This window comes from Crassostrea angulata, chromosome 5 (genome assembly GCF_025612915.1).
Source record: "Crassostrea angulata isolate pt1a10 chromosome 5, ASM2561291v2, whole genome shotgun sequence".
Lineage (NCBI taxonomy): Eukaryota > Metazoa > Mollusca > Bivalvia > Ostreida > Ostreidae > Magallana > Magallana angulata.
In genome coordinates, this window is record NC_069115.1 from 31170613 (window position 1) to 31242701 (window position 72089).

The window sequence follows — 72089 nt, forward strand, 5'->3', positions numbered from 1 at the left end:
GCGCTAAAGTGGCGAAAAGGATTTTTGGTCCAGTGGGACCCCTGTGGTGTGTTCTTCTAATGTTGTAGTAAGCAAAATGTTTAATATGAATGTGGAATTTTGTCTCCAAGAGGCGTTGTCTAAATCGGCACCAAAAAATAAAAAAAACGCACCAAAAAACAAAACAAAACAAACAAAAACAAAAACGACTAACAAATCAAATCAATACAATATGCATGTCATTCCTGCAAAAACACAGCCGTTGGAATATGGAGTAGGCTTTCTCCATTTTATATGTTCACTTTAATTTATTTACTAACTAAAGACTTATGGATTTTTCAGAATCTAATATTACCCATGTTCAATCTGATATTATTTACCAATTTCCAGGGTGTTCTGTCTATATTAGCACACGTAAGTTTTAATTTTGTACATTGTACTTGTACATGTATGCCCATATTATCTGTGAGACAAAGATGTATGAAATATGGCAAAAATGTACACTAATCATGATAAAAAATCCAGCAAAATACCGGGTATATAAAGAGCAAACGCTGACATATAGAACATCAGATGGTGGATCAAGTACAACTGATTCCCTGATGACCGATCGCACTTGTTGTTTAATTCCAAAATGGAAAAATACATAAACAGTTCGTTTTTTGCCATTAATGAGTGACTTGCTTGTCAAAAGTTAAAGCGTGAATGATTCAAAGGTTGTAAACAAAAATTAAACAAAATGGTGACCGTGCGACATGGAATTTAAGAACTCAAGTTACACCGGGTGCGTTCTCAATGCAGTCCTGCTGCGTTCTTTTAAAAATGTAAAGCATCAAACTGCAAGCAGTAAAAGCTCATACAGCTCACACAGCGCCGCAACAATGCAGCAACATCTTCATTTGTCGCGGTGGGATCGCCTAGAACGGCATGAGACGGCGCCCAATTTGAGCATACACAAAGTACGCACCGTGTTTCTGCATTCTATTAAGCACACAGTAAATAATGAAATGTGTTGTCATCATGACAGCGCCTTAAGGTCTGCAACAGCACCACTACTATAGATCTCCGTCGGCGCGCTCAAGCAACGCACATATTTGCAGTAACGATAAGTTGATTGCGCATGCACAAAGACCTCTCGGAGTCCAACAAATTTGGGATGTCACTGCGTCTCTGTCGCGCTCTCAGTGCGCATACACAGCGTTTGAACGTGTTATTTTTATTTTCGCGCGCTCTTAGAGGTCGCTGTAGTTGCGATTATTGCGCTCTCTTTGCGTTCCTTCTGCGTTCAGTTTTCTTAACGTAGAAAAATTCTGCTGAGTTTATGTAATAACACATTTTTTACGGGCAAAATGGGAATTTTTTTCTATGTAAAATAATAATCGTTTTTTGTTTAATATATTAGAAGCGTAAAGTTTTTCAAAGTGGGAGAATGACTGGGGGATTTTGTTCTCATCAAAAATATCTTGACAAACCTTGTAAACTGTATTTGTTTGTTTTCAGTGTTTAGAATACGTTGCAATTGTCAAGTATATATAGCTGCGTTAACTATCATGATTCACAGTGTAAAATTCAACAGTTTAGTCAATAATGTTTTATAAAAAATAGCTTAATATGTATTTTTTTCAGTTGATGTACAAACGATCACTTGTGGTGATTATGTTTTCTTGCTGACCAGCTATGATTTTTTTATGTAACCGTATTTTGATTTTGCTTGTAAAGCACTGCAATGAATAGAAAATTCAAACCCACATTCAGATGCGCAAGTATAAGAAAATCGCTTAGAATTAAAACGCAGATAAGATTATTTATGAGATTATAATGCGATATATAGTATATACATCAAAATGTAGTGATTTTCATGTGTGTTGTCAATAGTGTAGTGAAATGCATGCCATTCTGTCAGTATTGAGTTGCATGTGTGTTTTCATAAAGTGTAAAAATGTAGTGAGATGCACGGCATTTTACAGATTCTTATTTTAAATGAAAATAAAAATCGCAGTATATAGCGATCATTAGGATACTATTTTAAATAGAATTCTGAATTTTCTTCGCTGTAAGTATACGAGAAAGCAGTGTAGTCAGTTGCATGTAAATTTTCAGGTGTAGTCAATTGACGGTGTTTACAAACCTGTGTGTGTGTGTGTGTGTGTGTGTGTGTATGTGTGTGCATGTGCACTCCATTTAAATTTTCTAGTAAATTAAACAAAAAAAACCATCCAATAGAATTTCCTCAACCTTTGCACAAATATGCGTCATTGAAAAATATTAAAACAAATGCATTGTCACATTAATTGGTCAAATTTTTGCAAAAACTTAGATAAAATAACACCATTGTAAAGGAGGGGGGCATACATTATGACAAAATTCGTTCAAAACTAAAAATATTTATCATAGATTGCACACTTCTGTAAAATAACAAATAAAAATGCATCTGCCTTTCCAAACCATTAATACTATTACAAATTATAATTTCATTAAATCAATGTCATAATCAACTATGTATAGGAGTTATCAATCGAGATTTCTGAGTAAGAGTTATCAATCACCCCAAGCGAAAGAAGCGTGACAGAACAACATTACAGTGCGTTAATAGAGTTAAAACACCGTAAACAACCCCTAATGCGGGGGAGTCGACAAAAAGTAGGGGGGGGGAGTCGATTCCAACGCATGGGAGAGTCGATTTTCTTCGCTTCGGAGACGGAAGGAATTTAGGTCACGCCTTTTGTAGGTATTTATAAGAAGTATTTCCAAAAAATATCTACCGCACGGAAGACAGCGATAGTCAAACTTTGTGTCGGTCATTGGTCCGAGTGCTCTATGCGTCTAGTAATCTCAAACACTTCGAAACTATTTGACAGATTTCAAATTCACGGTGATCGGGTGATCAAAATATGCATGATTTGTAAAATATACGACTTACTTTGGGATACAGACAGTTGAAACAGTCGAACAAATGATCAACCTTGTAAGTGCAATGATCAAATCTTAGGAAAAAATGAATAATCAAGACATTTTCTGTTCAGATGTAACGGTAACGTAGGGGAGAGTCGATTTTCGGAAAACAGACCGCACGGGGGAGTAGAAAAATGATATCCAATTCACTCTATCGGGAATGTTCAACTCATTTTTCCATAGTGAATAGCATTCAGACGATGTCTATAAAAGTCGACTACATCTAATAAATAAAATGGTTTTACTTATTCACAGATATTTAAGCAATAAAGACAGGTGCATGTACTACTCATTTTTTCCATACAATTTTGTTTTTTGTTTTCATTTTCATTTAAATGAATTACAAGAGAAAACATTTATTAAAAATTTCTTTACAGTTACACGACCAATTGAAACGAACCACGTGTGTTTGAACGTATTCGTAAACGTTTAATTGACTTTCAAGAAGTACATTTTAATCCATTGTTTAGCTGATCAAATTTTAAAGAATTATTTGAAGATCTATACTGATTTTGTTTACATCGGTCATTGATGTCTTTTTGTGCTTTTAATGTTGAAATTCCGTGCGTTTTTTTCTTTCTTGATTGAGCGATTTTACATTTTAGTAAAGCTACACGGAAAGCACGGACTATAAGTACTTACATGGGCTAAGTTCAAACTTCCAAGTAGCTATAGTTCTCATTACAATGGTAATCACTTCATATACGTTATATGGCTGTTACTTATGTGTAACGATTTGACAGTAAATAAAAAATAAATTGCTTTCTTTAGTGATTCATGCGGGATATGAAGATGGCGACACTGCAGAAAAGAAATACAGTCATACGTAATTTTTTTCTGCAATGATTGCTACCTTCGTTAACTGCATGAATCATTAAATAAATCATTTCATTGTTGATATTTACATCTTTCTTTGAACAGATTAATAAATTAATCGTAAAAAGTAAAACTAGCTAAATTACGGTTGATGTACATCTATACGCTATATAAAAGCAGCAGCCAAATCGTATTTAATTAGAAATTGAGTCTGATATCATCATGATCATTTCGTGCAGTCTGTGATTTTTCCTAGCTTGATGAAGATTTCGAGCTGTTGTTAAACGAGGCGTATAGACTTCAGTCCTGTCAGTTTCTACAGATCTATGAATTACACAATCAATGCCCGTAAGAAATAGAGGAAGGTATACTTGGTCTATGTAAATATATAGTTATAGAAAAGGAGGAATGACGAATCTAGTCTCAAACCCGCGACCCTTCAGTGCGTAGCAGTGAGCCTATTATATATACACTAATACACTATCACAAAATAAACAGTAAAAATGCTTTCTTCAGTGATTCATATGGGTATGATATTAGCAAGCATATCATGATATATACATACGTAAATTGATAACTCGGTTTATGTACTTTTCTTGAATGTTAATCACTATCATATCCGTATACATAACCAAAAAAAGCATTTTATTGTTCAGATAAGCACAGTTGATGACTGTATTATTTTGCGTACAATAGGAGTACAAATATGGATAATTAAATATTTACATTTTCCAGTGTCTTTGCCTGTGATAACACTACGTATCGATTTTGTACTATACAACCCATATTACAAGTGACGCCAAATTGAGGCGCCAGCGGGGTTTGTTTATTTATATTTAAATGTTTAATCTTACGAAGGCTAAAAATAATGTAAATATAAGTAATAAGGAATAATTCGTTGAATATTATGAGGTGATAATTTCGGTCGGGGCGTGATTAAATCTATCATAAAGCCCTTCGGACTTTATTGGATTTGATCACGCCCCGACCAAAATTATCACCTCATAATACTCCATGATTCCATATTCCTTATATACTGTGGAATCATCAATTTTCGTGGGGGCCAATTTTCGTGGATTCCTGAAATTTTATAGGTTCGTGGGGACGTAATTTCGTGTATTTTCTTATAACTACAAAACGAAATAAGACTTTATAACCCTAATATATTATTCGTGGAGGATGTTAATTCGTGGATGAGAGGTACCCACGAAATCCACGAAAATTGAGCCACCACGAAATCTAATGATTCCACAGTAGTTCAACAGTCAAATATAAAATTTATGATTAAACTACAGATGCTTCAATCAGCACAAAAGAAAAGCAGGCATTTTGTTCACATACAGTCCACAGAAATACAACTATTTTGCAGACCCACCCCCCCCCCCCCCCCCCCAATTTAACAAGTCAACGACGCCGCGACCTTACTAGATAATCATATTGACAAGAGCACCCACCAAACAGCCTTCAATAGCAAATACACACATGATATAAAGATGACCAAAAAATAAGGCATGTTAAATTATATCCTCTGTATTACTAGTGTGCTTATATGAATGAAAACAACGAGTTTAAAAAAACAAAAAAGCAACAAAAGACAAAACAAACAAACAAACAAGCACACAGGATAATGACAAAACACAAAAGATAAATGGAGTTTTGTAAATATTGTTGTGAACCTTATGTGTCTGTGATATGGTTTGAGATACACACATCACAAGAAAGGAGAAAAAGTCAAGTTATGAAGATATATCGTTTTATTTTAACGCATATTTTGCATTTTAAGCAATTATTTCTACTCCCCCGTGCGTTCTGTTTTCCGAAAATCGACTCTCCCCTACGTTACCGTTACATCTGAACAGAAAATGTCTTGATTACTCATTTTTTCCTAAGGTTTGTTAAGATTTGATTATTGCACTTACAAGGTTGATCATTTGTTCGCCTGTTTCAATTGTCTGTATCCCAAAGTAAGTCGTATATTTTACAAATCATGCATATTTTGACCACCCAATCACCGTGAATTTGAAATCTGTCAATTGAAATAGTTTCGAAGTGTTTGAGATTACTAGACGCATAGAGCACTCGGACCAATGACCGACACAAATTAAAGTTTGACTATCGCTGTCTTCCGTACGGTATATACTTCTTATAAATACCTACAAAAGGCGTGACCTAAATTTCTTCGGTCTTCGAAGCGAAGAAAATCGACTCCCACATGCGTTGGAATCGACCCCCCCCCCCCCCCTACTTTTTGTCGACTCCCCCGCGTTAGTGGTTGTTTACGGTGTAATAGCTTAATGTGTGTTTGAATGTTTGTTATTATCCCCTCACGCAACTTGTTGCGAAGGGGATATAGCATCGCTGCTGTGCGTGTGTATGTGTGTGTTACATTAAAAGTTTAAAATTTAACAATTTAAACTCAACTATAACAGTTTAAAACTGTTATTGTTAAGTTTAAATTGTTAAATTTTAACCTTTGAATGAAACAGTTATAAGTAACATGAATCAGCAATTCATGATATTTCACTGTTCGATTAATTGAAAAATGTTGTAATTTGAAATAGAAATCTGTGCGTTTATTACCTAAAATTACGTAACAAAATTTAATAATTGAAATTAGTTTAATTAATTTATTTCGTTTAGTGCGATGAAATATCTCATACATTCTTTTAACTTTAAATGGTATTCTTACATAAATCTTATTAAGACCAAATTTCACTCCCAAGGTTTACTCGCACATCTTATGTAACATATAGAATGTCATTTTACATCAAACAATTTTTGTCAGGCTGTTAGGTAGTTATGTAAACATTTCGTTTTTCGGTTACTTTGAAAATAAATTCTTTTGCGCATTAGCTTGACACTTCGAAATTCCACGTAGATAAATTTATTTATTTTGTTTTGGCTTTAAGTTAATCCTGTCTTTGTTACAGGTCTTCTTTGCAGAAATGCGAGTAATTGTTGTAACACCTTTTTGGCTTAGCTAACAGTGTCAATCATCAAAGAAATTTTGCCGAAATAGGGCGTTAACCTTTTTAAAATGAGTTGGTCAATGATTGGTCAATTTCAAGTCCGTAGAGTGACCGCGTTGGTAAGTGATTTTTACGAAATCACTTTCCAACTTGCGGCTTATCGAAATAAACATCTTTTAATTAATTTCTACGGATTTTGATTTTAATTCCTCAGGTGCTGTGGAAGCAAGATTATTGCAATAAAGACACAGGTTAATCCTTGAGCTAATTTCCCCAAACAAGCATCACGACGGTGAAAACCAGTGTGTGATATGTGTTCAGCTTGGAAGCAAGTTAAAGACAAGTGAAAAGCTGTCAATGTGACAGCAAACCGGGTTTTCATTTATGTGAACTGTATCCATAATCCATGTCAACCCGTATCCAGTGAAATGGATAAGGTGAAAGGATACCCTATATGCAATATTTTGCCAAAAAATGACTAAGTTCAAAAGCTGGTAAATTTTTCATAAATAATCAGAAATCAGAATCCTAGCATTATGCACACCTCTAATATATGTACAATTGATCTGCAAAAGAACAACTTTCTATCTTGAAAACTGTAGGAGGAGTTATCCGTACAATGAGGGTACCCTTTTGGCAGCCGCCCGCCCGCCGTTTTCACCCGCCCGCCATTTTCACCATTTTAATAATCGGATTTTTCCGTTGGAAAACCCGGTTAAAAACCCTTGCACGGAAATTTATCAAACTTCGTATACCTATTTGGCATGGTACATATAAAAGGACAAAACCTTCTTTAATTACTTCCGCTTCACTTCTTTGAAACCAAAGTGAAAGTAAGCAGTTCAAATCAACAACTTGATATTTTTTGGATTAAGATCTAGTACAGGTTAAGAAAACGTAGTTTTTGAAGTAATGGAGGGTTAGTAGAATGTGGTCTTCTCAATTACATTTACATAACTATATATTCCTAAATAATGCATCCCCACACAATAACTCGCGAGGGTATGCTCCGCTTAGCGGTGCTCTTGTTTTACTTGTTTCAAGGCTTCAATATTTTCACCCAATCCTGGCGCTTTACAGCAGTTAGATGCCAGGGTTCAGTCCTTTGAAATGTTTTATTTTCCCAATTCATCGTGGGCTCACCGTGCGTTCACTTGCGCTCTCCGCTCCGTTCCCGCTCATCGTTCACAAAGCGCCCACCGTGCGTTCACAAAGCGTTCGCCTCTCGCTCACGGTTCGTTCAGTGTTCACTTATTGTTTAGTCAGATAATATTATATTTAGGCTTATTATTTCATAATTACCCACGAAACACAATGTAACAATACCTCCCGGGGCACTCCGAATAAATTGTTCATCTTGCGTTCACACAGAGTTCATATATCGTTCACCGTTCACTTTGCTCTTGCGTCTGCGGTCGCTCACAGTTCACTGTTCATAAGCGCTATCTAAATTCCTCTCAGCGTGCACTCACCTTTCGCTTAGAGTGCACTCACTGTGCGATCACCGTTCACGAACTGTTCAAGTGAAAAAATAGAACCTTTCAGCGACTGTATATATGTAATGGATATACTAGTATGCCGAAAGCAGTTCTGTATGAAATAATATAAAACAGTTTCGAGGCCCGTTATAGGGCCGAGAACTGTCTGATATTTTTTCATACAGAAGTGTTTGAGGCATACATGTATATATTGTACTTAAATCACTGCCATTGAATATCATTGTTGATTTACCTGAGCAAGCCCGATTTTAAAGAATAACAGTTATTAAGAAGCTCACAAATATTTTGGACTGTCACAAGTAAAACTTTTGACCGCTGGAACAAGGGAATGCCATTACAGCAGTGTTTTAATGTTCATTAATTAAATGAAAAAAGAATATCGATTTCTTTAAAAATATTTTTATGAATTAATTATTCTTTACAAATGCCGTAACATAACGTCCATTCATTTACATTTCATTTTTTTCTAGTGATATTCATGTCTTTTGAGAATTGTTATAAGCAATAAACTATCCGTAAATGTCTTGAGAATTAAGATCATATTTCAGAGAGAGAGAGAGAGAGAGAGAGAGAGAGAGAGAGAGAGAGAGAGAGAGAAGAGAGAAAGAGAATGTGGGTTTACTATTTTGAAGCGAAGATAGGTTACAATAAACATTTTTATTTAAAACATTTGATTTTTCAAAGCCAAGCAGTAGCACATGAATAATGTCGTAAAATTGTCTTGAAATGCCGAATTCATAGCAAGCATGTAGAATTTGTGTTATTTTATATATATATATATATATATATATATATATATATATATATATATATATATATATATATATATATATATATATATATATATATATATATATATATATATATATATATATATATATAGGTGTGTGTGTGTGTGTGTGTGTGTGTGTGTGTGTGTGTGTGTGTAATGAACTCAGCCGTAAATCTATTTGTCCAGAGGGAAGAGGAGTGGAGTTGAAACAGGTACCGTTTTAAATCTCTCTGCAGTCATCGTTGTTTTTTTTAAGGGGAAAGGGCCCGGCAATCTGAATATTTTATATGCCATACAAGACAAACTTCAATTAGATTTAATACACATAAAATAATCGAAGAAATTCCAATCGAGAATTTTATAGGCAAAAGTCACCGATGGACCCACATTTAGGGTGATTTTTTTTATTTTATTTACAAATTATTAACAAAGACATCATAATTAGGATTAGATTTCTATGTAATGCACATGCTGATAATGTATTCTAAGCTGTGTATACCAAAAGCCTTCTTCATCGAAACGGACACAATATTTGAGAAAGGAGTGTAAATGCATGTAACGGTTCACCGGAAATACACTGACCACGCGACGAAGCAACACTGATCAACATATGGCTGATAACGAAAAGACGTATGCATTGGGAATTAAATAATCAAGTTTTTTGACGGAATAAGTTAAGTTTATCCTATATGTACATGTTTACACGTGATATCGACTGTCTTTCTCCCGCAGTATTCAGAAACACTTGTGTAAAAAAAATCGCATGCATCCTTCGTTTCGTTTAATGCATATCCCCGTTTGACATAAAAAACCTACACCTAGCTACTTGTACATGCTATCTGTTATTCTACATAAAGGTATAGGACTATATGTATATATTTACTTACGTGCGTGCAATGTTAACTTCGCCATAATTTAATTTTTTCTGTTTGTTAGCAATGTACATGTTCTGCTGCAATTGAATAATACCGTGGTACATAGATATAATGCTTTTTAAAACTGCAGACTTTACTGGTAAGTTCTATTGGCAAATTACTGAAAGAACTCAAGATTCCATGTACAGATTCAACTGACGTCGCAAACGTCAAACTATGACGTCATTGATGATGCACGATGAAAACATGATTACACAGTATAAAATAACTAGATAAAACATTTTAAAGTTCAGTTTATATCGCATAGCCCCCTAACTCCATCACTTTCGGGAAATTCCGCGCCGTTTGTTATGCGATTATGACATCATTTTTGGCATGAGGAAATTCTGCAATGAATCATTAATCGTTAGACAGGTCAGATTTCAAGATGCGTCAAAAACAGGTTACAAATATAGCTTATTTTATGTACTGTAAACGTATTACATTTGGCGTGTTCGATATTTGGCGGAAAATAGTTTTAGAACAAGTTGACGTGGATTTGAATTAGCGTATTCTTGAATGTGTCTATTCTTTTACATGTACATGTATGTATGCCATTAAGCGATGTACTTGATTTAGCGGAAGCCGCATTCCGCCGAAAACGCTAAATTGAATACACAGCCAAATGTAATACGTTTACAGTATCTTTCATTTTTTATGTGAAATTGCTAAGTGCTTTTTCTTACTGTACTATAATGCCGATATTTTCAACATGCGTGTCTCCATGTTCAGTATCATACACCAGTCTCATTAAGTTAAATTCATCACATAGAAAAAAACATGTTATACAGGACAAGCAATAGCTTTATTTACTCAAAAGTTTATTAAATACACTAAATGTTGGCGATCACGTTGACGTGCGCATGGTGACGTTATTGCGTAAATCACATGTCATTCACATTGTCAATCACATTAAGTCCATGGCGAACCTTGGCTATGGATATACGAGGCAGGAAGTTGTGGATATTGGAACCAGATTTGCGGAAAATTTGGGAAAGCGGAAACACACAGACCCTTTAACATTGCGATGGTTTTCTGGTTTCGTGAGTAGATGGCCAGAACGTCGGGTACTCAAACCAAGAAGTTTAGAACACCTAAGAGCCAAAGCTGCCAGTCCAGGAAATATTCAAAGATATATCACGGAATTAGATGGCATTATCAAGAAGTATGATCTGACGGATAAACCCCATCTTATCTTTAACGTCGACGAGAAGGGAATATCTCAATGCCACAGTCCGCCTCACGTTGTTGCAGGCAGAGAGGTTCATCCTCCTGCTGTTACGTCTGGGAAGTCCTCTACCACAACTATCATTGGATGTGGAAGTGCTGCAGGGTTTGCATTGCCACCATATTTTGTATTTCAAGGAGCCCGCATACGTCAAGACCTTCTCAATGGGACTTCACCAGGATCAAATGGCTCCGTATCTGAGACTGGCTGGTCAAACAGTAGCGTGTTCATGCAGTACTTAGAGGAACATTTTCTAAGATTCATACCCAGGGAAGATCGTTATGTCCTTTTGCTTTTAGATGGACATTCCACACACATCTCTTGCACAAGATTATTTTGTTCATCCTACCCGCCCACACAAGCCATATATTACAACCACTTGATGTTGGGTGCTTTGGACCACTGCAAAAAGTTTACAATTTTGAATGCCACAAATAGATGCGACTTACGGCAAGTACAATTACATGTAGCAGATATAATATTGGATCTCTTGCAAGTAAAGCTTATCCAAAATGCCTTCAGAAAAACGGGAGTCTATCCATTTGACTCTTCGGTAATCCATGAAACTATATTTGAGCCCTCCCGAGTTTTTTCAAATGATTTATATGTCAAAAACAGTGGTGACAATGCAAGTGGTCCTGCAGAAGACGAAAACAGTGTAGTCCATCGAATGGCCGACTTTCTCGCCAAAAAAGATGAAACCCTAATTTCTACAAAATTGGCAAAACAATTAAAAAAAACGGAGAGGAAATGCCTCAGCAAACTAACATCTGGTCGCTGCATCACAGAGGATGAAGTTAAACAGGCTATTCAAAACTACAAGAAGGATACTAGCTCAAAGAATGCAGCAAACAAGAAACAGGACAAGGGACCAATATTAAAAGAGAAAGAGGAAGCGACGCGAGTTTCAACAGTGAATGATTCACAAACAGCCGGACCAAGTGAACCTGCAGTTACACATAAGCCCTGGCTCGGTGATTGGAATTCCGAGGAACCAGACATTGAAATTAGACAGGAAGAAAAGTGCTGTGTTTGCAAATTTTTTTACCCCAGTTGCAGTGAGACAAAAGCTCTGTACTCCAGTTTGTTAAGTGGGGAAAATGCAATGCGTGTGGTCACTGGGTACTAGTATATCTGCGATATACCACTAAAACCATAGCAGTGAGACGAGGGGCAGAATTCAAGTGTATCCACTGTTCTTAAATTATCACTCATTTCCGTCATGATGCTGTTAAATAGCCATATCATAATAATATAATGAAAATTATTGAAATAATTTTATTGTTGTGATTTTTACTTATTTCGGGGGAAAAGACTAAAACTTAACATTAATGTTGATAGCTTTACATAAATCGCCAAGGTGACGGAGTTGGGGGACACTTGACGTGACGCACAAATGTTATTAGAGTTCAGTTCAATGAGATGATTAAATTTAATAAGTGACTTTTTTGTTTATGATTGTTGAAAATACGATGATTATGGTCATATCTAAAGATTAAAACAAAAAAATAAAACAAAGGGGGATTAAAGGAAAAACGCGGAATGATTTTCGCTTATGGTGACGGAGTTTGGGTACTCGGGGATATGCATTTCTTCCTCAAATATTTAATAAAATGATGATTTTGTAAATAATCACAAATAATTCTTTATCATTTATTAATTAAATTCTGCTATTTCAATAAAAAGTAAGCAAATAATTAACCTAAAATAGAATGGTCTTTTTTATTTTCTGACACTAAAATTTTCTCAATATTTGTAAAATACATATTGGCCACACTTGAGTACCTCTACGAAATTTTGCAGGCAGAAACATTTATGCAATATTTCTCAGTTTTAAAAGTTTCAAAGAGGTACTCAAGTGTGGCCACATTCAAATTTGGGAAATACTGCAGTAAAATCGACAATTTTCAGCTATTTTTAACGACCATAGTATGTTCGATGATGCGCATGTGCTAAACGGTGGGCCGAAGTAAAAAAAAAATATGCAGAGAAGCAGGATATTGTGCCTTACATTATAGGTAATTACAATTTGTATTGTTTAAAACTTGAGTTTTGTGAAAATCTTTAGGCACATTTTGATGCTTCGAGGCTCTAGTTCAGATTTGTATCGAAGTTATGATTTCTTCCGATAATATATCCTTAAATTGGTCTTCCAAATAGGTACTTGTAACAAAGATGAAGGAAAAAAAGGCAGAACAAGAGGAAGTCAAAACAGAGTTGAAATCAAGTAAGCTTTTTAAAAAAAATACTTGTTTAATGTTTTAGAGAGAATGAGAGAGAGAGAGAGAACTAGTTGGCATGCGTATATACATGTACTAGTTGTACATTTTTTTTTAAATGTGAAATTGCATATTAACTAAAACGAAATATCTAACAAGAGCTCATCTTGCAAGAATATGCCTATTTCCAATACGTACAGATGAGGAGTTATTATACATTTATTGCATGATATTAAGATTTATTCTCCAAGGGAAAATCTTGCTGAATTGCAGGCAAGATTGAGGTTTAATCAAAAGGGGATTGAGTTTATAACAAATTTAATTTGTGATTTCATTGATCCTCCGACAAACAGAAATTACACCGTTCAAGTTATGGTAACATTGTGATACTTTGCCACTGGAAAAATGCAGCTGTGCATTGGGGACAATGTTGGTATTCATCAATCCACTGTATCGAGAATAATTCACAACCAATGCCCTTGAACAGCCTCATATTGTTAGAAGGTTTATATCCTTTCCTGTACAACCAGACATTATCAGGAAGCACCAGTCTGATTTCTTTGGCATCGCACAATTTCCGGGGGATATTGGGGCAATTAACAGCACCAATGTACGCATTCTAGCTACATCTGAACATAAACCGGAGCATGTAAATCGCAAAACTTCCACAGTGTCAATGTCCAGCTTATATGTGATGCAAGCAATAGAATTGTAGACTTAGTTTTAACTTGGCCTGGAGCGACACATGATGCAAGAATCCTTCCGGAAAGTGGACTTTTGCAACTATTTGAAAGACGCCTCTTGCCTGTCAAGTGCCATATCCTTGGAGACAGGGGATACCCTGCAAAAAACTGGCTGTTGACTCCATTTTTTAATTCGGCTAATGGATCACAGTCTCATTACAACAGATCTGAACATATTTATAACTTTATAAATTTTATAATGTTTGCACTACACGTTAGATAAAGTTTTTAAGTTTTTTATAACATTACAGTGACATGGTGGGTTAAACTGAATTAACAAAAAAACCGATAAAATATGATAAATAGTATGCACATTTATTTCATAGTGATTTTAAAGTAACATTTCGCAACGTCAACAAAAAGGACGTCATCTTATTGTAATGTCATTCCGTCAGTGCGAGAACAAAAATAGTGTATTAAAAGTAATACAGTTTTAGACACCGAGGTATTAAAGGTCTTAATGAAACGATATCCTGACCATATTGAGTTATATACCGAATGAGTTCAAAGGTGCCTTTTTAATATGACTGACATTGTTTTTTGAATATTTTATGCAAAATGTGAGCGCCACAGTCGATCAAAATCACTTAATCGGGAAAAGGAACGTTGACTTAATCGGCTTACCTCCCTTGCTTATGACGTCGGTAAGACCCAATAGCCTTATAAAGCTATGTTGTGAATACAAATATCCATGTCATTTTGCAGCATTTTAAAAGAAAAGATAAAAACTTGTATAATTATACAATAATCAACCACGTCAGTATTTTTTCTCTCAAGAAATGAAATCGTGTGCGTTTATATTTAATAGCGTGTATACATATTCAGTTTCGAGACTGCAAGGAGAATGAATGATTTTCTTCATAGATCCACATGCAAGTATAATATAATTTTGATATATGCGTGTATATATGTTTTATTTCGATCTTTTTAATGAAATTGACAAACTCAAAAATAACTGATCGTTTTTTCCTATTTTCACGTTCATGCAATTCATTAAGATTTTTTTTTTCTTACAACTTATAGGCCTCGTGGTGCCTCATTCGCTTCACGATTAAATTGTTTGTTTCGCTTTCAAATTCACAAATATGTTACCATTTAATTATTTTTAGTCTAAGAAAAATTTCTTCAAATGTTTTCATTTTGAAACGTGTACTTGTATGTGCGGTGTTTTGATTTTACAACGTGTATATGCGGTGTTTACTCACATATCCCTTCTATCTCATTTTTTTCTTTCAGTTTTTTTTTTATCATTATTGATGCTTGTTCTTAATAAAAATCTCTTGATTATCTTCACATTCGTTCACAACTATTTTTATCAAACAACCGATTTTTTTTTACCGATACATTTCTAATGCCATATTTCCGCGATCTAATTTAATAAAACGTTAATACACGTGTACACAACGTATTTTCCAAAGATAATGCTACATGTATATATCAACAAGATAGAAATGTATATTATTTCAAAATAAAATTAAGGAATAATGTTGTGGCATTTTACAGCAGCTTTTAAATACAAACAATGTACACAATGCCTCAAACATTGTCATTGGCCTGCCTTATACTTTTCAATGTGACAAAATAAATCAAATCAATTAGAATGCTTTAATTCCCTTTAAATGTAGCTCAATCAATATACGTACCGAAAAAGAAAATGATGTTTATATTTTAAAAGGATAAGGATTATTCATTAATAAGCTGTTAATGTTTGAGCATTTCCTTCTTTAAATTTCCTTTGCAGTACGGGATCTTCATCATGATTTTACTCTGGTGAGAAGCTGATATTAGATTTATTCATTATACATGTGTAACGACCAATTAAAACTAAGTCATCTGTACTACGAAATCAAATGATCTCAATTGAAAAGAAAGACACGTTCATATATGCAAAAAATACTACAATTTAATCGATAAACTACTGTAAAATTAGACTAGTTTTGATGCATTGTTTACATCGGTGGGTCTGTGTGGCGTCATAAATCCACAAAATCAAGAACGATAAGCGGGGAAGAATTTTTTCAGGGGCTCAGTTTTCACGGTTATTTCTCAGTAATGCAAAGGCAAACAATTCTTACATCACGTATTTTAACATTTGTTTATACCAAGCTTTATATTTATGGGCATTCAGAAGTTGGAGTTCTATTCGCTTTTCGCTATTCACTATTCAAAAAGCGAATAGAATTCTCTGGTCGGTTCGCTATTCAAATTACCGTAAACATGCCAATAAACGTAAATTCAAAATTTCATAATAACTTCCCTTTTTATTTGAAAAAAAAGTTTTATAGTAAAAATTATTAACTGCTGACCTACCCTGAAAATTGACATAATGATCACGACCAGTAAGAGGCTTAGCTAGCCTGGCGAAAAATGCGACATTTGGTACAATACAGTTATAATGGGATTTCTTTCAAGGGGCTGGCTAACACCCTGTATCCCATATTTGGGCCTTCATATTTGATGAGGATGGGGCCCCGGGACAGCCCAGTCGACCCTCAAAAGGAATTGAGTTTACACGACCAGTAAGAGGCTTAGCTAGCCTGTCGAAAAATGCGACATTTGGTATAATACAGTTATAATGAGATTTCTTTCAAGGGGCTGGCTAACACCCTGTATCCCATATTTGGGCCTTCATATTTGATGAGGATGGGGCCCCAGGACAGCCCAGTCGACCCTCAAAAGGAATTGGGTTTACACGACCAGTAAGAGGCTTAGCTAGCCTGGCGAAAAATGCGACATTTGGTATAATACAGTTATAATGGGATTTCTTTCAAGGGGCTGGCTAACACCCTGTATCCCATATTTGGGCTTTCATATTTGGTGAGGATGGGGCCCCGGGACAGACCAGTCGACCCTCAAAAGGAATTGGGTTTACACGACCAGAAAGAGGCTTAGCTAGCCTGGCGAAAAATGCGACATTCGGTATAATACAGTTATAATGGGATTTCTTTCAAGGGGCTGGCTAACACCCTGTATCCCATATTTGGGCCTTCATATTTGGTGAGGATGGGGCCCCGGGACAGCCCAGTCGACCCTCAAAAGGAATTGGGTTTACACGACCAGTAAGAGGCTTAGCTAGTCTGGCGAAAAATGCGACATTTGGTATAATACAGTTATAATGGGATTTCTTTCAAGGGGCTGGCTAACACCCTGTATCCCATATTTGGGCCTTCATATTTGGTGAGGATAGGGCCCCGGGACAGCCCAGTTGACCCTAAAAAGGAATTGGGTTTACACGCCCAGTAAGAGGCTTAGCTAGCCTGGCGAAAAATGCGACATTTGGTATCATAAAACGATGTTTTAGTGATATAACGATGAAAGATAGATTATTTACACTGTCATGCGCGTTATCAAGCCCATCAAAACTCCAAGCGTAAATCCCATACAATCACGCGAGAACTGTCATGGCTGCTGAAAAAGACGACTGGTAAACATGCTTATGAGTTTTATCTGGTTTTGATTCATATACGGTTAGTTTGTTCAACCTGAATTAAAAAATCATTTTATCTAAAGGAAGTCAAATATAAAATCGAAATTTTTAGACCGAAGTCAGTCGCATTAAAAAAATAATTTTGCACCGTTACGGAGATCCTGTGGAATTGTAGCCCTCTCCAGTAAACATCAGATATAAAAAAAATCGGATTATTGCAGGTAGGGAGGTATTTATACCTATACTTCCCATAAAAAAGGGGGTGGGGGTGAACCCTCTATTATGCTATGTGCCTAATGGTTAGGTCTAACTTAAAAAAAGAATACTAGGTAGGGCTCTTCTAAGAGCATTAACACGCATACAAAGAGTTGTGTTAAAATAATTTAATGCGACTGAAAATCATTGAATGCCATCATAACTTGCTATTGAGGTCACATTACAACGTAACCTTGTTTATAAATCAAGCCGTCTCCCTAGCTACTATTATGCAACATCAATAGGTCGAGGTCAGTTCATGGAGTATCTTATGATCGAGGTCAGTTCATCGAGGTCAACTGCATTACTGAATGAATCTTTCGATCGAAATTCTTACGCGTTAGACAAAATGTGCATTCTTGAATTAACAGGTCGAACTGTATTTAATGTATGTTTGCATCTCTTAAGGTAATTGAACTTAGTAAAATCTTATATAAATACTAAACCAAAGCTTCAAGTTTTTATAAGAACTACTTATCACCGTGTAGAATCGCACAATCGGGGGCTGTGATCGGTGTAACACGGGGGCCGCGATTGCGAGGCGGAGAAAGTAGGTCAGTGAGTATTCAAAGACTAATTACGTGTAATTAAAATAAATTTTGTTTACCAAAAGTATTGCACGGAAGATAACAATTACTAACGGTCTACCACTAGCAATATAGGGGGTTAGATTTCTTTTGAAATACCCAAACACCTCGACACTATATAGGTAGAGTAGGCGACACATGTTATTTTTGGTCTATTTGATAAACAAAAATGTGATTTCAACGACAAAAACTGTAGTTTGTTTGGACCAAGGGGGTCATTTGGATCTCGTTTGCAATTGATGCCAGATAAATTTCTTATTATATCCACCTTGCTTAAACCCTTCGTATTCACCCACGTATTCATCCTTCTGGAACTGTACTAATGTCAATGGGTTGCCATTGTTATCACGATGCATCAGCGATATCCATTGCCTATCTGTGTAAAAACCCACTACATGAATCCCCTTTTCATGGCACTTCTCTAATACATAATCAGTAGTATCTCTCATTTCCTTTGCTGACAATCTGTAGTCCTTAAGTCCATATGCTATGGGAAGAGAGCATGGTATTTCTAAAGAGGAATTTCTATCTTTGTTCGTCAGAACCCACACCATGACTTCTGTTGCTATCCTTCTCGATAGATGGTAGCCAGTTTCCAACACAGTCTTTGTGTGACTAGCAGTGGAGATGATGTCATCTAGAGAACATTCTCTTTCTGCTCTATCTACTGGACATGCTTTGTTAAAAGGGGAACTTGGAGTAAGTCTACATGATAACATACTGTCAATCATATGGATTGATGGTACTTCGCACAGAAATTCAACGTTTGTCTTGACAAAAGAATATAAGAGCTCTTTGAGTGATTTTAACTGTGGTCTACCTCTCGTAGGTTTAACTATATCTTGTTTATCGTACAATTCCGTGGCTTCTCCCCAGATTCTTTCCCACAGGACTTGGTCGTTTGCAATTGATGCCAGATAAATTTCTTATTATATCCACCTTGCTTAAACCCTTCGTATTCACCCACGTATTCATCCTTCTGGAACTGTACTAATGTCAATGGGTTGCCATTGTTATCACGATGCATCAGCGATATCCATTGCCTATCTGTGTAAAAACCCACTACATGAATCCCCTTTTCATGGCACTTCTCTAATACATAATCAGTAGTATCTCTCATTTCCTTTGCTGACAATCTGTAGTCCTTAAGTCCATATGCTATGGGAAGAGAGCATGGTATTTCTAAAGAGGAATTTCTATCTTTGTTCGTCAGAACCCACACCATGACTTCTGTTGCTATCCTTCTCGATAGATGGTAGCCAGTTTCCAACACAGTCTTTGTGTGACTAGCAGTGGAGATGATGTCATCTAGAGAACATTCTCTTTCTGCTCTATCTACTGGACATGCTTTGTTAAAAGGGGAACTTGGAGTAAGTCTACATGATAACATACTGTCAATCATATGGATTGATGGTACTTCGCACAGAAATTCAACGTTTGTCTTGACAAAAGAATATAAGAGCTCTTTGAGTGATTTTAACTGTGGTCTACTTCTCGTAGGTTTAACTATATCTTGTTTATCGTGCAATTCCGTGGCTTCTCCCCAGATTCTTTCCCACAGGACTTGGTCAAAGTGAACTTTGTGAAAAGTTGTGCTTTCATTTGAGTATGAAACGTATACGAGAACGTCAGTTTCTAGGACAACCATTTCAGCCAAACACTGGGCAACATAATATTCTGGAAGAGTGTAGTGATCTGGTAATTGTCTTTTTGAGGGAAATGGACATTTTTTTTCTACTGCAGCTATTGCTTTGCCAAGTATAGGTATATCATCGTTATCACTGTTCAGTCTTCGAATGCTGCCATCTGGTGAAACTTCTCCTTAGACATCGATGTTTTCTCCAGCTAAAACATAACACCCTTCCTCAACAAAATGATACTCGGGAAAATAAATTGGCAGAAACCTACCAACTAATGTAGCAACTGCATGAATTTCACATTCTGTCCCATGTTTAAGACGATCTTGTACTGACTGGGGAAACAATTGTTCGTTTTTGTTAACGAAAACTTCATAATGCCTTTTTGGTCTTTCAGTCCCCGTAGTCGAGTTGCCGAATGCAAACTGCTCCCGGTGACTCTTGCTTGCTTTCTTAACAAATGCCACAATACAGATCTTTGTTTAATAAACCTTGAATCTAAAACAGCTGTTTCTTCCGTATCCAGTAATGTGATCAGGTTTTGTTGATATGACCTGTCTATAGCATCAACATCGTGGTATAATGAAACTGCTTTTTGCGCTATGCTAACGAATGAACCGAAAGCTGAAATGTCGTTTAAATAATTCTTAATGAATTCTTTGAGTTGAAACAGCGATGCTTGTAGGCCACTAATAACATAGACATATCTTGATTCTCGCCAATTGTTTCCTGCTATAGCCATAAATTTGTTTAAACCAAACTGCTGCTTCGACATTAATAATCTACTTTCTTGAATTCTGAATGATAATTTTTTAATAACGGACTTCATCGTACTTGTCATTTCTGAATTTAAGTTCATGCTTCTATCATTCAGATTCACAAGACCAATTAGGGAGTCTAATGTTTCATTTTCTTTCTCATGAATTGACTTTTTCTGTGTCAGAGGCACCCCACTCTCGAATCTAAACATGTCTACATCACCACCTGTTCCATCTACACCAGCTGTAACCTTTTTAGCGTCGGCGCATATGAACACATTTTCGTTACATTTCCCAAGAATATCAAGAATAGGGTCTATTATACCAGGCTCTATTTTACTGGGGATATGAAGCTCACCTATGTTAAAGCTCAACAAAGTGTTAATACTTGGGACAGCGAAATTGATATTGGCGCAATCGGGAGACAATGAACCTGGTGTTGAACCATCATTCACTTGACCTACCTTTTTGGGCCACCAATATATTAGAGAAACTTGGCATGAAATAGCCTATACCCAGTTTTCCAAAATCGTTTTGTTTCAGGAAAGTACCTCATCTCGGTTGTGCATTGATTTGAAAATAACCGCACTGTTTCCAAAAACAAAAGGAAAGATAAATTGTTGAGAGGAAACTTGCCTTCTTCTACTACTGTCAGGAAAGATATGAAATATTTGTCCATCCCCAATGCTTCTAATTTTTGCAATACAAGGTCTACAAGGTGGTGTAATTTTGAGCATCGTGATATTCTAGGGGAAGCTTTAAATGGTGAGCATGACTTAAGATAAGGGGAACAAATTCGCTGCCGTTTTGGCGTTGAGTTTCGTGAACTAGATTTTCGTTTAGTGGAACCAGACTGTTTCTTTTGCTTTGGGATCAAAGTGCTCTTGGGTGGTGTTATTAAATTTCCCTTCTTTTGCCAGTGCAACCCGTTTTGGTTTATTCAACCAAAGGTTGCTCATCTTTCTGGTCATTACATTCCTGAAATTATTTGAAAAGCATTAAATATTTATTATCCATACTATAGTAATTATGAAATGTCACTTTTATTTGTTATATTATTTCGGAATAAATGTTAATCCAAGATACAGATCGAGTTGCCCATGCGACTTTCGGTTGATAAATTCAAATTTTACACGGAAATTGTTGAAAAGAACTCTACGTTATAAGAATTTTTGCTAAAATTGAAAAAGAGTCACGGCCCCCCTTCGTCACATGATATTCGCCCCCCTACGGCACATATGATTTTAGGTCTAATACTTTACATTTCATAGTTTTTTGTAGCATTTCTCTTCAGAATACTGATTTTCCCTACTTAAAGAATGTTTTTGTCCAAACAAACTACATTTTTTGTCGTTGGAATCACATTTTTGTTTATCAAATAGACAAAAAATAACATGTGTCGCCTACCCTACCTATTTAGTGTCGAGGTGCTTGGGTATTTCAAAAGAAATCTAACCCCCTATATTGTTAGTGGTAGACCGTTAGTAATTGTTATCTTCCGTGCAATATTTTTGGTAAACAAAATTTATTTTAATTACACGCAATTAGTCTTTGAATACTCACTGACCTACTTTCTCCGCCTCGCAATCGCGGCCCCCGTGTTACACCGATCACGGCCCCCGCATGTGCGATTCTACACGGTGCTTATGCAAGCGGAATGTGTGCGCACGTGGAAGCATTTGCCGGATACCTCATATGGACACAACAGTGATCGGTCGAAGCCCGGTTCTGGCAAGCTGCGAGTATGCCTTGGCCCTCGCGATCTCAATCAAGGAATTTTCCGTCCTCACTATGTAGCGCAGTTGAGCGGTTACGGCATAATTAATTTATATAACTGTGATAAATCCTTCCTTTGATTATAATTCCCGAGTGAAAAGTTGTATTTTACAATTAATTTACATTATTTCCAAATTTAATATCGTTACATAATTAATCCAAGAAGAAGCACTGACTATATCTACGACAACAACAACAACAATTCTAACAACAACTCTGTACCCTCGCACCATTATATACACATAGGGTTGCTCGTTAAGAGCAGCCGTTTTAGTGAGGTCACATTATATAATACATCGGATGCTCTTCAGGAGTAACGGGTTTAAAATAAACATATGAAATAAAATCACTTATGTTGATATATAAAAATAATTAAACTGAAAATAATTTATGGCGATACAACTTCCCCCCTCTTAACTTTTGGTTCCATACAAAAGGCATTTAAGCATTAAGAATAAATAAATCTAACGTCGGTGCTTTTCTTAAATAACATATTAACAAATAAATAAGACATATAACACAAATAAAAAATACAAGTTCCAAACTTTACAAATTATTTACAAGCAATTCATATTTACAATGTCAACATTTACACGGTAAAGTCCCCTCTCATCTCCCGGACGTTTTCTTTGCAAAAACATTCAGCAACGTCTTCAGCAGTTTCACTGACAAATCTTCGGAAGTCCACATCTTCTAGATCTACTTCCTCGGAATATACGATTTGTGAGATTCGGCTTATTTCCGTTCGTCCATCTGGGTAAGTTGTGGTCACTTCATTGATGACGAAACAAACTGAAGATTTCGTTACAAGAACGGCTCTACCAGTGTCCAGTTCACTGTCCTGAGTAGAAGAGTCACTGCTTCGACTTCGGGTGGTTGATCATCAACACCGTCTTCCTCTGTATCCTCGAGAAGCTCGTTGACAGAACTGCCGGACGGAATCTCTAAAGAACCTAGCGACACTTCATCCAGGAAATTCCATTCATTGCCCTGTGCATGATGAGACGCTCTAGGAGACTCCTCTGTCTGCATGGCGAAAGAAGTCTCATCATCTTCCGAAGATATGGTCTCGTACTGTTCGCTAAGCACGTACACGGGTTTACGCGCTTCCTTGTAACTCTGGCGGTTGATCGTGCACTTCTTATCTTCCATTTAACGTTTCAGGTCGTTTCCCTCTAACTTGTGAACAACTCTTTAGTGTCTCTTCAAATTGAAACTGCGCACAAATGTTCTTTGACAAAAACTACACTTCAAACAGTCTATTTCATCCTTATGCTGCTCCTTCATATGTAAGTTCAAATTGCTAATTCTGGAGAAAGTCCGTTCACAAATCTCGATATCGCAATGGTCTTCGAACAATCCGTCCGTGTCTCGTCTGAACAATCTTCTGGGTCGGGGTACTCTGGGGTGTCTTGTCTTTGGGTCTTTCGTCTGATTCGGATTCTAATTGGCTGGCGGCTGTTGACGGGGCCCCGGGTGGAAAAATAAGCGGCATCTTCAAACGGGTTTGTCTCCGTCCACGCGGCGTTGCGTGACGGGTACCCTCTGCAGCTGGGCGCTTGTATATTCGGCATCGCTTCTCGCCGGGCATTGTTTTTTTTTCCCTCCATACGGTTTCATATTGTCGGAATGCACGACCACTGGCTTTGCATTTTGGAAGTGTTTTTTTTTTTAAACAATACATCACTTAGTCTCTTTACAATAAGCCAGGGTCCTGTCTTTTTTCGTGCAAACTTTGTTTTACATCCAACAGTAACTTTGGGCTGGCTCCGCCGAACTAAATCACCAATTTCATAATTAATAGAACGCATATTTCGATCGTAAACGCGTTTTTTTTTTCTCAAAGCACTTTGGTAAGTTTCTCTTCTTACAATTTCATACATTTCACACATACATTTTTCTAAATGACGTACGTATTCCGCTTCATTTTTGTACACATGTATTTCACTATAATATACGTTAATCCATTCACTGACTTAGGAAATAGTCCAGCTATATCCACTCCAATTCTCTCAAATTTAACACCGCTCAAATAACTTTTTATAAAGCTTCAATCTCTTCTTTTCTATGCGGATTTTTCCTTTCTTCACAAATGTCACAAGAGGCGATGTAATCCTGAACATATTTTCTTAAATGGGGCCAGTATTACTTACTCGACACTGTCGAGTTTATCAAAGGTGCGTCGTACACCTGAATGTCCAGCAGTTACAGCGTCATGGAAATTCCACATTACAACATCACGTAACTTCTGAGGAACAACAATCCGTATTCGTTCACCATTTTTTTCCATCCATTTAATGCATAATACCCCTTCGCTCACAGTCAACTCCCAACGAAAGTATAAAAATTTGCTCTCAAAGCCTAAAGTTTTGATAGAATCTATAGCTTGCTTTGGAAAGCTCGAATCCTCTTACCACTTAAGCACCCCTGCGAATGTGTTCGGAATGTTGCTAAGTGTGTAACAAATCTAGAGATGCTCGAATGAAAGTTCACGAGACTTCACCGAGATTTGTTCACTTCCTGTGAAATTTTGAGCGGAAGTATAAGTGTTCGGATAATATTCTCAAAATACGTAAGTACTGGTCATTTTTCATATCATATCCTACTTTGATTTATGTTAAAACATGAAAATCTGTTAAGATATATGTTTTATTTCATCCTCTAGAGGTTATTTAAATTAAACGATAAAATTTAGAACAGAGCTATCGTTCGTGTTCAACCACTCTACACGTGGTTGAAAGTATAAACATTGGTTGCCTAATTAAATCATAACCATGTATAATGCTTTTGGCGTGCAATACCATGCTTTTTAAAAAAGAATGGGTGTCTGGTTTGCATAAAAACTTAGTATATCGAGCTATGTTCAAGGAATATTCTGCATAAAATATTATAGTCTGTTTTACAATTGATGCTATTACTAGGTCAGGCGCGGATCAAACATTAATCCTAAAAGGGGAACCGTTACTAAGCATGTTAATTGTTGCAATAGCAGAAAAAATTAATAATTTCTATATACATATTTATTTCTAGAACTCGTTTTATCCTCAAATTAATGAAGATACAGTTTAAAATCAATAAAAGCCTAGGTTTTACATTTGACTACAAGTACCTATAAATTCTAGGAAATAGACTATTATCACGAGACACAATTTTTACTGCGGAACTGAAAGGGTAAAATGAAACCACGTGGTCTAAATTTAAATGACAATAACATTCACAGGGGTGTTAATACATATATGCATATGCATAGATGTATATACATCCGTCGTCTAACTGATGTTCTCTAATACTTGATAAACTCAGTGATTTATCCGGCTGTTCCTTAGGTTTGGCTCGTAACGGACGATTTGGAACACGCTTTGACGTCTTAAGTGGTTGTACAGTATCACTTGAATAACAGGCAATAGGTATCTCATCCGTATCTTTGAAAAGTGTTTTAGTAGCACACACATAATCACAAGATTTAACATCTTCTCCGTTAGTTGATTTACACAAATGTGATAGTATTTTTTCATCCGTCGCCTCTGCCACATTCACTTTGCACTGTTTACTCTTCCCATTTTGTATATTCATCCTAGTCAAACCATCTGCATTTCTGTGTCTTTTACCTGGTCTTTGCTGAATCTGGAAAGTAAATGAAGCCAATTGTTGAAGGCATCGAGCAATCTGTCCACCCGGTTCTTATGGAACCACACTAGCAATCCATGATCTGTCCTAAGGATAATTCTCGTCCAATCAAGTAATGTTTGATAAAATAAACGAGTGCTAACATTTCTCGTCGCGTGATACAATAATTCCTTTCAGATTTTGTTAGGGTACGACTCCTGTACGATATCACTTTTTCCTTTCCGTCCTGAATCCGCGACAATACTGCTCTTATCGCATCATTGCTAGCATCAGTATCAAGAATAAAGAGTCCTCCATTCACATCTGGATAATTAAGAATTGATGCACTCACTAATGTTGATTGAAGGTGATTAAATGCTTCATCACATTCTGTTTTCAGGTTCGGGGAAGTGTTCTTGCTAGTAAGTCCGTGAAGATACTTCATTTCGCAATTTTAGCAAAGTCTTTGATGAATCGTCAAAAATACGACATTAATCGGAGAAATCTACGCAACTCTGTTACACTCGGAGGAATTGTCCAATCCAAAACAGCTTTGGTCTTACTTGGGTCTGTTTTAACTCCTTCTCTAAAATCAATGTGTCCTAAGAAAGTCACTTCCTGCTTAAAGAAACTACATTTCTTGGCTTTCAGTTTCAAGTTAGCATTTTCAAGTCGATCAAATACTAAACTTAAGTTTGTGAAATGTATCTCAAAATTTTTGCTATACACTATTATGTCGTCTTAATACAGGACTGCGACATGCCACTGCAATCCATGTAAGGTATGTTCTATCGCTCTCTGGAAAGTAGCGGGGGCATTGCATAATCCAAACGGCATGACTGTATACTGATACAATTCTCCACGGGGGTTCCGAATGCTGTTTTCTCCTTGCGCTGTCTCTCATAGGAATATAAAATATATATTGAAGTACTGATGGGAGTTGATTTTATCGATTATCATTTGTTCAAAATCAACGATATGTGATTTTGCATGGCAAGTAGTATTAGTAATCGAAATATTTCTGAGAAATTGTATGGATCCAGGCAAGATTGAACTCTTGTCTTGTTCAACCAAACCCTCGGCTGTCTCTATTTATCTCCGACAAGCAAGAGAGACTCTGTTTTGTCGGAAATTAACGGAGATAGCCAAGCGTCTGGTTGAACGAGACTACATTGAACTCTAGCGTAGGAATACATAAAACTTTTAAAAAAATATCTAAACTGTTTGTACAATTTAAAATCATACTATCTTCATGATATTAAGAAAACAATGCTTCAGAATACATAGCATCGAATTTATCGATTATTTTCAAGAACTAAGTTTTGTCAGCGGTATTGATTTGTGCTTAGGTCCAAACACTGTTTCACTTTCGCTTTGCCCGAGTAAGTGCAAAGGAAAGTTGATTAAAATCAACTCCAAATAATATATACTCTCCAAACTGAACTATAAAATAAATTACACTTTATAACATTTGGTATAGAATCATACATCATTTTTCTCTGCATGACAGAGCAGCACAAATATTTAACCGCTTGCCTTTTACATACTTGTATCTGGGTTGCCTCCACAAGGTATCAATAGCGTGGTACAATTTCGTTTTCCGATCTACATTTTAAACTTATTATTTTGGATTTAATTCTCGACATTGTCTCTGCAGGGCGTCCTTTTATTTCCGCACGTGACAGTGACAAAAGGGTCTATATGTGGGAAAGTGTGTCTTTGAGGATGAACGTTTGGAAAGGACAATTAATTCTTGGTTTTGGCCTTTTGCCGGTATAATATCAATATGTGTGCATCATTTTGATGCCCAAAGAGCCCACTTCGTATAATCATCAGTGATAACAATTGTGTGGATCCAGTGATAATATTTATTGTTTTCCCTTGGACTGAAATGTCACACTTTCATTGGTTTAGACATAGCACGTGATTGCCTCATATATCTCTATATTTGTTAGGCGAGAAATAATATGAGGCAATATGGCCGTCATTGGCCGACGCTTCCCTTGTTTATTTCAACATTTCATAGTATTTAATACATAAACCACAGGGGCCAAACCCGTTTTAACATTAATTTTAAAAATTAAACTCTCACATTAAACGCACGCAACTTACGAGGGTCGTTCGGAAATTATTGAGACAACTCGAATATTTTCTTTTCTAATTGACGAATTTTGGTGAAAATTGGCATAGACACCGAAGAAACGCCAACAAATAATAAAACAAAGTAATATTTAAAGAATATTTAAGAATAATAATCTTTGCGACTAACTTTTGATTAAGTTTCACTGATGTTCGAGTTGAAATACGGATATGGTGCACATATATTTACCAAACAATAGAAATCTGACAACGACTTTACATTGAATTTTTACGTCAAGGCGGCGCATTGAAAACCGTCAACCCAGTGGAAATCTCATCAGAAGACCTTTTAAGGCCAATCAATTGCTTTAAAAAACTATACGATGACAAGACAAGGTATAAAGCTTCAGATCATCATATTTTTTCACCGATTGTTTAACTAGAATTAGGCCAAAGGGATTAATTATCAAGTACTTTTGACACACTAACTGTTGAAAACAGTTCTAAAATATATATTTTTAAAAAATGACAGGAGACATTCACAGTAATTAGACTTTCGGGAAAAATAACTCGATTCATCCCCTAAAAATAACAAGAATGAGAGGAAATGTAAAAGAAAACATGTTGAAATGAAAACAAAAGATGAGAAATAAAGAATAATTCTTATTTCCGTTCGTTTGTAAGGTGTTTAAAACACAGGAGCAATAAGAAGCGTTAAAATGACGTTGCGAAATGTTTGCGGTTGCGCCGGGTCACTGGACGAAGGCACGTTGGTCAGCTTACCAGGAATGATCTATTCATGCAATGGACAAGAAACTTTTCACATTGATAATCTCTATCCTGATTAACGTTATGGTGACATTTCAAGGGTTTATCTTTTTTACTAAAAGAATAAGAGAAAATGTCTCAATAATTTCCGAACAACCCTCGTACATCCTTAAATTCCGATAAAATTCCTTAATTAAATACTCTCCAAACTGAACTTTTATTCTGCAGCCACATTGACTTCTGACCAGACCGGCCATTGTGATAGAAAATGAGTATTTAAGGAATTTTATCGGAATTTAAGGATGTAGGTAGCGTGTGTTTGATGTGAGATTTTAAAAGATTAGTGCGAATGTTTCTCGACTTGTTGCAATACTGCTGTTGTCATTATATAGTCAAAATCCCATCGTGAGCCCTGGACCGGTGTTGTATAGCAGTTTTTCCCCCATAGTAGCTTTTCCCCCCGGAAAACCTACTATATAGTAGCCTTTCCCCCCGGGGGGTAAAGCTACTATATAGTAGCTTTTCCCCCATAGTAGGGTTTCTCCCTCACTTTTTTGGTTCAGATTTTATAAAAAATATTTATGGAAATCCAGTAAGGATTAAAATCAATGTTTCTACACTCCCAGGTTGCATACATGTATATCTACATTCATCTGTACAGGTTAAGTTTCGTGTTGCCGATTTATTATTTTTATAGACAATGGTGAAAGTTGAACATGTGTGTAATGAAATTACACATACAACTTAATTTAGGTAATTTAATGAAAAAAGTTTTACAAGTTATACACTTATATGCATAATTCTGTGTTCTGAAATTGTATTAAACGAGAATGTTTTAAGAATTTCTTGATAAATTTATCAGACTGTTTGTCTGTTTGTGAAAATTTCATCCAGGCTAAACCTCTGTGTTAGAGAAATTTTATTTCCGATGTTCCAGAGCCCGATTTTTAAAATCCTATTATAATAATTATAGTGCATATTCTTTAGGGTCCAATGTCTCATAAACTAGAGATGACTATATCACCATATTTTTATAGTGGCAGTGGTTTACCACTTGAAGATGACTCTGAAAATTTCAGCTCTAAGGGTAGGGGCCCTTGATGTTTCAGGTCCCGATGATTAAAACCCCATTACAATGATTGAATAGTGTTCTATAAGTGGGGACCCGAATCTCAAATTCTAGAGATGACCAATTAACCATATTGTCACAGTGATAGTGGTATACCACTAGTAGATGACACCGAAAATTTAAGCCCCCATGCAGGGTAGGAGCCTTTGTTGTTTTCGAGCCCGATGTTTGAAATCCAATTACATGTATAAAGAATATGTATTTTTTAGGGCCCCATATCTCAAAAACTATAGATGACCACATGAACCTATTGCTACAGTCATTTAAAAGTAAAAATATCATTTAAAAATACACACTCACTCATATATTTCTTTATCAAAATCTTATTTTTTTAATTTACGAACAATTTTTTTTAAAAAGGTACGCGGGTAAAATTCATTATTCTTCAAAACATTTAATCAATTCATAAGATGACTAATGATATAATAAATAATTAGATAAATAAATCAATGAACTTTTATTCATAAAAGGAGAAACCGAAAATCAAAAATAAATAACCAACACTGCACGAAAAGTCGCGTTTAATTTCACCTTAAATGCAATTTAAACGTTACGATTATTTAAAATTTAAGTATGTAGTATTACATATTGTGTGCCCGAAAACGTTTAAAAATAATTAGCATTTAATATGAGTTTACTGGATTCCGTAAAAGAACAAATTTAATAATGTCGGAAAAATTGTAAACTTACTCATACGTACAGATTTAAGTGTTCCGTAAACTAACATTATACCTCTTGTATTTAAAACGTATAATTTTCATTAAAGATGCTAAAAAAATTAAGTTTAATGGATATATTAAATTTGTTTGGTTAATAAAATTTAATGTTGAATTTTAATTCATTATTTGTTCTCGTTTAATTTACATTTTACATTATAAAACTGTCAAAAATTAAATTATATACGGATATCTTAAACTTCCTAAAACATTCAAATAAACGCTTTTATCGACTTACATTATACCTCTTGTTTATGCGACGATATTTTGATTAAACCTGCCAATATAAACTGGAATTGTATATATTTTAAGTCATTATTATTTTCGTTTAATTAAATAATTATACCACCGCATACATCTTTATATAACTTCAAACATCAAGTTTTTTTTTTAAATTGTTTTTGCTATCATTTTTGAAAATTAAAATCACACACAAGTCCACTTAAGATTCGATTTTATTGCATGTTAAAGTCTCAAAGATGTAAAAAAAAAAAAAAATACATGTATTCTTACTGAGCAAAACATTTCAAAGTTTTAAGCATAAAAGTCACAATTTAGAAAATTACAATATATACGTCATGATCAGATACATATGGAATGGATGCCATTAAAATTTCTGATATAGTTCTTAAAAAATACTTAGGTAAAATGTCCAAATTTGGAATTGTGAAATGCACATTTGACTTAAGCAAATGCAGGCTAATACACATTAAATGGAAATAATGGAATCTATATGGACTAGTAGGAAATAAAAACACAACTGAAACAGAGCCATAAAAATTGCTGCATGGTCTGCAAATAAATTCTATTTTAACTTGCGTATTTTCATATACAACATAAATTACAAGACAAAGTCAGTTTTTCTATATAATGCATGTGGATAAAGAAAAGTTGACAATACTGAAGTAATCATTTTTTTTGCTTATTTACTTTATTAACACACAAATTCTCTTTCCTAGTACATGTATTTTGAAAATAGCATGTTTTCATAGAAACATACATACTCTATAGTTCATAACTGCAAATAGATAAGAGTTTCCATGAAAACCACTTCAGAGAAGATATATATTAACAATCATATTATATGAATAGCGTTGAAAACCCCTATATATTTATATATATGATGCATACAAATACCAAATTATACTAAATTGAATGAACAAATTGTTCAATAATAGGATGTAAATGTGCATCTCTAATCTCTAATTTTAAACACTTCATGTGATCTAAAAAAAATTCCTTAGGTTTTACATTATAATATTGAAAATTTATTATACAGAAAAGAAAAATACATATTCTAATGACCAGACTATTCAGTTAACATTTTGGAACATATATAAATTAATTTTAATTTACACAAACTTCCAATGCAAACAATACCGTATTTGATTATCAAAATTTGGCGAAATGGTAAATTTAAATCATGGAAATTCAATAAAATACTTCTAGTCTATCCTTATAAGGTCTGGAATAAGATCAAGCATATGCATGTACAAAATTTAAAAAAGTTTTGACACAATAAAAATTCAACTCAATCTTACTTATCATAAACAGTTTCCCCAATATTTTACTCAGAAATGTCTTATCAAGTCTTGTTTATTTCTTGCATCTGTAAGAAACTGACAGGGAAGCCTCACTCGCCCACAAGCAAGAGCAAAAGGATCGGTCAGAGACACCACCTTTCTCTTACTTGGGTATCAAGATCTGCAACTTACTGCCAGCAAAGCCCTTTCAAAATACTTGTTCATTGTCTCCTGCTTAAAATTCACTTGCAATAAAAATTCTTCTAGTCTATCCTATTAAGGTCTGAAATAAGACCTGGCATATGCATGTACAGAATGTAAAATATAGTTATGACACTATAAATATTCAACTCAATCTTACTTATCATAAAAAGAAAACAGTTTCCCCAATATTTTACTCAGAAATGTCTTATCAAGTCTTGTTTATTTCTTGCATCTGTAAGAAACTGACAGGGAAGCCTCACTCGCCCACAAGCAAGAGCAAAAGGATCGGTCAGAGACACCACCTTTCTCTTACTTGGGTATCAAGATCTGCAACTTACTGCCAGCAAAGCCCTTTCAAAATACTTGTTCATTGTCTCCTGTATATTTTTAACAACAAATTTTGTTCACTATAGAGCTAATTAAGCTAATTAATTATATAAGTGAAACTTGTATAAATATGTAGATTAAAATAACTTGAGATAAAAATTGTATTTTTTCCGTATATTTTCTAGTCTACGCCCAAGTTTCAGGAACAAGCTCTGAAAGATATACATACAAAAAGTCCGGTATAACTGCCTAGATGTCTATAAAAACTACTCTTTACTCAATAAATTATCAAAAATCTAGTCTCTAACTCTTTACTTAGAACAAAAGAAACAAATAATGATAAAATATTCATTAAAATAACCACTTTATATCACTCATATATGTGTTCAGTTTATAATTTGATCTACGATTTTAAACTTATACAAGCCTTTGACAGGGAAGCCTCACTCGCCCACAAGCAAGAGCAAAAGGATTGGTCAGAGACGCCACCTTTCTCTTACTTGGGTATCAAGATCTGCAACTAACTGCCAACAGAGCTCCCTTTAAAAATAAATAACTTCCTATTGTCTTCAGTTCTATTATGCTATAAAGATGTATGCACTAATTACTGGAAATAAACTTAAACATATTTGTAAATAAATTGAGATAAAAAAAGTATGACTTGGTTACATGCCAATATGACAAAAATTGAAAATCATAATGGCCAAATTTAATCTGTAATTGATCAGCATAAAAAAAATTCAACAATAAAAAAATACACAATGAATATTCTTTTATATAACAGTATGAGTTGAATAAGTAATATCAGATCCTGTATTTAAAAAAATACCCAGCATATTTTTAGGGTCATCATACTACAACAATACATCAAGCTTTTTTGCAATGATTTTACAGTCATATCACATATTGAGCTTTGCAGTTCTCAAGAAGTGTTAAACAACTCTTTATACATGGATAATAAACCTACATCAAAATATGAACCTCTTGCGAGAAACAAAAATTGCCCATGGGACGGAGTTAACAATTTTATACAATCAACAATGTATATGTCAAAATGCTTGCATATCAGTAAAACCATATAATAACTTTCAGCTCAGGTGAGCTAATTATACATGACAGTAGCAACTCTTTTAAAAATCTCAAATGGCCCATTTCTGTTCATTTGATATATTTTCTGGTTTGTCTCTAGATGATTCTTTGTTGGTCCTTATACGTCTTATACTTTGCCTTTTTGAACATTTGGATTTCAGAGCAGAACTTTTGGTGTCCAATTAAACATTCGTCAGAGCACCACTTTAGAGATGTGATTTCATATATTGTGTCATCTTCCCAATCATTTTCATATTCTGATGACATCATCAAGTACTCGACAAGAAATACAGGTTCTACTTGTTTCTTTTTCTCCTCATCCCAGGAGGTCTTTTGTTTAAATACAGCCTGACAGCCTGTCTATAGTATAACTTCCATTTCCTACAACATATATACACACATAAATACACATGTTTATACACACATATTGTCTTTAAAAAGCCAACATTGTAAAATGTTCAGGCTTTTCTTTTAAACTCCTCAGACAATTTATTTAAGCATTAAATCATTGTTTTTTGAAAGAGGAGTAACAGGCGTTTGTGCATCATGAAAATTTGTCTGCACACACCTTTGCAGTTATGAGACTTTATATTTCAAAAAACAAGAGATATTTGTGAAACACAATTGTCCCCTTCTTCCTTGGAGACCTATACAAAGAAATGAACGAAAAAGCAAATAATTGGGATTTTCCCATATCCAAGTCAAAAATTGCTCAATTAGACTCTAAATCAAACTTGACCAAAATATTATTATGATGAATCTGTGTGTCAAATTTCATATCAATAGGAGCAACCTCTGCGTTAAAGGAAATTGTTGGTGGACTGGCCGATCAACAACAGCAATGTAGTATTCCCTCCCTTGTCTGAAGGGGGCATAATAACAAGTATTTACATTTCTGTTAATTCTTGCCTTATCTGCAAATGCGATTTATACATCAAAACTCCTTATTAATATCAAAAGGTAAGTTAAATCATGGAACAGTCACTGTATATAATACAGCATAAATTAGAACTTCAATACAAGTTCATGATTTTGGCAGTTGTAAACGGGGACATTTGAACATATGTATGGTCTAGACTCTCAAAACATGCAGTGCATATAATTGGGCATACCCTTGTTTCCTTTGATACAGATCCATTCCTTTCTTGAAAGAATCGACTCTCTCCTTCCTTTATCTTGCATAGACAGGAAATATCTGTTTATTGCATCTAAAATATAACATTGCAACAAAAATTATAATATTATTTCTAAAGTTTTATTTAAATACAAAAGTGCGGGATCTGACAAACACAGGGTTCGACACTATCTGTTTTATGCATTAGTCCAGCCGGACTAGTGCCTGTTCATTTTAACTAGTCCGCAGGCAATTTTATGTGCCCGTCAGAAATAAATAAAAAAGCATTACCGTATTTGCCTTATATATAGTATGGAGTTTTTAAATAGCATTTGTAAGAAAGGGGTGCATAATATACACTATAATGTTTTTCTTACAGGTGTTGCACATGTTTAGTTGTATTGTGCTATGCAGTACATAGCAATGAGCTGCGTATTCACTATCTCTGTGTACTAGGTGTATGCCGCCATTACAGATGTTATAAATAGATCTATGCAAATTAGATCCAGGCTATGAGCTACCTTGTTCTTTTCATTGTCTAAGTTCTTTAAAAATCTGTTTAAAATAATAAGCAATTTATCACAAATTATTTAACGTAAAACAATTCATTTAAATTAAACAACTCGCAGGAGATTCGTTTCACCTTTATTTTTTTAAAACACATAAGCGTCCCTTTCGAAGCTGTTGTTGTGAACACGTGCGCTTGTAACCTATTAATTTTCTCGGACATCCCCTTACGGCAAAGAAATAATCAAGTCACCCATAATATCCTGCAATACCTCTTTTGTTTTCGCTCGGTAACTCTAATATCACTGCAATGTATCATATGCTAGATAATAAAAATACAGTCAGGGTTTTCCATTAAAATGTCGACAATCACACATTGTTAATTTACACATTTTTTAAGCAAAACTTTTTATTAGTTTGACAGGACAGACTAGACAGAAATTTTATTCATCCGTATGAAAATCTATTAGTCTGTGACTAACGGACTAAGGTTAGTGTCGAACCCTGCAAACAAAATTTTTTATTGGTGTGGTCTAAGTTATTAATTCTTTAAAAAGTTTTACTTCAATATTTGGTTTCCATCATCAGATTTCATTTTTCACTACAATCCTAGGGTAATTCCATGGGAGTATCCAGCATACACAGCAATCTGAAAGTATGCATTTACAAAATATCATACCAAGGCCATACAATTATATAGTTGCTGATATTGAGATAACTCCTCTCAATACGCTCCACATGTACATTACAGTATAAGCCTGTATAATACAATTAACAAAAATTTTAGATGTGTACAAATGATTGAATATATATTAATATACAAGCCAGTCACAACATTTATGCTTATCAAATATATGTATGTTATGTCTCAGCAATATTACATTCAAACATGCAAAAAAAAAAAAATCAGTAAGGTATACAGAACATCATGAGTTTTAGGTGTGGAAATCAGGTGTACAACAAAAATGAAAGGCTTTATCACCCAATTCTTTTATTTATTTTAGCCAAAGGCCAAAGCTTTGTAAAATGTTGTGTTCAGATGAAGCCTACTGTTTTAATTCCTGTTTTTTGTCAGAGAATATACCACACAATCCACTAGTTCTTAGCCCCCCCCCCCCCCCCCCCCAAACAAGATTCCAGCAAAACCTAATTCAAAAAACATTTAAACAAAAAGCTACAATAGATTAGTCATTGAAAAAAAAATCTGCAGCTTCAATTCAGTCATGAATTTTTTCAGGGCTGGGACGATACTTTACTTAGCAGATTTGGTACAAATCACGATACATGAGATGCGATATGATACATATCACGATACATTGCAACTTAATGAAAACATGAATAAGGGCTAAAAATTAATTGAATCTGTCTATGTATTACCACATGTCCAAAGTGATTTCATTATATTTAAAATGAACGTTGAACAATTTACAAATTACTTTCGTTTTGTATTCACTACTTTTCATAAACAAGTAATCCGAAAGTTTTCCACACTCCAGATTTAGCTTCGATTTGACAACTTTACGAGGTTTTCTGCCATTTTTGTACTTTCATATTAGGCGCACGGACTTAAAATAGCTGATATATGAAGCTCGGATATTTTTGGAAAATAAAAAAAAAAAGTTCGCTACGGTATCGCTGTATTAATGGTAAATGTATCAATCCAAATATCGTCAAAGTATATACTGTGATGCACTGGTGTATTGTCCCATCCCTATATTTTTTTGCGGTTATATGTTAAAGATAGCAAATCAGACCAATATTTTATTGACATCAAATATACTTACATGTACTTCGCTGGGAACACATATTTTAACTTTCTTATTTCCTTTCTTTTGCGATGGATTACTTTCAGAGAGTATTTAGCGATGATTTCCTTCTGCCCCTCCAATATTTTTTCCTGCTGAAACTCAATCTTTCTCAACTTGAAAAGAGGCCACGATGCTGGTCCTATTCATCAAAATAGTGAAAATAAATCAAAATACAGGCATTGAAGAGTTATTCTAGTCCTCAAAGGGGAATCAAGTCAAGTCGTACCCAAACCGACTCGTATACCCAAGCCGACTCTTAATCAATAGGTCACAGATTGTGACTATAATGGGTAGCAATTCTTGGTTAATAGCTACACTCTGTCCCGAGTTTTTTCTTCTTTCGCTTTTTCTTGATATTCTGATAATCATAAATACCTATGTGCTCAAATTATGTTCATCCTCAAAATAGATATGAAATATCTTCAGATTATCTGTTTTGAAACACCCCTTTGGCTTTTGCCCCTTCAGATCTCAATATACAACTCAAAATAGTCTATGGGGATTTTTCATTGCACCAGCCATGAAATAGCCTGGATAACGTTGAAAAATTGTGCAAGGTATATATTCCAAGTGATTTCCAGATGGTGAAAAGATGTAGACATTTCCTATTATAAATTTCCGTAAGAAATTTGTTTACCTTCCTGTGAACTTTTATGAGTGAAAAATGAATGGAGATATCTTGGATATATTTTCCATTTCATCGATTTCAACTGTACTTCTATTTGAGTGTAGGTGTAATTTTATAAAAAATCATCAAAAAGTGATGGAAGCAATAACTTGGGACAAATTATACGGTAATCAACATTGATTAAATTTGAAACTTGTGTGTTTAATCATTGCTCCCCCCCCCCCCCTCTCCATTCTCGAGTTTTTTTTATCATTTATTTTTCACTACATATGTTGATTTATGCTACATTTAAAAAACGCGATTAACGCAAAAGCTATGTAGAAATAAAACATATACCCCTGGTATAAAAAGCAAATACTTTGCAATGTCAGCAGACACCATATTGTAAAATTTGACACCTCGCTAGGAAATCCTTAAATTATTTATACTTGTTTCTATCATATCGCTGGTTCTATGGTATCGCGGTATTTCTGTTTACTTATAGTAGCACGCGCTGAAATTGACATTTGACGTCGGAATATTTTTAGACATTGTAAACAGACACGTTAAACATTACTGAGGTATATAAACTCACAAAACATTAGTTTCTGGAAATATTTTCGTATCGATAGATTTTTTGACAAAATAATATAACTACCGCGATATCATAGGACGGGCTCATAACTGAAAAAGTAATGACTGGCTGGAAATGATGGTCTCTTTAATTTCATAAGGTGTCAAATGGTAAAAAAATAACTTGTGAATGTGTGTGGGGGGGGGGGGGGGGGGGAGGGGGTGAATATGGGGGTTGGGGTCCCGTCCCCAAGCATCTGTGAGTACAAATACTTATACCGGTAGATAATATATGGTAATTTGATAATATGACATACCCGACAATATTTATTTAAATGAATATCAATATTAAAAAGTTATGACTGTGGGCATAATCATGTTATTTTAAGTTATTTTTCACTCGGACTATCCGACTATTTGATTACAAATCAGTTTGGTTACGAGTTGACTGTAATTCTTACAAGGGAAATAATCATGTTCACAAGGGGAAGTAACTATAAAATTACAAGAGCATGTGTTAATTGGACGCTTGTTTATCGATACCGTAATCACCACCATACCTATTAAACAACTGGTACTACTGGCCGGCGAACCTTTCTCCAAGGTGCTGCTACATGTAAGAACAGAAGTTGAGGCAAAGGACTGACCATGTGTGACGTTGTGGGACTGTTTCGCCATCTTGTTTCTCACGAGCGCTCTACCTGCTTGACATGGTGGTGGCTTTTTCTTCCCTTTCGGCACTTGACAATGGATGTATTCATAAGGATTTCGTCGATGTACGAATCTGATGATTCATCAGTCCAAGAGCACTAAATTCTGATAGATCTACTTCGCTACTTCTCTCGAATCCGACATGTTATCTCAAACGCAGCTTGGCGGGTTCAGAATTCTCTCGATTTTTGATTGGCTTAATTTGATTCGCATGTGCGTAGAGGTTAAACAAACTCTCTCTCGCTCTCTCTCTCTCTTTCTCTCTCTCTCTCTCTCTCATCCTGAATCTTTTTTACTTGCTTTGTGAGTTGTTTATTTTTTTACTGCAAATCAAATATTTCTTTGAAGTGATTAATTTAGTGGGTTTTTTTTTCGTCCCAAACCCCTTCCACGTACATGTAAGTTCAGAGCTGCAGCATATAATAATATTGGATGCTTTATAATATTTTGTCTGTTTGTATTAGTGTATAAACAATGTTTTATTCTAAATGAAAGATGTATTAATGGCACATTAATTATCACGTAATACTATATTTAATGCAAATCAAACTTAGTTAAACTTCAAGTATAAGCAAATTTACATATAAAGATCAAACTAAAATTATCATAGTTATATATTTTTTCTATTAAACTTTATTATTCTTTTTTTTGTATATTGTATCTTATCTACTTATATGTGTCTGAAAAAATAATCATTAGGATGTTTTGTGTTTACCGTCTCGAACCCCTCCCATGATTAAATCAGAACATAATATCAGATACTTTGATACATATAGACGATTTTGTGTATTTGCAATAATGAGTACGTAAACAACATTTTATTGTGTATAAAATAACATATTAATGACAAATTAATTATCATATATATTTCCTGAATACCAGAAACATTAATAAACTTTATGTATAAATGTATTTACGTATGAATGTCAATTTTCTTAAACGAAACGTATAATTTTTTCTATTAAACTACATTATTCTTGTTGTATATCGCATTAAATCTAATTATACTTTATTATAAAATCCAATCAAGTAAATGACATTATATTTTGCATATAATATAACGTTATACACAAATTATATTAAAAACAAGAAATATAATTTGGTAAACGAATCTATAAAATTATATTAAACGCGACTTTTCGTGCAGTGCAACCTAAGCGCATATACGACTTTTTTACTTGTTAGTTGATTAGAAGAACAAGCTTATATTTAAAAAAGTCAACTCATCACAATATATGTGTTGGTTGTTTTTTGTTTTGTTTTTTTAATTACCCTTGTTTAATTGTTCGAAGAAATAATATGGTACACAAATAAATCTTTATTGCAAAAATATGAAACAAATAGTATAATTTTGTTTTTAGGTAATTGAATCGTATATCTTGATTTCTATAGCATCGTTTTCAAAATTGTATATTTATAAATCACGTTGCAAACTTAAAAGTGAAAAAAATTAGCAAATAGTGAGTGACAATATAAACATAAAGTTAGTTCATGCTCCATTTCACATTTTCCAAAGTAACCAGCAAAGATACCGACATTGTTCTAGTTGTGAAGACATTTCATTGTTTTTTGAAATGTTTACATCATAATATCTCGTGTTTCGTAGAAATGTGCTTAAAAATATGAATATGCGTAACTTTTATAACGAAATGGAAAACATTAACTTTACACATGCTTATAATACATAATTAAAATACCCCTTAACCATGATTTAGAACCCCATCAATCAAAGTAAAACTAAAACATTTCAGTTTCTCATCATATCATTACATCCTGTCTCCCGTTTGATATTTAGAAGAAGAAATATATAATTGTTTTTAAGAGCGTCAATTCTAACGGTATTAATTTAAAATTGATAGCCTTTTGGACCAAGGGAGTAATACATTTCCACTTTTTATTCCATTCCTCTACAAAATTAAGTTAAGATTGGTCAGTTAGTTCCCTGGGAGAAGCTTATACATTGATGGTAATACATTGGAAAATTAAATTTCCAAATCGGCGTATTTTCACTCAAATGTGTTCTCACGTGTTCAGAACGCCGAAGTCAAAACTGTAGATAAGCATCAATTAGATGAAAAAAGATTCGAGGTATTATGAAATCCGTGTAAAAGGTGTTCCAAAAAGGGATGAGAACAGGTAAAATAAACGATGATGACACATGCATGTTATGAAGGCGCATGCCTTAGTTCATATTTGGGGTTGAAAAACTATTCTATGTATTAACAAATGCCATAATTTTCCTTTTTTATGAGAAATTAATATCATATTAATTATTGCAAATTATTGCCACGAATGATCCGCCATATACATGGCCGGAATGTAAAAAAAAGGGGAAAATCCACTATATAGTAGGTTTTCCGTGGGGGTAATCTGGCTATAAAAAGGGGGAAAGCCCACTATATAGTCAGCTTTCCCTGGGGGAAAAATGCTATATAGCCATTTTTCCGGAGGGAAGAACTGCTATATAGCCATTTTTCCGGGGGGAAAGATGGCTAGGGGGAAAAGGCACTATATAACACCGGTAAATGTCCGAGTAAAAATAAACTGGCGACTTCGAGAGAATAATGACGTATATCTCCGCTATTTGAAGACCTATCAGCTTGGAATTCGGCATGATTGTATCTCCGACATTAGTTTTCTGAAATATACATGCATATTGCAAGTGTTATAAACATAATTGATTTATTAGGCTTTTGAAGCGAGCTGGTAGTTTATTATCTGGGTCAGAGTTGGACCCCTTTCTTTATTTATGGTTACATTGAAATTAACGTTAAAACGGGCTTGGCCCCTGTGACATAAACCGCATGCTGTATGTTCTTAAAGTATTTGGAGTAGTTGCCTTTTGAAATTCTTTAAAATTAGAGTAGTTGCCCATAGAATATTGACGTCACATTGTTTTATCTGGAGCAGAACAAAATGGCAGCGTCGAAAATTGGCTCAAATCTCTGCAGAGGAAAGGGAGAAAACTTTTGAAAATTGAATAGCAACAAAACATTGTATGTAACATAGGTGAAGCAAATATTTTTAAGGAGTATTTGAAAGGTGAGATTGAAAATTTTGAAGAGTTTAAATGAGCTAAATTGGTGTTAGGCATCTTGTATAATTATGGCTTTGCGTAGATCATCGCTATTTGTGAATAAATATGTTGCTTGATAGTCCTCGGGAAAACAAAACACTTATCTATATTTTCCAACGCCCGAAAATATTACAGTTTGTATCCCGTCAACAAAGTATGGGCACCTGTTGAGAAACTAATAGTAATGTTATTCAGAAAAAAGTCTTAGTTAAGATGTTTATTGGGTTCTTTGACATTACAATGTAGAAATGAAGAGTGTTTTATTTTGATAAATTAATGTTTTTGAGCAAGATATGGCTGTTTTCCTATGTTTTTTTATCGACTGAAAAACATCGATTGAATGTTTTTTTAAGTTCCATTTTTAACTATGATGTGTATAATTATATTAACAAAACATGTATAAAAATTGTACTTGAGCAAACCTGCGCTCTATATACTTCCAAAGGAAAATATGACGGATAAATAAGTTTTTTACATATCAAATGTAGTCTTAAAGTGCGCTTATTCTCTAAGTTTCTCATCATGACTATTTTAATTTTATAAAAGATTTAAATTTCTCTAGTTTCGATTACATGTATTTCTGCGCGGATTTCCCATATATCTCTGCTTTCTGATAAAAAAAAATTAATCTGATAACGATTACGCATACAAGATACATCTTTTAAATATTCATGTGCGTTTTACACGCCGTACGAAATTGAACTACATAAAAAACAGACACTTTACAATAACGCCCCCTTACTTTTTGTATCATATGATACATACATATCAAATGCAAACCATTCTTTAATGACAATATAATACAACTAATCAGAGTAATTACAAGTAGATAAACGTTGTTTATATGTCAATAGACCACAAAAGAACAAACCTTAACATACGGGTCACACCAACACATACATGTACTAGTACCTATAAGGGAATTTTATATATTCAGTACCCGCGACGTTATTCTTTACAATCCTATCCTATCATATCGTGTATCAATCCTATCGTATCGTGCGTGTATACTGTTCTATCGTGCGTTAATCCTATCCTATCGTGCATTAATTCAATCAGGATTATCGTTTAATCTTAACAGTTTTTCCGTTTATCCTATCGTGTTACTCGTTTTATGCCTTTTTATAAGCAAGTACAGGTATTTCAATGTTACGAGTCAATCAGTACGCCGTATACGGATATTTATCGAACAAAAAATGTAAATTACTTTCCAGCATTCTATCCTGATACTAAATTCTCAATTCTTTGGATCAAATTAACTAGTAGTACATGTAAATCATATCTGTAAGCAGTGGTAGTGAAAAATGATTGTAAACTATCGAAGTTCTTAGGAACAAGGTAACATCATGATATTTCCTGTATATTGAATATATTAAATCGTATGCGGACTGTATACCTGTGTAAACATAAACTTGTATGAAACATAATTCGTTTTAATTTGCATGCATCATTGTTAAGTTACAAAAGTAATTATTATATAATTAATATTTACTTAAAACAAAAGTATTATTTTAATTGAACCCGCTATATTTTCCGTGTGATATTTGATCTCGGGCTAAAATATTCCCGGCAACGGCTTGGGTGTGCGGTAATGAAAACAATGTCAACAAATCGTACGCGGAATGTGTATCTGTGTTAATATTCTTTTAACGTGTGTGCAATATAATTTATTTTTATTGCATCATTTTTAAACAGAAATAAATGTATTTATGAATGATTTTATATTTATTTGGAGCAAGAGTTGTATTTCCATTGAGTCCGCTATTTTCCGTGTTATTTGCTCTCGGGCTGATATGTTCGCGGCGATCGGCTGGGTTGTTCGGTATTAAAAACAATGTTTACAATACAACAAATTGATCATTTCAGCTCATAATATTTGTTAAGAAAATTTAACTGGTCATTTTAATATATTATATCAATGATGCAGCGATTACAACAACTGGGCATTTTTTGATAACAAGAAAGGTCATGTATATCTTGATTTGTACGAGTTCTTTCTCAAAGTCAGACATTATCGGGTTAATCGTGAAGATCGTTTAACGCGGTTATACGTTTATCATGAACATCGTTTATCCTTTCCTATCGTGTATCAATCCTATCATATCGTGCGTGTATACTGTTCTATTCTGCGTTAATCCTATCCTATCGTGCGTGAATCCTATCCTATCGTTTATCTTGTAAAAAATAACGTTGCGGGTACTGTACATGTATTTCGTAGTGTCTTTCCTGCTCTAAACAAGAGGTAAGGACAGCTAGGCCCATCGCACACATAAAACAATACTAAGTGCCTGAGCAACATGAATGGCGCGTTCGTAACGCTTTGTCTTATTGTCATTATTGAATAACTAGACAAACAGGTATTTCAAACATCACAATAATAACTCTTGAGGGAAGGGATAGATATACAATGGTAGTTCAGAGCCAGTTCACTGTAGACAAGACTTAATAAACAGAAGCTGCCTGCTAGTTAATTATGAGGCGCATCCAGTTCATCAAAAGTACACAGTCAGATTTCATGCATTTTTTTTCAGAAGCGAAGAAGATGAAGGGCCATTGACTAAGAAAAAACTATTCTGCTTAACTTGAGCAGTTTTGTGTCTTTAATTACAAGATAAATTTAAAGGGTGCAAATATTGTATAGAGTGTGATTGATTTTTGATTTAAAGTTCAACCTTCATTAATTTTAAATTAATTTTAATGACTTTAGTTAGTATTTACGGACTTGAGAGGCGATCAACAGAAGTCGTTGTTATGTTTCTTTGTATTGTTTGACCACCACCCCGTCTAAAAGGCTATTGTACACGACTTTGCCAATACATCTGTAAGTTGTGTGTTTTTGCATTTTTTTTTCAATCATTAAAAATATCGCAGTCACTTCATATATTTAACTGCTTTTATTTTTAATTTGTATATTGATAACGATTATTCATGTATGTGTATTGTAATAAGCTGAACTGTTGAACTTCAAATGGCTGTTTTTCCCTCTACAACTTTTTGAACGTGTAAATACATGTACCTGTATCGATCAAATAGTTTCAGTTGAAACAGCTGTCATTAGAGTAACAATAGCTTATATAATTCATGTGTTTATCTTTTATATATAATGGAAATTTTTTTGGTAAAAATATACATATCGAAACTAGAAGGCTAATTGTTCTCGAACAATTAGAGGTTTTTCCACCTTAATATTTTTTAATGAATTGCTAGATTGCTCAGTAAGGTATACAAAAATTATTATACCTATGATACATGTTGTACTATAAAATGGGAAAACTACAAAACCATAAAATGATAAATGATTTCTAAAGAGATTTTTTTTTCTATTTTCAAGCCATTTCTTTAAGAATTCCATGTTGTATATATCATAAACATTTATTATCCCCTCGCGCAACTTGTTGCGAAGGGGATATAGCATCGCTACCGTGCGTGTGTGTGTTCGTTTGTATGTATGTGTGTGTGCACCCCATTTCAATTTTCTAATAAATTGATGAAAAACCTTCCAATAGAATTTCCTCAACCTTTGCACAAATATGCCTCATTGTAAAAGATTAAAACAAATGCAATGTCATATTAATTGGTCAAATTTTTATGCAAACATTTAGATAAAATTACACCATTGTTAAGGAGGGGGGGGGGGCATACATTATGACAAAATTCGTTCAAAACTAAAAAATATTTATCATAGATTGCACACTTCTGTAAAATAACAAATAAAAAATGCATGTGCCTTTCCAAACCATTAATTCTATAACAAATTATTATTTCATTAAATCAATGTCATAATCAATTTTGTATACGAGTTATCAATCGAAATTTCTGAGTAAGAGTTATCAATCTTCCGCTTCACTTCTTTGAAACCAAAGTGAAAGTAAGCAGTTCAAATCAACAACTTGATATTTTTTGGATTTAGATCTAGTACAGGTTAAGATATAATGTAGTTTTTGCAGTAATGGAGGGTTAGTAGAATGTGGTCTTCTCATTAACATAACAATATATTGCTAAATAATCCATCCCTACACACATTAACTCATGTCGCGAGGGGATGCTCCGCTTAGCGGTGCCCTTGTTAAATTACTTTTCTGATTTTTTTTCGACTTACTATGAACAAAACTGAGCCTAGTGAATATTCTTTACACAATCATATAAACAGTAAACAATAGAAGAGAGTGTTCTAGAGGCTAGCTGTCTTTGTACAAAATGAATGGGTTGACTGTAAAAACAAGTTCCACTTTAGTAACCACAAGATCTGATGTAATACCTGGCTGGCCCAATTGAATACTTTATTGTGAAATCCAGCAAGCTTTTGAAACCCTTACTATTATTCTGTTTTTCAAATGATATAAAAAATCATTAATCAACAGACCTTAAAATGACATTGACTTTTGACCTTTATGTCATTTTGTTCGGCCAAGGTAGACGCTTCTATTACAAGTAGTCCAAACTCTCTATGATAGCTAGTAAAAAAAAAAAAATAGAAGTGATTTTATCGAAGTTTCAATACTTTCAGGGACAATAACTGCTATAAGGGTCTTCAGATCCTTTCAGTATAAATAGATTGAAGAACCCTATAAGTTTACGGAATACATTGGTAAAAGTTCCAAGTCTCTATCTCTAATGGTTTCGGAGGATTAGCGATAACACGTATTTAGTATAATAGGGGCAATAACTCTGTAATTATTCAAAAGTGTGAGCCAAGGGGCTATATTTTTAAATGACTTAAGGTGTCCTACTACGTCCATGTAAAAGTTTTTTTTCTAGCACCCTAAACAAAAGAGATCTGAAAACTCATAAATAAACAGATTTCCAAATGACCTTGACCTTTGACCTTAATGCCATTTTGTTCGGCCAAGGCAGACGCTTCCATCTCAAGTGGTCCGAAGTCTCTATGATAAGTAATAAAAAAGTTAAAGGTGGTTTTATAGAAATTTTAAATACTTTCAGGGACAATAACTACTAGAAGGGGGCCTCAGATCCTTTTGGCATGAATAGATTGAAGAGCCCTGTAATTGTACTAAAGATATTGGTAAAAGTTCCACCTCTCTATCTCTTATAGTTTCAGAAAAGTAGCAATAACAAGCATTTCCTTTCTTACGGTTAAAGTTATTTCACGAATAATTATATGTACGAGTGTTTGTAACTCTTTTGTGTCGGAGATTTTTGATCGTGCGAGTGCGAAAGAAACATGTGTTTCCTTGTGTATAAGTGGGCGCAAGGAGGTATGTAGAGATATATCGATATATTAACATGAAATATTATTATTATATAATTCAGTAACGTTTATATTAATGCACGGTAGTAGTTATATTCTTTATTTAATTACAGTATCACGTATATGAATGAATGCGAGGTGCAAGGTGATGAGAATTCGAGAACGTGCGTGTGTTGAATTATCATTGTGAAAATATTGCGTCTTCACACTGCGTTTTATACATATAATAAACCTTCATGCAGTATGAACTCCGCTCCTTTATTGAATATTAGCTAGAAACACATCCCTACCAAAACAGTGAAACTTCGACCCAACACTTCATATTCAAAATGGCGGACACCGAAGGCATCGCGAGTAAAACGGAGTGTGCTGAGGAAACTCTGGAAGAAGACAAACAACCGGCGTGTGCTAAAGAAACTGTTGAAGATGACAAAGAATCTACAAGTGAAGATGAAGATACTGATATTACAGATACTGAGGAGGAAGAAACTGTGCATACATATCCTTCACGTTACAGAAAAGTAAAAGGTCAGTTGTTGAAAATTGAAAAACTTAAGTATGAATTCAACTTGTGTCTTAACAAATGGAGAAAGCAGTGTAATAGACTCCGAATTCTGATTACCGATAAAACAGACCTTGAAGTGATTAAATTTGAAAGAGGAATACTTGAAGATTTGATGGGTGACTTACGAGCTGTTTTCAACCTTATTGATGTGAATGAAGATTCCTGTGAAGACTTCCATAACTTTCACAAAGAGTATTCTGATAGACTAGACTTTTTTGAAATGGAACACCATTCTCTAATAAGAACAGTTTGTGACAATATTTCTGAAAAGGAACAAGAAGCATGTGAAATCAACACTAGATTATCCATTGGATCACAACTCAGTCATTCTCGTTCCAGTCGTCATTCTCGTTCTAGTCATCATTCTCGATCCAGTCGTCATTCTCATTCTAGTCGTCACTCTAGTCGATGTTCTAGTCATTCAAGCCACCCGTCTAATAGCTCAGTTGAGACCTTAATGGAAGCAGCTGCTCTGAAAGCTAAACTAAAGTTTATCGACATTGAAGCTAAAACCAGTGCAGACCTGGAGAAAATAAAAACGCTAAAGGCTATTGAAATAGCACGAGCCAAACTAGAAACATTGGATGAAATTGATGGGACTGACAATGCATCAGTACTTAAAGATATGAAGATCATAAAATCTGAAGTGAGTTCACCAATTTCATTGACTGACATTCCTAACACACTTGAATTTAATGAATTAAATTCCGAAGTTCCTCAAATTGTTCATTCATTCGAACCACATTTCTATACTGATGTCGGTGCTACACAAGTGAAGTCGCATGTGAATTCTGAATCATTTATTGAACAATCAGTAAGCAATACAAGTTCTACAACAAGTGTTACATTACCACCAAGTGTTTCAGCTCAATTTGTACGCATGGAAAGTGTCATTTCGTCAAATCCTACAATTTCTACATTGAATCCCAATGTCGATGCATTCATACCTCAACCATCAGAACCAGCAGTAACTACCTCATCTGAAAGTACATCGTTAGTTTAGAGTCATCAGTATTTTAACATTTAACATTGAAATAATTCATTAGCACAACAGATGAGCCTCAGTAGACTTCCTCCCCCCGAGCCCAATATATTCTATGGAGACCCTCTCAAGTATCCCGGATGGAAGGTTGCTTTTCAAGCGTTAATCGAGCAAAGGCAAATTCCAGTTACAGAAAGGATTCACTACTTGAAAAAGTACATTGGTGGACCAGTAAAAGATGTAATCGGAAACTATTTCCTTATAACTACTAGTGATTCCTTTGAGGAAGCCAAATCATTGTTAGATCAACGTTATGGAGATCCTTTCATTATAAGTAGTGCGTTCAGAGATAAACTTGACAAATGGCCAAACATTGCGTCAAGAGATGGCCCTGGTCTTCAGAAATTTTCCGACTTTTTTAGACAGTGTTATACTGCTTTGAGAAGCATTGGAAACCTAGATGTCTTGAACGATATCAGAGAAAACCAGAAAATGTTGAGCAGACTACCGGACTGGCTAGTTGTCAGATGGGGACGCATTGTAGTGCAAAAAAGGAAGTATCCTACCAGTATCCTCCTTTCAAGGACTTCATATCCAAAGAAGCTAAAATCGCCTTTGATCCCGTGATTTCAATTCAAGCAGTTAAATCTGAGCAAGTGCAGCGTGGACAATGTGAAACGGCAAATTCTTTTACTTATTCAAAGAAACCCAACAGGAACAGATATTCATCTTTGCTGACAAAGGAAGAACTTTCGCTACATTCACGACTCCCAGGACAGGAAAATCCGGTGCTCTTTGTAAAGGAGAACATTATCTCAACCACTGTAACGATTTTCTAGCTATGGACGTAGACAATAGAAAGAAATATGCCAAAGAAAACCATTTGTGTTTTGGATGTCTAAATGCTGGTAACATTTCTAAGCATTGCGAGTGAAGACTGAAGTGTAGGACTTGCGGTAGGAATCATCCTACATCTCTTCATGGTGATATACGCAGAGCAGAGCCGAATGAGAATTCAAGGGACAAGAAATCAGAGAACTCTGTTCATGAATCGCAACCTTTTCCGTCTCATGCAGGGAGAATTAGATCATCATCCCTCCAAAACCATGATGGCGTGACAAACAAGACGTCTATGATAGTGCCGGTATATGTTTCTCACAGGGATAAACCAGACCAAGAAAGACTGGTATATGCACTTTTAGATACTCAGTCAGATACAACATTCATATTAGAGGACACCTATCGTGAACTTGGACTGTCAGGAACAACGGTCAAATTGTTGTTGTCTACAATGTATGCAGAAAATCAGGTTGTTGAAAGTCATAAAGTAAGAGACTTAGTAGTACGTGGATTCAATAATGAATTGCCTGATACATTTACACGAAACAATATTCCAGCTGATCGCTCTCATATTCCTACTCCAGAAGTAGCAAATGCATAGCCATATCTTAAACCAATAGCTTCAGAAATTATGCCTCTGCAAAACTGTGAGATTGGACTTTTGATTGGTTACAATTGTGCGAGAGCCCTAATACCCCGGGACGTAATAGCACCCCAAGATGAGGGACTATATTGACAAAGAACAGATCTCGGTTGGAGTATTGTTGGAATTACTGATCAGAATTTTGAAGACGAAAATGATTGCATTCGCACAAGTCATCGTATCATTGCATGTGAAGTACTTCTGAGCATTTTGAACTCTGACGGACATGGACCAAAACATGTGATGTTTCCCTTCAAACCAAAATCAAAGAATTGATAAAGCCAGAGACACTTTCACAAATGTTTGAACTAGACTTTATAGAACATTCTGTTGGTGTGAAATCGATTTCTAACGATGATCGTAAGTTTCTCGCCATTCTAAAAAATGGAATTCACTTTTTAGATGGACATTACGAAATGCCATTACCATTCCGTGAGGACTTACCTTATCTACCAAACAACAGAAGCATGGCTGAGCAGCGTTTGAAGCATTTAAAAGGAAAACTTGACAAAGATGAGACATACAGATCACAGTATGTAAATTTCATGACAGATATGATACAGAAAGGTTTTGCTGAAAAAGTTCCAAAAGATGAGCTGACATGCTTTGATGGTCATTCCTGGTACATTCCTCACCATGGTGTTTTTAACCCACAAAAACCAAACAAGCTTCGTGTTGTCTTTGACTGTAGCGCAAAATATGAAGGACAGTCGTTAAATGATTACCTCCTACAAGGACCTGATCTTACCAATACGTTAGTTGGAGTTCTATGTCGATTTCGTAAGGAACCCATTGCTATTGTTTGTGACATTGAACAAATGTTCCATCAATTCAGAGTGAATTATGAACATCGAAACTATTTACGTTTTTTATGGTGGGAAAATGGTGACACAAATAACTTACCTTCAGAATTCAGAATGTGCGTGCATCTCTTTGGAGCTGCTTCTTCACCTGGCTGTGCAAATTTTGGTATGAAACAAATGGCCAGTGATAACGAAACTGAATTTGGAACAGACGTAGCAAACTTCGTGCGACACAACTTCTATGTCGATGATGGCTTGAAATCCGTATCTACTATATCCGACGCTGTGACTCTTATCAAAAAAAGTAAGGAGATGTGTCAGAAAAGTGGACTACGATTACACCAGTTCTTATCAAATTCCAAAGACGTACTGAAAGACATTCCTCAAAATGAGAGAGCTAAAGTATTGGAGAATGTGGACCTTCTTCATGACAAACTCCCTGTAGAAAAGACACTTGGTATACAGTGGTGTATAGAATCCGACTCTTTTCAGTTTAAGATAGTATTGAATGATCGACCCTTGACTCGACGTGGTGTATGGTCAACTCTAAGTTCTGTATATGATCCATTTGGGTTAATCTCTCCATTTATTCTTGTGGGAAAACAAATTCTCCAAGAAATGTGCAGAAATCAAATAGACTGGGACAGCCCTATACCAGACACATTGAGAACTCGATGGGAAAATGGAGAATATATCTTCAACAATTCCAGAATTTACATGTAGAGGTCGCAAGATGTTTCAAACCAAAGGATTTTGGAAAAGTCATTACAGCAGAATTGCATCATTTTTCCGATGCCAGTACCATGGGATACGGTCAATGTTCTTACATTCGTTTAGTTGATGATCAAGACAATATCCATTGTTCATAAGTGATGGCAAAGTCTCGAGTTACTCCCCTAAAGTCAATAACTATACCAAGACTTCAACTCACTGCAGCCGTGGTGTCAGTGAGAATGAACTTATGATTGCGAAATGAGCTAGAATACACTAACATGACAGAGTGGTTTTGGACCGACAGTAATGTGGTTCTTTGTTATATTGCTAACAACTCTCGAAGATTTCATGTGTTCGTTGCCAATCGAGTTCAGCAAATTCGTGATGTCAGTGAACCATACCAATGGAATTATGTTAGCTCCAGTGATAATCCAGCGGACATCGCTTCTCGTGGTGCATCTGCAGACGAACTTGTGAACAATTGTAGATGGTTTTCTGGACCTAATTTCCTGTGGACTACAAACCCTTTCAAGAATTGTGATGTGACCCATCCCAATATTTCTGATGATGGTCCGGAAGTGAAACAATGTCAAACATTGAAAACAGAAACAACTTTGTATGACAGCAGTTATTAGACTATTTGAATCGTTTTTCAGATTGGAACCATTTGAAGCGTGTGATTGCATGGTGTGTTAGATTTATAAACTGTACACAGAACAGAATCAAGACAAAAGCAAGTAGCCTGCCAGACAAAAAAGACTCCTTTTCTCAGAATTAACTCGCAGTTACTGAACTATATCATGCGGAAAATAAAGTCATTATCCAACTACAGAAAAAATTCTTCAAAGAAGAAAAAGAAACTCTTCAAGAGGACCAAAGTGAAAATTGTCACATCCCTGGAAGTAAACGAAAACAACTGAAGTTCAACTCTCCAATTAACCGCCTCGACCCATTCTTAGATGATAGTGGTGTACTTAGAGTAGGAGGGCGTGTCCATAGAGGAAATTTCAACATAAAATTGAAACATCGAATAATTATACCAAGAAAGTCTAACATTACCAATCTATTGATACGTCACTATCATGAAAGAATTCGACATCAAGGACGTGGTATGATAATTGGTTGCAGCTCTGCTGTCTACTCTCAAATTTCGAAATGTGTGAAATGTCGTAGGCTACATCCCTACCGAAACATCCTTCTCAAGGGGCATTAACTTGTAAGTTCTAAGAATTTTTTGACACAGGGTCAATTGGTACTGAAACAAATGTCGAAATCGAGATCATTTATCCCATTCTGTTTACTGGAGCTGAGTAATAAGCGCTTCCGGTTTATCACTCCCTTTCGATCCTCGTTGATCACGTGGGTTGTGATAGTATATAAGCGGCTACAACGGAGGTTGTAAGGCAGTTGCAGTCTGAAGCTGAAGGTGTTCACTTCGTAATAGGTGAGAACAAACCCTTGGTATTAGGATAAGTCTTATATGCCTGAATAAGGCTTTCGAGACTTGAGTTGTTATTATATTAGCTTGTGATAGCTGTTAGGGTTAATAGAAAGCGCGCGCGCTCCATAATAGAGTGGGATATTGTAAATATTATTGATTAAAATATTTGATTGAGAAAGTTATAGTTTACTTACATATTTCTTAAATTGCTCAGGCAGAGCAGCCGAATACCTGAACCCAGAAACGTTACATAAATTTGGTGGCAGCGTCGGGATTCGGCAAAAGAAATAATCTATACTAATAATTTTAAATCAGTATTTACAATGGAGGAAATAGTAGATGAAGAAATTTCATTTTTGGAGAGCAGTTGCGAGCGATTGCGCAAGGAGATAGAGAGATACTCAACACCGTTAGATAGACGAGCGCAAGCGCGCGATTCGGGCATAGCGACATTGGTTGGTGCGATCGGGGACCAGAGTCATGCAACTGATGATACAGTGGTACTGCAGGGAAATGAGCAAAGTGGAAACCTTGTTGAAGGAGCATCAAATGAACATGTAACAGTGCGACCAGCGAAAGCGCAACACAGAAATGGCAGAAGTGAAACGGAACTTGCGGATGCGCTGTATAATTACTGCTTAAGGAATGATGAACATCCAGTTATGGTGAGCGCACAGCGGAGAGCGCGAGCACCGTCGATTGTGAATGCTTCTGCTTTATTAGCGAATGCGCCAAATGATCGACAAAGAGATTTTCATAACAGTGCACAGACGCATAGCCTGGGAGCTGGAACCAGAAATTTGATAAATGAAAATCGACTACGAGAGGAATTTGACCACGGTAATAAAGGTTCAAGGTGTAACATCAAACCAGCGACATTTGATGGAAGTAATTCTTGGCTTGACTATAAGTCCCATTTTGATGCATGCGCTACTATAAACAATTGGTCGGAAAAAGAGAAAGGCCTGTATTTAGCTGTATCACTAAGAGGGACAGCTCAGTGCGTACTGGGAAATGTTTCGAAAGAAACAGGGCAGCATTATGACTTGTTGGTAAAAGCTCTTGAAGAACGATTTGCTCCACCCAATCAGACCGAACTTTACCGGGCGCAGTTAAAGGAGAGAAAACAAAGAGCGTCTGAGACCCTGTCCGAGCTAGGACAGGCCATCCGTAGATTGACGTGCCTTGCTTATCCTACGGCGACAGCGGAATTAAGGGAGACGCTTGGTAAGGACGCATTCATTGATGCACTAGTAAATTCGGATATGCGCTTGCGCATTAAACAGAATAGGCCTGAAAACTTAAATGATGCAATCCGACTTGCTGTAGAACTAGATGCATACTATAGAACAGAAAGGCGAGGTGATTTGTGGATGATTGAGGGTAAGGAACGCGAGTGCGATCAACCCGCACAATCAACAGAGCTTATTGAATTAATGACGAGCACTAATGGCTCTAAAAAGTACTGAAAGTGCCATTTTTTACTGATAATTTCTGATATTTACTGATATTGTACTGTTAGTGCTGAGAATTGCTGATATTTACTGATAATTTTACTGCTGTTACTGATAATTGCTGTTGGTTCTGATATTTACTGATATTTACTGATGCTTTTGCTGTGAGCTCTGATAATTACTGATATTTACTGAGATTTACTGTTGGTACTGAGAATTGCTAACAATTACTGAGAATATTTTAAGGCCCAAAACATTGTCTTTTAATTATTAAATAACACATATTTCAGATTTAACACAATTTATTTGATTATATATTCTTAAGTTTTATTTATTTGATATTTAGCTTCTTTTGAACTTCGGAAACTCACAGATCACATTTTAGACAATATTAGAAAGCCGGTCAAAAATTGGTACTTAAACTTAAGGCAGACTCCACAAAAATTTTAATTTCTAAATGCGGTGGACATTTTTTTTTTCAGCGATGAAAAACCCCATAATTCTAACATGATTATTTTTCTTTTCAAAATAGAGAGATACCCGGTCAGGACTTTATAATGTCTTTGAGGTTTTACTTCACAGAAAAATTAGCGAGGCAGTATCTGTGTATAGTATACATACTTTCAGCAGATCAAGAGGTTTGAATGTCGCAATTCAACCTTGTAAATTGTCAGTCTGGCACCTTGTGTATGACATTACGTAATATCCGTATACAGGAATCCATGATCTTGAGAATATTTATTCAAAGAGAAAAGTATTATTTTTATTGACAACAATATAAATAACGTATTAGAATGATTTTCATATTCATCATCTTATTTGTTCCGCATTCAATTGATTAAAAAAAGTTGGATAAATAATATCTCTCTCTCTCTCTCTCTCTCTCTCTCTCTCTCTCTCTCTCTCCTACCATTTGCTGAAATCAAACTAGGTAACAATCGGCGAAGAATAATTTTTATTGTCCTACCTTTCACTCTTTCTCTTTTAATACATATGTAATATATCTTCTGTTGCGCGGCTAAGTAATGTTGTCATGATCTAGTTCTATTATTGTAAATCTGCCCACCCTGCTCTCTCTCTCTCTCTCTCTCTCTCTTGCTCGCATATATTATCTAGTCCTAAAATTTGACTTTCCGAGTCAAAATGACATAACGGCATTAGCACGATAAAGTTCTATTTCAGCATCATAACCGCCATTTCAAACACAGATTTCGAGTGTAAACTATTCTAAGACTACAAAGAACACCAGCTTAATATAGTGAAAAAGTGTTACAGCTTATCATGCTTTCATTCTCTCTCTCTCTCTCTCTCTCTCTCTCTCTCTCTCTCTCTCTCTCTCTCTCTCTCAGATAATCTATTATAACGTATTTTGAGGCGTCAATGCAGAAAGGCATAAGCATGATTATGTCCCATTACAGTATCATAACCACCGATTGCAACAGCGATTTGATTGAAAACACCTCTCTCTCTCTCTCTCTCTCTCTCTCTCTCTCTCATTAATACTTTATTCATGCACTTGTATGCGGTTATATGACCAGCGGCTATATAATTTTGAAAAGAAGACACACAATTTTACTGATTTTCCTTAATCTATGAACGCTTAGATATTATTTAATCTCCACGCCTAAAAGCAAGCAGAAACAAATATTTTGTATGTCTGGGATTAAGAAAAACGTCAGAACTAACAGAGAGCACTCAGACTATACACACGACAGGGTGACCACGGCAAGGTGTGAAAATTGACCACCTGTGTATATGTCTGGCAGTCGCTGAAAAGATTCTTTTGTATGTCTGGGATCATGCAAGAAAACCCTCAGAACTAACAGACAGCGCTCAGAATATATACACGACAGAGTGACCGTGGCAAGGTGTGAAAATTGTCCACCCGTATATATGTCTTGCAGCCTCAGAATAAACAAATGTAAATGGCCGGAAAATACAATGTGAAATAAAAGTGTTTGATTTTATTTTGAAAACAAAATTAGTGATTATGGCCGGGATAAAAACATCTTAAGTTTATAATTTTAAATATTTAACACGGTTCAATTAAAGAGTTGATCGCTCAAAATTTAGAATCATTAAATAGATGTTTATCAATTACATAAAGTGGTTAAAATCTTTATAATTTTTTTCTTTACTATGGATTGTTCTATATATACAATGTAACACTGTAGTATCGAGTGGATTGGCGCACGGGGATGGGATATATAGCAATTCTGCAATTTCTACATTCATTTATTTATGTGCTGAATTGTGTTAATCAGCTAAAATAAAACTTAGAACAAGAACAAACAGAAAAAATATGCATTGAAATAAATAAGCAGATTATAAGAAGAATAATCAAATATAATTTTTGTGGTTGTAAAAAAGAAGTTACTGTTGATAAAACTTTAGTTAGATCTTACATATTTCATTTTAAAAAATGCCCGGTATTTGTTTACCGATAATTTTAAATAAATATAATTTGCATGTTACAGTAATTAAAATTAATCTCTTAAAAATCCCCTGCCTGTAATTCTCAGTAATTATCAGCAATTCTCAGTACCAAAAGTAAATCTCAGTAAATATCAGTAATTATCAGAGCTCACAGCAAAAGCATCAGTAATTATCAGTAAATATCAGAACCAACAGCAATTATCAGTAACAGCAGTAAAATTATCAGTAAATATCAGCAATTCTCAGCACTAACAGTACAATATCAGTAAATATCAGAAATTATCAGTAAAAAATGGCACTTTCAGTACTTTTTAGAGCCAGTAGTGGAGGATGCAAACCCAGTTAGATAATTTGGAAAAACAGGTCCAAGATCAGAATTTTCAGAGGAGACGAACATTACAGTTGCCAGTCAGAAACACAAATGATGGGGTGACTTGCTATTACTGCAAGGAAAAGGGACACATTCGTAGAAATTGTCCGAGACTTAAAGATAAAGAAACAAACAGAAACAGTAATGCATCAGCGAAGAAAGGTGGCAATGCGCGGCGGATTCGTAGTGAGCGCAGGAGGAAGCAGCGCTATGCGCAAGGACATGTTGGTGGAAGCACCATGATAAACGAATCTGGTATTTTTGTTGAAGCTGATATACATGGAGTACGGTCAAAAATGTTGATTGATACAGGTGCATCATTGACGTTGATCTCAAAAAGGGTGCATGATATCATTTCAGCAGAAAAACGCCCAGCACTAGAGGAGAGTGGACAGAAAGTTTTGAACGCAAGTGGAAACCCACTTTCTCTATATGGAAAAGCAGAATATCATATCAAAATTGGGAAGACTGAAGCATTTATCCAAGCAATGGTTACAGATGTTACAGTCGATGGAATCCTTGGTCTAGATTTTCTGAAAAAAGGCAAGGGTATTATAGATCTCAACTCTAATACAATACGACTTAACAATGAGGAATATCGCATTTCTTGTGAGGGGACCCTGGGTTGTTTTCGTGTTGTTGCGGCCGACGATATTTGTATCCCTCCTAGGAGTGAAATGATTGTAGAGGCTAAAGTTCCAGGACAGAATACATTTGGAGCCTCAGACTATATTGTCGAGCCAGAAGAGAGATTTCTTGAGAAGGGGCGTGCTTTCGTAGGTAGGACATTGGTTAAGGGGAGTGAAACGGTGCCTGTATGTTTGATGAATGTTACAGACGTTGCTCAGCAAATATACAAGGGGACTTTGATGGCAAAGATGACTGCTGCTGATGAAGAGAATCCGCAAGAAACAGCGGTAGTAAATAGTTCAAAACTACGACCTGATTTGCGAGAATTGCTTGATCGATGTAAGGAAAATCTATCTAATGCACAAGCTATGCAAGCCGATAAATTCCTTCAACGGTATCAGCACTTGTTTGCTTCTTCGAACTTTGATTTAGGTCGAACCTCAGTAGTTAAACACAAAATCAACACTGGGCCTATAGAGAAGCCAATTAAACAAGGGGCACGAAGAATTCCTTTGCATCTAATGCAAGAAGTTGATAAACAGGTGAACGAAATGTTGGAGAAAGGGGTAATTGAACCCTCTAATAGCCCCTGGGCTTCACCTGTGGTTCTTGTGCGCAAGAAAGATGGGACGATGCGCTTCTGCATAGATTATAGACGACTCAATGAAGTCACTGTTAAGGACGCGTATCCCCTTCCAAACATAGAAGAAGCATTTGATCATCTGTCAGGACATGCTTTATTCTCTACGCTTGACCTCAACAGCGGCTACTGGCAGGTTGCAATGGAAGAGGATGACAAGAGTAAAACAGCCTTTGTAACACGTAAAGGTTTATTCCAGTTCAAGGTAATGCCTTTTGGTCTTACCTGTGCGCCTGCGACATTTGAACGCTTAATGGAGACGGTCCTTGCAGGTCTACAATGGGACAAATGTCTTGTATATCTCGATGATATTATAGTTATTGGTAAGTCATTCGACGATATGCTTTGCAACCTTGAAAGGGTATTTGATAGACTGCTGAGAGCGGGGCTTAAATTAAAAGCAAGAAAGTGCAATCTGTTTGCCACTAAGGTCTCGTATCTAGGGCATATCATTTCACAAGAGGGCATTGCAACAGACCCGGAAAAAATCAAAGCAGTTGCGGAATGGCCAGTTCCGTCTTCTGTGTCTGAGGTCCGCTCCTTTCTAGGATTGTGCAGCTACTATAGGCGATTTATCAGGGACTTTGCTTCAGAAGCAAAACCGTTGCACCGCTTGACAGAGAAAGGGCGTAAGTTTCAATGGACAAAGGAGACGCATGATGCTTTTGAAACACTTCGAAACAGGCTGATTTCTGCACCAATATTATCACTGCCAGACATATCTAAACCATTTATACTTGACACAGACGCAAGCAATTGGTCTATAGGCGCAGTGCTTTCTCAAGAAATAAATGGAAAGGAGCGCGTGATAGCTTATGCAAGTCGCACACTGACAAAAGCCGAAAAACGATATTGTGTGACTCGAAAAGAGTTATTGGCTGTAGTGCACTTTATTAAACACTACCGCCATTATCTGTACGGCAGACGGTTCCTACTAAGAACAGACCATGGATCGCTTAGGTGGTTGCTTAAATTCAAGAACACAGAGGGCCAGTTGGCAAGATGGCTCGAGGCCATTAGCACGTATGACATGACGATTGAGCACCGCCCAGGTAAGAAACATGGAAATGCGGACGCGCTTAGTAGGATACCCTGCAATCAATGTGGATATGTCCCTACTTTGGAAGATTCGCCTCTTCCATCAGTGAAAATTTTGCAAGCGTTTCCAAAACTCGATAAAGAGTACTCTGAAGCAGAAAATGGAAATCTACTGGAAGCGCAAGGAGGTAATAAAGATATTCAGCTAGTGCGCCAGTGGGTCGAAAATGGCAGACGACCAGCATTTTCTGATGTGACACAATATGGTTATGTAGTGAAGTCACTATGGAACCAATTTGAGAGACTGAGCATTCAAAAAGGATTCTTAGTACGGCGATGGATTTTGCTTCCTTCAAACCGAGAGACATTTCAAGTCATAATACCTGACTCAGAGAGGAGGAATGTACTAAAGATGTGCCATGATAATAAAACATCAGGTCATCTTGGTGTTACGAAGACATTGGCCAGAATTAGACAGAGGTATTATTGGCCGGGATTACAACAGGACGTCCATCAGTACATAGCAGGCTGTGATGCTTGTAGTAGACGAAAGAATCCAATCCCTAAGCGTCGGGCACCAATGCAGATTCTAGCATCTGGTGTGCCAATGGAAAGATTGGCCTCTGATATTTTGTGCGAATTACCCGAAACAGACAGGGGGAATCGTCATATTCTCGTCGTCGCAGATTATTTCACGAAATGGACGGAGGCGTTTGCTCTACCGAATATGGAGGCAGAAACTATCGCCCGCACAATCATAGAGCAAGTGATAGTAAGATTTGGCGTGCCCTCTGTTATCCATTCAGATCAGGGGCGCCAGTATGAAAGCAAGCTATTTATGGAGATGTGTCGGTTGTTGGGAATAACAAAAACCAGGACTACCCCATATCATCCTAAATCGGATGGGATGGTTGAGCGCTTCAACCGAACGCTGATATCAATGTTGAGCACTTATGTTCAAGAAAATCAAAAGGATTGGGACTTGCATCTTCCCTATATCCTTATGGCGTACCGCTCAACAGTACATGAGAGTACCAACTTTTCTCCAAATATGCTCATGCTTGGAAGAGAGGCAACAACACCTCTAGATTTAATGTTTGATATGCCAACAGAGATGAAAGACATTCCAGCGCATCAATGGGTCTGGGTTTTGCGCGAGCGCTTAGAAAACGCGCATGCGGTTGTGAGAGAACATATGCCAGGTGAGATGCTTCGACAGAAAAAGTATCATGATACTAAGGTGTCTTGGTCTTCATTCGAGACAGGAGATATGGTTTATGTATACTTTCCGGTAAGGAAGAGTGGATGCTCTCCAAAGTTAACATCTTTTTGGAGAGGGCCTTTCGAAGTACAGAATAAACTGTCTGATGTTCTTTACACGGTTGCATGCGGGTCTCGCGGGAAGAATACAGTAATACATTGTGATAGAATGAGAAGATGTCAACCTCAGATCCTTCAGGGAGAAACTGAGGAAGATCTGGTTGAGAAAGAGGATGATCAGATTGTTGACGAGCAATCTCAAGACAATGTTTTTGTTGCTGAGGGACCTTGCGCATTAAAAGAAGAAATTGGCGCATGCGAAAATAGTAGACCGCGGCGTACTAAAAACTTACCTAAATGGCTGCAGGACTATGAAGTCGATTACAGCGCTTAGAGCTTTAAAATTTCATAGTAGATATGTGTAAATGCTGTGTTCATTTGAGTTTTTGAAATAAGAGTAATTGTAGCATGTTTGTTTCCTTTTCGTTATAGATAATGGTGAATACAAAAACAACACCTAGGATGGAAGGCCATCGATGTCCAATGTGTAATGTCAGGATTGCAAATGAGAGCGAGTGGGAAAAGCATGTGGTGGAATGTGGAAGAAGGCGAAGGCAGAAGAAATTTGAATGCGCCGATTGTGACTATGCCACGAATAAGAAAAGTGACACGGGGAGACATCGCCGCACTCGACATAATGAAATTGTTTCAGTTACGGCTGATAGCGGCACTGATGATTGGGAGCAACTGGACCCAGGGAATATGTCGGATGTAGTTGGGAGTACACCACAGCAGCCACTGGTTGAAGAAGTTGTCCAAAGAAAGCCGACAAGACCGACTCCTGTTTGCGCGCCAGCAACAAAGTCGAGGGTTTCTCAGGATCTTCTGACGCCACGCGCTCCTTCCCTGTTTCGACACCCAATGACCACTCCAAGAAAACGCTCATCCATTAATGCAGATTTATCTCCAGTGCCTGTATTGTCGTCTCATGATGCAAATACACAGACTCAGCATCAACTTGTCGATGCCAGTACCCAGACCAATAGGCAGTTCGAAGATGTGGGTACGCAGACTGAAGGACACAAACGGCGGAAACTGGATCGAGTGCAGGAGACGTATCAAAGAGACGGAAAAACAGTTGTTGAAATTCACGAGGACGAGAATTGGTTTTGAAGAAAGCGTTTTGGCAATTGTTGACTGAAATCTTTTAAGATAATAACATATTTTTTTGTGATCATAAAACAGCGGCGCTTGCGCCATTCATAAATCATTGGCTGATTTGTATTATGATGGTTTTCTTTTTACGACAATGACTCTTTTTGCTGATTTTATTTGTTCATAGAGCATACTCTATTAATCATTTGTTGATTTATCAGAATAATTGAAAGTCGTAAATTTAGTCTTTTGTTGTTGTCATTATTATAGTTTTCATGTCCCTTGCGTGATAGTTAGACCAGGTTAATGATTTAAATGCGAGACGCATTTCCTGGAGGCGTGGGTAATGAAACAAATGTCGAAATCGAGATCATTTATCCCATTCTGTTTACTGGAGCTGAGTAATAAGCGCTTCCGGTTTATCACTCCCTTTCGATCCTCGTTGATCACGTGGGTTGTGATAGTATATAAGCGGCTACAACGGAGGTTGTAAGGCAGTTGCAGTCTGAAGCTGAAGGTGTTCACTTCGTAATAGGTGAGAACAAACCCTTGGTATTAGGATAAGTCTTATATGCCTGAATAAGGCTTTCGAGACTTGAGTTGTTATTATATTAGCTTGTGATAGCTGTTAGGGTTAATAGAAAGCGCGCGCGCTCCATAATAGAGTGGGATATTGTAAATATTATTGATTAAAATATTTGATTGAGAAAGTTATAGTTTACTTACATATTTCTTAAATTGCTCAGGCAGAGCAGCCGAATACCTGAACCCAGAAACGTTACAGTACCATAACTTTCAATGAGCAATAACATAAAGTTTAAATTGTTTGGATAACCCTAATAACCGAAAGGTGAACCCGAGGTAAATAGAAAAAAAAGAAGAACTAGTAGGCTAATTGTCTCGAACAATTAGAGGTCTTTCCACCTGAATATCTTTAATGAAATGCTAGATTGCTCAATAAGGTATACACAAAATTATTATACCTATGATACATGTTGTACTATAAAATGGGAAAACCACTAGGCCATAAAATGATAAATGATTTTCAAAGATTTTTTTTTTATTTTCAAGCCATTTCTTTAAGAATTCCATGTTGTATATATCGTAAACATTTATTAAGGTCTTCCGTTTCCAACGGAAGACCTTATTGTTTTCGTACTGTTTCTTATTATTATTTTTTTCCACAATTTTTGTGCACGCGATTTCTCAAAAACTATTCGGCCGATTTTGACCATTTTTTCACAGATGATTGCCAGAGGTCATAATTCTAGACGTTTTTTGAAATTTTGAAATCGTCACTTCCGGTACCGAGTTACGGCGGATTTTCTATTTTTTTACGACCTATTTTGTGCAGAGCTGATCTCAGAAACTATTAGAGATATGAATACAAAATTTTCAGGATAGGTAGTCCATAGTTTGAAGTTGTGCACTATTATATTGTTTTACGCCAGTAGCGCCATTTCTTTGAGCTCGCCTAGGCTCGAAAATTGGGTACGAATTTCGAATCAAAATTTTCATACGTTTTGATCTCTATCTTTTTATCAGTTGATATTTTGTGAAAACATATATAATAAAAGTAGTAGATAATCAAAAGTTCTTTCCAACAAAATCAAACAAAATGGGGCTGGCCCCTTAAATTAGGGGCCAAGACACTCGTAAACTCTATTACAAATAACATAAAAATGATAAAGATGTTGTAATGCATTATAGAAGCAAAGTTGTTAATCGGAACAATATCTATCAGATAAAATCCTTGCCACGCCCATTTATTACGTAATTAGGGATTTTAAGGGCCAAAGTACTTAAACTTTGACGCAATATATCTAGAAAAGTAGACATATTTTGTTAAGCATTGTAGAAGAGAAAATGTTTGCATTGATGATTCTAATCGATTCCATTAATCATAATAACAATGTATGTCCCCATTAAGGATCTAGAGGGCTGGCCCCTAAAATATTCAATCATTTGTATCTCAAAAATGATCAACAATTTTAGATGGGTGTAAGAACAAAAAATGTTAGAATTCTTAAGACATTTTCAAAGAAATCAAGAAATAGGGGCTGGCCCCTTAAATAAGGGGCCAAGACACTTGTCAACTCTATTACAGATAACTTAAAAACGATAAAGATTTTGTAATGCATTATAGAAGCAAAGTTGTTGATCGTTACAATATCTATCAGGTAAAATCATTGCCACGCCCATTTATTACGTAATTAGGGATTTTTAAGGGCCAAAGTACTTAAACTTTGACGCAATATATTTAGAAAAGGAGACACATTTTGTTAAGCATTGTAGAAGAGAAAATGTTAGCATTGATGATTCTAATCGATTCCATTAATCAAAACACCAATGTCTGTCCCCATTAGGGATCTAGAAGGCTGGCCCCTAAAATATCAAATCATTTGTATCTAAAACATGAATAACAATTCTAGATAAGTGTTAGAACAAAAAATGTTAGTATTCGTGAGACCTGTCGAATGAACTCAAGAAAAAAGGGCTGGCCCCTTAAATTAGGGGCCAAGACACTTGTAAACTCTATTACACATACCTTAAAAACGATCAGAATTTTGTAATGCATTATAGAAACAAAGTTGTTGATCGTAACATTATTAGTTTGTAAAACTCATTTTAAAACCCATTAGATTTTAGGGGACTAAAATCTTAAATCTTTAATGTGCTGTATGTGAAAAAGCAAAACTCTTTGTTAAGCATTTTAAAGGATATTGACGATGGTATATAATATCTGAAATGGATTGGTTATCTCGAATTTCATTGATATTTTAATCGTTTCGTTTAAAAATTGAACGGAAGACCTACTCGTTACTCGTAACGAGATCGTATCTAGTTATTAAGGTCTTCCGTTTCCAACGGAAGACCTTATATTTTTCGTACGATTTCTTCTTCTTATTAAGGTCTTCCGTTTCCAGCGGAAGACCTTATTGTGTTCGTACTGTTTCTTATTAAGGTCTTCCGTTTCCAACGGAAGACCTTATTGTTTTCGTACTGTTTCTTATTATTAAGGTCTTCCGTTTCCAGCGGAAGACCTTATTGTTTTCGTACTGTTTCTTATTAAGGTCTTCCGTTTCCAACGGAAGACCTTATTGTTTTCGTTCGGTTTCTTTTTCCCTATTATTATTATTATTATTATTTTTTTCTTACAAATTTTGTGCACGCGATTTCTCAGAAACGGCTCGACCGATTTTCATGAAACTTTTAGATATGATAGATAGTGATCGAAACCTTATAGGTTTTTAATTATATTGATGACGTCACTTCCGTTTTTGAGATATTGACGTTTTAGCGATTTTTAGAGGGGTGGCTTGTTACTCTAACTTCTCCTAAACTATAACAGATATTGAGTTCAAACTTTCATGGAATGGTAGACGAAAGATTGTAGATTTGCAATTTTATTTTCATTTTGAACTGGATTGAAAGGCGCCGAAGCTCGCCTGGACCCGAAAATTTAGTTTTAAAAAATGTCGTATTTTTTTCTTGTTTTCTTTGTTTATCTCTTTTCTGAAAAATATTTTGTTAAGACATGTAATGTAAGAAAGGTTAATATTTACAGGGCCTTTCATTTGATATCAAGAAAAAGGGGCTGGCCCCTCAAATTAGGGGACCAAAGGGCTTTAAAGTCTTTTATCTGTAGCCCTTTACTGAGAAATTTTTTGTGAAATGTTATAGAAGCAAATATGTTTATCTTACAGTAATGTATCCAAGTAATGTAATGATTTTATCATATGTTACGTAATTAAGGGTTTTGAAGGGCCAAAACTCCAAAATTTTGATCACCCATATCTCAGAAAGAAAAAATATTTTGTAATGCAGACCAGAAGAAAAGTTGTTCAAAATGATGTTCTCAACAAAATGCAACCGTCAAAATTTCGTTAAACGGCCCCTAAAAGGAGTTAAGGGACCGGCCCCAAAAACATTCTTTCTCATATATCTCCAAAACGGTAACGATAATTTAAACACTTGTTGAACAACATTTGTGTAGAATTAAAAGACCTTTTATTTGATACCAAGAAAAAGGGGCTGACCCCTTAAATTAGGGGACCAAAGGCCTCTAAAGTCTTTAATCTGTAGCCCTTTACTGAGGGATATTTTGTGAACGGTTATAGAAGCAAATATGTTTATCTTACAGTTATGTATCCAAGCAATGTAATGATTTTATCATGTGTTACATAATAAGAGTTTTTAGGGGCCAAAAGTCAAATATTTTGATCACCTATATCTCAGAAAGGAAATATATTTTGAAATGCAGTACAGAAGAAAAGTTGTTCAAAATGATGTTCTCAACAAAATGCAACCGTCAAAATTTCGTTAAACGGCCCCTAAAAGGAGTTAAGGGACCGGCCCCTAAAACCTTTTTTCTCATATATCTCCAAAACGGTAACGATATTTTAAACACTTGTTGAACAAAATATGTGTAGAATTAAATGACCTTTTATTTGATACTAAGAAAAAGGGGCTGGTCCCTTAAATTAGGGGACCAAAGGCCTCTAAAGTCTTTAATCTGTAGCCCTTAACTGAGGGATATTTTGTGAACGGTTATAGAAGCAAATATGTTTATCTTACAGTTATGTATCCAAGCAATGTAATGATTTTATCATGTGTTACATAATAAGAGTTTTTAGGGGCCAAAAGTCAAATATTTTGATCACCTATATCTCAGAAAGGAAATATATTTTGAGATGCAGTACAGAAGAAAAGTTGTTCAAAATGATGTTCTCAACAAAATGCAACCGTCAAAATTTCGTTAAACGGCCCCTAAAAGCAGTTAAGGGATCGGCCCCTAAAACCTTCTTTCTCATATATCTCCAAAACGGTAACGATATTTTAAACACTTGTTGAACAAAATTTGTGTAGAATTAAATGACCTTTTATTTGAACCCAGAAAAAGGGGCTGGCCCCTTAAATTAGGGCACCAAAGACCTCTAAAGTCTTTCATCTGTAGCCCTTAACTGAGTGATATTTTGTGAACGGTTATAAAAGCAAATATGTTTATCTTACAGTTATGTATCCAAGCAATGTAATGATTTTATCATGTGTTACATAATAAGGGTTTTTTAGGGGCCAAAATTATAGAATTTTGATCACCAATATCTCAGAATGGAAAAATATTTTGAAATGCAGTAAAGAAGAAAAGATACTCAGAAAGATGTACTTAATAAGATGCAATTTTCAAAATTTCGTTAAATGGCCCCTATAAGGAGTTAAGGGATCAGCCCCTTAAACGTTCTTTCCCATATATTTCAAGAACGGTAACGAATTTCCAAACAGTTGTTGAACAAAATGTGTTCAGATTCAATTGACCTTTTATTTGATATCAAAAAAGGGGCTGGCCCCTAAAATTAGGAAACTAAAGGGCTCTTAAATGTTTCATCTGTAGCTCTTTACTGAGGGAAATTTAATGAAAGCACAGGATTAATCTCTGCCATTCAGTCAACTGAAATGTGACTGAAAGGTAACTGAAAGGTGACTGAATGGCATAGCTATGCCATTCAGTCACATTTCCAGACCATTCCGTTAACATTCAGTTGACTGAATGGCAGAGATTCATCCTGTGAAGGCTATAGAAGCAAATATGTTTATCTTACAGTTCTGTATCCAAGTAATGTGATGATTTTTTCATGTGTTATGGAATAAGGATTTTTTAGGGGTCAAGGGTCCATAAACTGTGACCAGCTATATCTCAAAAAGGAAAATGTTTTGAAATGCAGTGTAGAAGAAAAGATACTCAAAATGATGTACTTTACAAAATGCAACCTTCAAAATTTGGTTCAGCGGCTCCAAGAAGGATGTAAGGGACTGGCCCCTAAAATTTCTTTTTCTCAGATATCTCAAGAACGGTGACGAATGTCTAAACACTTGTTGAATAAAGCTCTTATCCCTTAAACAAAATAGTATCTGGCCCTTAGAATGTAGACCCCGTTTTTCTATTCTAAATCATGTTTAGCAAAATCAAGATCTAACATATATCTCAAATTCTAAAATCAGACGGAAGACCTCCTCGTTGCTCGCAACGAGATCGTATCTAGTTATTATTATTAATTTTTTTTACAAATTTTGTGCACGAGATTTCTCGAAATTTATTCGACCGATCTCAACCATTTTTTCACAGATTGTTGGGCGTGATCTAAACTTCATACATTTTTCTTAATTTTTGCGTAGTCACTTCCGGTACCGAATTGTCGGCCATTTTGTAATTTTTGACGACCCATTTTGTGCAGCTATAAACTCGGAAACCATAAGAGATATGAATATGAAATTTTCAGGATAGGTAGACTATAGTTTGAAGTTGTGCAGCATGTAGTTGTTTAATGCCTGTTGCGCCATTTCTTGGAGCTCGCCTGGGCACGAAAATTGGGCACGAATTTTCATTCAAAATTTTCACACGTTTTGATTTGTATCTTTTTATCAGTTGATATTTTGTTTAGACATATATAACAAAAGTGGTAGAGAATTCAAAGTTCTTTCCAACAAAATCAATAAAAAGGGGCTGGCCCCTTTATTAAGGGGCCAAGGCACTCTTAAACTCTATTACAAATAACTTAAAAACGATAAAGATTTTGTAATGCAATATAGAAGCAAAGTTGTTGATCGTACCAATATCTATTAGAAAAAATTATTGCCACGCCCATTTATTACGTAATTAGGGATTTTTAGGGGCCAAAGTACTTAAACTTTGACGCAATATAACTAGAGAAGTAGACATTTTTTGTTAGACATGATAGAAGAGAAAATGTTTAAATTTATGATTTAAATCGATTCCACTTATCAAAACACGAATTCCTGTCCCCATTAAGGATCTAGAGGACTGGCCCCTAAAATATTCATACATTTGTATCTCAAAAATGATCAACAATTTTAGATGGGTGTAAGAACAAAAATTGTTAATATTCTAAAGACCTTTTCAAAGAAATCAAGAAAAAGGGGCTGACCCCCCTTTTTTTTGGGGGGGGGGGGGGCAAGAAACTCGTAAAGTATATTCGAATTACATAAAAACGAATAAGATTTTCGTAATGCATTATAAAAGCAAAGTTGTTAATTGTAGCAATATCTATCTGGAAAACTCATTGCAACACCCATTTATTACGTAATTAGGGATTTGTATACATCATCTGAAAGTGTGTGTGTGTGTGGGGGGGGGTAATTCTAAAATTATATCGATTATTCATGGTATGATTAAAAACAGAAATCGCAAGGAAGACCTACTCGTTACTCGTAACGAGATCGTATCTAGTTAAATTACTTTTCTGATTTATTTCCCACTTACTATGAACAAAACTGAGCCTAGTGAATATTCTTTACACAGTCATATAAACAGTAAACTTAAAAATAGAAACGAGTGTTCTAGAGGCTAACTGTCTTGGTACAAAATGAATGGGTTGACTGTAAAAACAAATTCCACTTGAGTAACCACAGGACTTAATGTGATACCTGGCTGACCCAATTGAATACCTTATTGCGCAATCCAACAAGCTTTTGAAACCCTTATTATAATTCTGTATTTCAAAACATGAAAATTCATTAATTAACAGCTTTCCAAATGACCTTGACCTTTGACCTTTATGTCATTTTGTTCGGTCAGGGTAATCGCCTCTATTCTAAGTGATCCGAAGTCTCTGTGATATATAGTAAATAAGTTTGAAGTGATTTTATCGAAGTTCAAAACTTTCAGGGGCAATAACTGCTAGAAGCGGGCCTCAAATACTTTTGGAATGAATAGATTGAAAAACCCTCTAAGTGTACTGAAGACATTGGTAAAAGTTCCAAGTCCTATCTCCTATGGTTTCATTTGAGAAGCGATAACAAGTATTTAGTATAAAAGGGTCAATAACTCTGTAATTAATCAAATGTGTGAGTCAAGGGGTTATATTTTAAATATCTTAGGGTGTCCTACTACATCCATGAAAAAGTGTTTCTTAAGGAAGGAGTCTTTTCATACTTCTTATAATAAGAAATTCATGAAATTTTGACACAAACGGATCATATTAACAAATAATTCTATCAGTTTTATCAAAGGACTTGAGCCACGAACACCCAAAAATGGCTCATTCTCAGATTTTAATGAAATTTTCTATAAATGTTGTTAAGGTAGTCTACTTTCATAATTGAGAAAGTATAATGAGTTTTGGGTCACTAGGGGTCTGTACAGTGGGCTTAGATTTTAGGTGTCAGATGGGCCAACTTAGTGCAAAATTAAGCATTGACATAATGATTGACACAACACTGGTAATCATATATAAAACTGATAAATATTTTAATACTGTAACAACTTGGTAACTTAATCAACAATAACAATAACATTATGAGAAAAACATATAACACATTTGTGTGCATGTATAAAAGAGTTTCTATGGCAACGAGATAGTACAAAATCTCCACCTTCTGGAAAAGCAAGATTGATTGAGTAGTTTTTTTCGCCTTTATCCAAATCAAGTTAAATATGAAATATTTTTAAACAGAATATTGTCTTTAAAATGTTTTACATCATTACATTACATGTATATATATCTTAATTTGTGAAAAAAAATAGTTTCCATGACAACAAAAAGTTACAATTTTTTTCAATGTTAATAGCAGCTGAAGTTGAAGATTGTGAATTGTATTCTTTTAATCTATATTCCAAAAGTATTATATCAACAAATGAAATATGATCAATAAATAAATGTAGTTCAAGAGATTAAAATACACACACAAATACGTTTCCATGACAACATAAACTTATTCATACAAACTGCATTACACTCAAATAAGTTTTAAATACTCACAACAATTTTAACACCATTTATCAAACATGTTGTTACATGCATGCATGATCAGAGATCCTTCAGTTCTTTTTTTAAGATACTGTATAGGTTTGTGCACATGCAAATGATTTAATTATGGATAGTAGAAAAAAAAATAAGCAATCTAAACTTGTGCATATACAAATTATTTCATTATGAATAATAGAAAAAATTAGCAATCAAAACTTTTGAAAAAATATCATTTGGGTGTGTAGTGCATTAATAACTACAGTTAGAAAATAATGAAAAGTTATATAAATGAATTATCTTTAAAATTATATTGATAATATCTGCATGGAAACTGTTTTGAATATTATTTTTATTATTGCATGGATTTTAGGATCTGAGGCTAAGCAGTTGATATACAATTAATATTTAATCTAACAATGTTTACAGTTAAATGTCATTCTTCCGTCCAGCTAAGTTCTCCCTCAGAGGACTCACTTTCATCAACTGGAGTTGGAATGTTGTTTGCATCGTAAACAAAGTCTCCCCAGTTTTGAACTCCAAATCCACTTAAGATCCTGTGCCTCGCATTTCCCAAAAACCATAAAATGGCTGCAATGTGGGAACACATCCCCACAACTCTTGCCCCGGCTCTGCATTTACAGTACCATGCTGTAACACTTGCTTCATCATATCTTATCCATAACTGGTTTGATCGAGATGATACATGTCGACTCTGTTACCGTACCCTGACAAGACCCGGCTCCTCTTTATGGACATGTATCTGGCAGTTGCCTTCC

The 72089-nt window shown here is 35.3% G+C and overlaps 1 protein-coding gene, 1 long non-coding RNA gene and 1 pseudogene across 2 annotated transcripts in view; all 3 read right to left on the reverse strand.

Annotated features, from left to right (window-relative positions):
* Positions 1-23120: 23120 nt before the first annotated feature.
* On the reverse strand, positions 23121-24122 carry LOC128185313 (uncharacterized; annotated as a pseudogene).
* A 7149-nt stretch (positions 24123-31271) lies between these two features.
* Positions 31272-33728, reverse strand: LOC128186363 (uncharacterized). The gene is made up of 2 exons (XR_008243940.1): positions 31666-33728; positions 31272-31634 (listed from the first exon to the last, which is right to left on the reverse strand). It is a non-coding gene; the product is annotated as an uncharacterized LOC128186363 (long non-coding RNA).
* A 38018-nt stretch (positions 33729-71746) lies between these two features.
* LOC128185315 (uncharacterized) overlaps positions 71747-72089 on the reverse strand; it is a 2711-nt gene continuing 2368 nt past the window's right edge. The window contains exons 4-5 of the mRNA XM_052854941.1: positions 72033-72089; positions 71747-71942 (exon numbers count right to left, since the gene is read on the reverse strand). The exon at positions 72033-72089 is cut by the window's right edge and continues 91 nt beyond it. Coding sequence (XP_052710901.1) covers positions 71747-71942; positions 72033-72089 — 253 coding nt within the window. The remainder of the gene's footprint in view (positions 71943-72032) is intronic.